Raw genomic sequence first — 71511 nt, 5'->3', positions numbered from 1 at the left:
AATAAAAAAGTACTGTGCTTATCAGCCTTCTTGGCAGCTCATGTCTGTTCTCCATAACCTGGCAGGACTACCCCAGTGACTACCCAAATACTCTAAAGCAAAGATCATAGCTGTATATCCTCTGAAATAGGAAACCTTTAGTGATTTCTGTTTACCCTATGAAATAGGAAACCTTTAGTGATTTAGACTTGGTTGACATCATTTTCAGAAGTGCTAAAGAGGTATGAAGTGATGTAAAGCAAGTATTTAGAATTTTCACATGTGAAAAAAATGCGGCAGATTAATTAAAGTGTAATCTCACTACAGAAAGATGAGGCCAGGAATTTAAAACAGCAGGAGCTTAAAATCAGGCACTGAAATCCTTATCCTTACTTAGGACATTAGTAAGTAAATAGTTAAAGATACTGAAGAGATCTTAGTGGACCTAATTTTCTGTATGTACTTTCTGAAATTCACTTACTGAGCACTCATATGAGGCATCTTCAGAGTTTTTGAACGTAATTGCCCAAAAAGAGACACTGAAGAGCAGTTTGGAGAATGTTAGCCTTAATTTAGGCTATGTTTTTTGAATATTTGCCCTTGGTCTTATAAAAGGCATAATTTCAAATCATTTCAGTAATGGAAGTTATTTCATTCTCTGTTACTGAAGAGAGACTCCACTTGTAAAACATTCTTATAAATGACTGACTCCCTTCAAGCATATTACCAGTATGCTATTATTTTTCAAATGTGGCATTTGTGTCTTTTATAGTTGTATTTTTACCTTTCAGAAATGCTAAGAAATAAGCTTCATTCTCACTGTTAACTTAATAGACAACCATAGTGCCTCAACTTTTTAATAGCTTTGGAATAAAATAAATTTGAAATATTTGATGGACTCTGCATTACATAGACTTTGCTTACACCGAGGGGAAATTGCAAATATAGTAATAGCTACAAGATTATCTCTTGTTGTCTGAATACTATCTGAACATGTTTTAAATGACTAGACAAAAAATTATGAAAGCAGCATATGACTCCAGCTATAAATAAAATACAGGGACTACTGGACCGAAATCTGCATGCGGGAAAAACTTAGTGACAGTCAAATCTACAGAGAGGATTATTCAAGAACGTTTACTAAGGACTCAGTCTTCACCTCACACTTTTACAGTTGAGAGTCAAGTATTTTGAGCAGCTGGACTGCAAACAGACTTTCCAGAAATTCAGGGAGTGACTGTAAATGTTTAAGCAGTTCTTAGCTCTTTCACTCATTTCCCTGTGCTTGTGTTCCCGGGCTTTGCTTTCATCTGTCCTTCTGTGGCGACTTCCACAGTTTTCCATAGTTATGGAAACTGTGGCCAGGAATGGCCCACAAATTCTGAGGGTTTGCAATGAAGAGCCGTAAGAGGGTTTTTTACCTGAGGGAATAAAAGACCCAAATGTGCTTATCTTCTGTTCCTACCAATTGTCAGAGCTCCAGCAATGGGGTGGTGCTGTGACAGTTGACCTAAGCTGAGAATCTGCTCCAGTTTTCTGGATGAACGAGGTTTGCAGTGTTGTCACCGTTACCCCACTGGAAGACACAACCAGAAAACATACACTCTAAAGAAGGGAGCAAGCTTACAAGCTCTGTGTATCGGAGCTCTCCTTAGCAGCCCTTAACAGGGCAGCAGAACCAGGTTCCCAGATACAGAGCTGGAACTATCAGACAATTACAAGAATACAAGGTATGAATTCCAGAAAGTTCAAGCAAATTCCTTCTGCTTATTCACATAAAGATTTATACAAATAGCATAACAGGAGGCTTGGCAAGATAATTTTCCTTCAGTTTTGCCATGTGTTTCTTCACAAGCCTGTCCCCCATTAAAAAAAAAACTAGATACCTAATACTAGAGGTCTGCCTGATGTCTCAACATTTGCACGCATAGTTCTGTCAGCTGCAGTGCTACTGCAGTAAGGGCAAGGCAGTCAGAGCCAATTTGTCTGTGTCTGCAGAAGTGAGTTCTCAGTGCTTGGTTGTGCTATAAAGCCAGTCCTTGAGAATTCCTGATGATAATTGTAATTCTCCTTCTCAAACCTAGAGCAATGTTTAAAGCGGAGGAAGTACAGGAACCTCCCGAACGGTTTCTTCCCCAGTTGCCTCAGTGATTTCACTGCAATGCCTAGAAAAAGCAAAGCAGTTCAGATGGCATCTATTTCTGGTGTGAAATCCTAGTTGTGGATTCCCAGTGCTGATGTGTTTTTCAGACCCTCTGGTGAGTTTCTAAGCTCTCTTGGAATAACAGCTGCTGGGAGGGGACTGGAATCCCTGTGGTGGATTTCAGGTTCACAGACTTTGATGACATTTCTAAACAACAGGGTGGGTAAGCTGTTTTTTTTATCAAGAGCAGCTATGAAGGCAAAGAAGCAAACTCTTGTCAGTAAAGAGCTTTTCATCTCCTTCTCCTGTTTTTTTTTTTTTTTTAGAAATTAAGGTAGAACGTGGAAACCCAGTAAGGATTTTGAGAGGTAGGGGCAAAGGAGTAGAGACTCTTTTCTGTTCAGCTCCTCTGTAGGGATAAAGATACAGCCTGGTACTCAGAAGTGTGTTGGTGACCCTCAGAAAAGCAATGCCATGAGAGCCAGAGAGGGGGAGGAAGAGGCACACTGAGGGCTGTGTCGTAGCTCAGAACCACTGTTGTTGATTTCTTTTTACTCTTCTTGAAAGTCTATTTTTCACATGCTTTAAACCTAGAAGAGACCACTGTTACAGTTGGTTAACTCCCCGTGTAACAATCAAACATAGGTTGCAGCTGTGCATGGTGAAGATCTGGAGGAGAAAAACTCCTTATCTGAAACACCTCAGTCGTTGCTAGGTCACAGGCATTTCCAACTCCTCACCAGCACATGGGATAATATATAAAATACTTTTGGTGGCTCACAAAAGCATGTGAAAAGATTACACTGATGGCAGTTTGTACAGTGCGGTCTCTTCTCAACCCTTTCACCTTGTCAGTGCTGTAGTTCACTAACAGTTGGCAGTGTTAGGATTATGGTCTGGCCTCTGATGAAAGAACACTGAATGCCTTCAGATGGTGAATATCATCAAATGTAAAAAGTAACCAATGTCATTTAATGGTGTCTGATGTTGTTGTTGTCCGAGGATCAGCACTCCACCATGTTCATGTCTTGACCGCCGTTGAATCTTCTACTTAAGCATTTTTAGTTGAACACAGCATTAACAAAGTTAGCCAAGCAATCAAGACTTGAGATAAGGTTGTGATACAGTCTCTCTGGTTAAAACTGTATTGACTAGAGCTATGTAATGGTCAACACCTGGATATGTCTCTGGTATGCTACAAGATCCATGATACAAAAGATCCACTGCTTGCTGTAGCTGATGATGGACACATTGCGGATGTTGTTAAGGAGTTTAGCATTGGTTGTTTCCACAAAACATTTGACATACTGTACACAAAACTTAGGTTCCTTGACCAGGTCCTGGAGAACTGACCTGACTGTGCAAATAAAAGCATGTCCCTAGGATTCTTCTTGCTGAGATGATTTTAATAATCTGCCTCATGTGAGCTGCACATAACGCATAGCATAAGCCCGCTCACTGAGCCCATTTTCTATCATCCCTTAGTTTAGCTTGATATTGCCTAAGTTTTCAATAATGTTAATAATGTTTATTGTCTCCTCAAGGGAAAGTGAGACCTTTGCACCTCCTGCGTGCCTGATGAGAGACTACATAGACCAGGACTTTTCAGTTTGGGGAGAAGAAGGCTGAGAGCAAAGAGTGAGGTTTACAAAATCATGAAGGGAGTGGATCAGGTGAAGGCGTAACTGTTACTCACCCATTATTCAACAGTTACAGCACAAGGATTAGGAGGTATTAAATGAAACTAATAGGAGATTGGTTTGAAACTGATAGAAGAAAGTTATTTTTTACAGAAAGAGTAATTAACTTCTATAATCTGTTGTCATAGGAGATTATGGAGGCAGGGTAAAGCATGGTTAGGCAAATTCAGGGACAGCAGGTCTGTAGGCAGTATACAGGGTAGCACCTTCTGACATCCCTAATCCAGTGGTTGTGGTTGCTGGGGAGAGCAAGGGGAACAGACTGCACAAAGAGGCCAGGAACACCTGCACTCCCTAGATGGTGTTTCCCACTGCCACTGTCCTAGAGAAGGTAGTGGTATAGCATGTTCTTCCATTAACTGGAGAATCAAACAGATCAGACACTGCCTCTCAAACCCAAAAGACAGTGTCCATTTTCTATGACCTTCCACCTTCTCCAAAATGTAAAGCATTCATTCTCATACTTTCGCCCAGTCCCTTTATAAACTTCTTCAGATTGGGCAGAAACAGCTTCAACAGAAGATGGCAGTCCTCCATGGGGAACGGCTTAGTAATCTTAAGTCCCTCAGCTCCCCACAACTACTGTCTTCTCCAGAGCAGCCCCTTTCCTCCCCGTACAAGAGAGAAGGGCCTCTGATCCTGCTATAAAAGCAGGAAGTTCAGGAGAAATGAGGAGCGATTCTCATCAGAGATGCTTTTGTTTTGGCCAGTCACAAGGAAAACATTAGAACATACCCAGGGTAATTATTTGAAGAAAATGGTTATATTATTTTCTGTCCCTTCACAGCACTGAATCAAGAGTGCTGTTACATACTGTTGAGTTATTGGTGAAATAGCAGCAGAATGATTAAGGAAATCAACAGGCAAAACCATGCAAAATATGTTAGTTATCAACAAAGTAATTGGATAGCGTTTAAGCGAATGAAACAGACACAGGCATGCAAAATATTACAAAGGATTATAGTAACTGTAGCAGAGAGTGGAGGTTTCCAAGTGACCGCATTCCAAGTGACCCAACTACATTCACTACTGGCAAACAGAGAGCTTTCTCATCACTACCCTACTTCAAGGAACCGCAGCGAGAGGGGACGGTCACCTCAGAGGTATCAGAGTTTCCCAAAGAATGGGAAATTACAAATGAGACTGAGAGGAGAAAAGCTTTAGAGAAGAAGAAAAGAAACTCGGATTCTGAATTCTGTTAGATGGCTAACAAACCATATTTCATAAAAAGGGCAACTTTTAAGCCTGTTGTGGTTCAGTGGTTACAACAGCAGTCAGAGCAAAAATGCAATATATAATACTTAAAATAATTTTTTTAAATGGGGAGAGAGCAAAAGTATAAAATTGATTTACAAAATGGGGAAAAGTGCTTAGTCAAGTTGAGGACTACAGGAAGAAAGTCAGTCACTGACAGGTTTAAAAAGAAATGCAGTTTTTCTAAAACATCCTTGTAAAGCAAGAATTCCTAGGAATGGTGTAAGATCTTTTGTTAGATGGAGACAGCACATTTGAAATAATGTAAGAAAGGACAAAGTTTTTACTGATTTGGATCTGGGAAGGACAAAGATGATGGAGATACGGAAATATTTTCTAATTCATTATCAAAAAAAGAAGTTTTTTTGTAAACATAGACTGGACAAAGAACTGGTCTTCCTACGGTACACCAGAATGCCCCACACGGCACCGACATCCTCCCTTCCCCAAGCACAGCCTCCAGCTCCACCTCCATGCCGCTCTGCTGTGGGCTCGCTGCAGAGCTGCCCTCAGGTCTCTGCGTGGCAGGGCCATGCCTGGGGCACCCTTGTCCTCAGCGATTGCGCCCTTCCTCTCCTCGGCAGCAGCAGCGGGCACCCGATGTCAGCCCCATGCTCCCCTTGGGGCCCTTTGGCCACCACGACCAGTTGAGGGAATTGCACCCATCAAAGACAAATGGTCTGCGTCATCAGATCTTCATGCTGCCTGTTGGGCCCGTGGCGCTGGGTCCCTCTCCTGAGTGGTGGTGGTGGTGGCATCTTGGATGGGGGCTCTTCACGCTGCGCTCCCCTGCCGGGCCACCCACCACCCGCAGCACAACCGGCCATCAGTCAGGGCACCAGCAGGCCCGGGGCTGGCCTCGGCCCTCCGACCTCTCACCCCCTCGTCTCTGTACTCTCCCCGGGGCGGGAACCGGGACTCCCGGGGAGGCCGCGGGCTTCGGGGTCGCACGCGGAGCGCAGGCCCCGGGGGCGGCGGCGGAGGCCGCGGGGGGCACGGCGGGGCCGCCCGCTGGCTTTGCCCGCTAGGGGGCAAGAGAGCCCCGCACAAGCGCGGCGGGGCGGCTGCCCCTGCCCCGCAGCCCTCGGCGCCCGCCCCGCGCCTGCCCCCGGCGGGTACCGGACCCCCGGCCCCGCGGGGAGCCGCCCCGGGATGGCTGCTGCAGGCAGCCCGGCGGGGCCTCGCCGCCTCCAGGAGGTAGCTCCGCTGGCCCGAGGCCAGCGGGCCCGAGGCCTTTGCCTGGGCTCTGGGCGATGCGGGAGGAAATGTCCTGCATGGCCACGGTTCATGGAGAGGTAATCGCTTCCACTGGGAAGGCGAGCGAGGCCTTCAGCAATTCCAGAAAGCGGGCATGGAGCCGGCATGGCCCACCTTCTCCGTCGGGGCGATGGTGCACCAGGCTGCTGCACAGGCCGCCATGCGCACACTGAGTTCCTGCCCGGCTGGGCGACCTCCTGCCGAGAGGCACCTTCTCCTGCCCCAAGGACGGTGATGACGAGCTGGTTGCTGGCTGCAGCTCTGTGTAGCACTGGTAAGTAGCATCCAGCTGATGGTCTGGGTATGTGCCTTGGTTGGTATACAAATGCCACCCCATCTTTCAGATAGTGAACTACCTACAGAAGAAGTCCATCAGGCAAAGGGAGAACATCCAGGACACTCTGCAGTCCGCTGGCAAACCTTGCCAAGCCTGCGGTCGCAAGCGAGCACCAACAGTACGGGAGCATGAAGAAGGCAGAAACCTCTCTGAGTAGACACCATGTGTGGTTGGGCAGGAAGGGTGCACAGGGCCAAGGACGGGCACCGGCAGACCCGTTCTCACAGTGAGCAGCTCTGTAAGCCGTGCCACACAAATCACTTGCCGTGCGGAGGCTTCTGCGGTCACCTGCACACGCAGCTGCTCTGATTTCTTCCCCTTTCTCCTTTCCAATCAACAGCACTTTGGCTCTTGAGCTGGAGGGGCTTGCAATATCACGGGCAATCAATTCATTACTAAAGAACAACAGCCACGTACAAATACATGCGTTGGAAAAAATTTAAACATATTTGGCAACTTTCACACTTCCATCACCCTATCTGCCTCCAAGTATCACCAACAAGGACATGCATTCTAGAAGATTGTATCAACACCTCTGTCAATGCTCTCGACTGCATCTGACTGATAATGGCATTATTACTTTTGTACTTAAGATATCTTAAAACATGTAACCTGGAAAGTCCCTCCCTCAGACGGTCACAAAGATCATATTCTGCCAATGCTTATTTAACATAGGTTCACTAATTCCTCTATGTAGTAAAATACCATAACGCTGTAAGAAATCCATGTGAGATATCCTGCTGTGGCAGAGTATCACATGTTTACACTGATGCTGGTATTTTCTTGGAGTTTTCCATCTAAACTGCATGTTTCACGCTCCTGTGGTCTGAAAATTTGGTGAACTGGCAAACAGGCCCTTTCATGTTGTCTTCTGGGATTCTTATAGGTATTTTTTTTTTGGTCATAAATACTGCTATTTTTTTTTCTACACTTTCTGAAGTAAGAAAGCAAATACATTCCTCCAGCTCAGGTTTCTAAACTTGTAGACAGTTCTTATGTTAATCCAGTTAACCTGAATCACATGGCTAATAGGTTTTCACAAATATTGTATTTATTTCCAGGCAATCTAGTGTTTCATAATTGTGACTTTCAGTAACTTTTCATTGCTGAGATGACAGCAGTTTTCTTTGGGGGATGAATTGCTGCAGCTATATTAATAGTTTAGTGCCCTCACCAGCCATTCTGGGGAAATGCTGAATCACATGTATAGCGCAGCAGGTGGAATCCATCCTGTCCTATCTAGACCTCTGTCATGGAGAAGTCTACATCTAATATAGGCTCTCTTCATAAACAAGGAAGAATTAAGCATCTTTAGAGCGTGAGTCATATCATCCTAAAGTAGACACCTAGAATAGGTCAGATGATTTGTGCCCTAAAATTGCTCCTATTTCTCTGCGTTAAAGAACAAGTAGTTGAGATCTCGATGTCTCCATTGTGGCAGCCTCGAGTGAGGTGAGATGAATTAATACTCTTATCCAGGTGTATATCATGCATACTTCAAAGTACCCTAAAAATTCATATTTGCAAAGAAAACTGAATAGCATTACTTTCTGTGTTATTCCCAATTTATATAAAAAAAGCAGCTTTTAAAAGTTTGCTGACTCATGACATTTTAGTAAAAACAGCAAATGCCACATGTTTCGCAGGAAAGTCGTAGCACCTCTCTTTTTAACAATGTAAAGTTTCCAGTTCTCCATCTGCAAGGTTGGAAAGTAAATGAGTTAGATATATTTTAGATCTAGAATAGGATCCTGTACTTTTGGGGAAATTATTCAATCTGAGGGAATTTTTTTTTTTTTAAAAAAAACCAAACATTTTCCTATGGCGGGCTGAGTTAGTATTTTAAATGACACTCAAAAATTGATACGTGAAAAGTTCATGTAAAGCTGAACTGGTTGGCAGAGTACAGGGGAAGCAGCTTTTAAAAAATAAATCATAATGTCTTAAAACTTGCCAGAGGTGTCACATTAGTGTGGCACCTGTCAGGAGAATGTGTGCCAGGAACTCCTAAAGAAATGCAGGATCCTTCTGACCAGCCCTGCTTGCAGGAGTTAAAATCCTGCCTAAAGCTGATGAGTAAGCTCTTGATGACTCACTCTGGCAGATGCAGTCTTTAATTCCAGGAGGGTATAAGGGAAGTGGGTGTGAATCTCGAGTAGAGGGAAGCTAGGGGTAGGGATGTTCCTGCCTCAGTGTCTTGGGGATAAAAGTGTAGGTTTTTAATACAGCCCCAGCTATCAGTAAAGCTAAACTTCTGTAAGGGGTAAGTTTGACATTACACATCACAGATAGATTTTATGTGAAGCAGGGTTGGAACACCACCTACTCACAGATGGGTATAATTTTGGGGATGTCCTGCATAATTCATGTGTGGCTTTGATACTTATGAGTAATTCAGACATCAAAGCCTCAACTTAGATAACACTTTCATAACACTGAACTTCCTATAGCCAATAATCTATGGGCTTTCATTTAAATTCCTCTCAAGAAAAAGCAACTATACCAAGAGTTTCTTCTTTACCTTCAGATATTTTTCATAAGGTATGCTGGTGTGAAGTACAAGATAGAAAATACTGAGGCCTGGACTAAAGAAAAAAAAAAAAATTCCATATAATACTATTTGCTGGGACTAGAAACATAAATTTTAAAGCACTGGAAGGGAGCTGGGAGCTTCTTTCCCCATTGTTTCTAGACTGAGAGCACACCAGGTACCAGGCCCTTCAGTCACTCTGCAATAGCCCCTCTGCTTTGCCAGTGGCACAAACCTTCATTTTTCAGCAGGCCAATTTCCTTACCACGCAATTTTATGTTCTCTTCCAAGTTAACCATTACGCATGGAAAAACCTTCCCATTAATAACCGTAAAGCTCCTTTATTGTTCTCTTTCAAATCTCCTTAAAACTTCCTTCTGACACCAAACACTTGTCACTGGCCAGGCCTGTTGCTTTTTATTCTCAAGGCTGCTTTTCCCTTATCCTTCCCCCATGGCTCTGTAGTATACACCTGTTGTCTTTCATCATGGGTTAAGATCATAAGCTCTTTGGGCACAGACCATCTCTCTTATTACATGTGTCTACGGTATCCGACACAATGGGACTGTGAGCCCTGAACGGGGCCTCTGGGTACTGCCATGGTCCAGCTGATAAAGAATAATGATTTTTGACATGGTGAGGTCTGCAGTTTTTCCCCAAGTCATTCTGCAGTTGTTCCCGCTGATATAACCAGTGTGCGCGTGTGAGCAGCGTCCTTAAACCCAATATACAGGGAAATGCTGTGGAACTACTTAGCGGGGAGCGCTGACTTTCCTGCTTTGTGGTTGGGGAGCTCATCCGCTCTTGCACATCAAAATACATGGGCTGACGCACTGCAACGGTTTCTTTCTGTGGGTCTGTACAGGACTAGAGTGATGGAACCCTGCTCTGAAGCTTCTGCATCCTGTCCTTCAAACAGCGATACAGACCAACGGAGTCAAATGAAAGGGAGGTGGCTGATGCGCCACTGGCATGGAGTGTGTCAGTTCCCTGAAGGACCGTGGGGATCCAGGACACTGCCTTTCCCTGCTGCAGCTTCCCCGCTAGTGGAAACAAGAAGTCTTTCCCTCCCCTCAGGTCCCGGTGGCAAGTGGGGGGGATGCAGAAAGGCTGCACCAAGTCAGAGCTGGGCTGCTGGCTTTCGTGGTGGGGCAGGCAAGGAGACACCCCTCCCCCCCCCCTCTACCGCACACCCACCGAGCTCGGGATCATGCAGAGTCGAGTATTTTTAATTAACCCCCTTGCCAAATTCTCCTTCTCCGGACCTTTGGTTCCAGCCTTCGCCGGTGACCTTCCTGGGCCCCACCGCCTCAGCGATGCACATCATCACACCGTGCAATCTCTCCCCCCAGGCCCCAAGACAACTACGTTTCTTCTCCTTTTCTCCCTCCCTCTCTCTCTCCAGCACCCCCTGAAAAGAGCCCGCTTTCAGGTTTTGCATTTAATCGAAGGGGCTGCCGGAGCCGTCCTCTCCCTCATGCAAGCCCCTGCATGGTGCCCGCTCCCCGAGCTCTGCCCCCTGCAAGGGCAGGAACCCCTCCGTCCCTTTGCTCACTAACGCCGCTGGTACCGGACCGCGGAAACCCACAGTCACCCCCAGCATCACAAGAAGAAACACAAATCCTCACCCCCCCCCCGGCCCCTGCCCTCGCCGGGTCTCTCCTGGCCGTTTTAAATAACTTCTTTTTTCGGGGGCGGGGGGGTGGGGGGGGGGGGGGGAGAACACGTGCTTAGCATCGGCACCCCCGCCTCCCCCCACGCCACCTCCTTCCCTCCACCCCGCTCTTAAAAACGGGGGCCGAGCTCGGGTGCGGGGAGAGCCGCAGTTCGGCTCCCGGGCGCGGAGGCGGCGGCATCCCCGAAACCGGACCCCACGGCACCCGGCAGAGCAGGGGCAGAGCGGGAGGGCTGCGGGCTGCCGGGGCGGGGGGCTGCGCTGGAGAAGGACAAAAAAATGCGGCGTGAGCGATAACGACCCCCGCCCCCCCCCTTTCCCAAACTTCCCGCGCCCCGCCGGTTTTTGCTTTCGGGTGCTGAGCTTCAGCCCCGCGTGGGACAGCGGCAGCCCGGTTACCTGAGGCGCCGGCTGGCCGGGGCTGGGCTGCGGGGCTGGGCTGCGGGGCTGGGTTGCGGGGCTGGGCTGCGGGGCGGCCGCGCCTCCGCCCTCCCCCCCTCCCGCCCGCGGCGGGGCTGGGGCCGGGCTCCGCTGTCAGGGCGCTGCTCGCCCTGCTCCCCCCGCCAATGTCAAGGGGGACTCGGGCTATGCGGGCATCTCCCCGGCAGCCGGCTTCCCGCAGCGGGCGGGCTCGGTATATTTAGCATCGCGCCGCTTTTTCTTTTCTTTTTTTTTCTTTTCTTTTTTTTTTTTTTCCCTCCCCCAAAGTTTCGCCCACTTATTTATTTATTTGGCTGCGTGCGCCGCGCTGCCGCAGAGCAGCAAGAGCCGCTCCAGGGCCGTGCCGAGCGCTGGGAAGCGGCTCTGTATTGCAGCAGGTTAGGGCGGAGCGCTAGGACCGCGGAGAAGCCTTCCAGCAGCAGTCGGGACTACCTTAAACCCAGCCCAATGCCTCTTCCTGCGCCACTCTGCGTGCTGGATGGAGACCCACAGTCAAGAGCCGCAGCTCGGTGCTGGAGTACAACATTGCCCAGGGAGCCCTGCAGAAGCAACACCTGTTTCGAGCCAGCCAAGAAAGGCACAAGCACTTGTATGTTGCTGCTTTGCTTGTGGATCGTCAATATCCCTAAACCAGTGGACATCTGCTGAGCCTCCTGAGAATTCTGGATAATAGATTTGGACGTCAAAAGTTTTTTTTTTTACCTTTTTCTTTTTTTCCGTCTTCTTCTTCTTTTTTTTTTTTTTTTTTTTTTTTGGATTTATCTCAGCCAACAACGTGAGATTTCCCCCCTCCCCCCTTTGCGGGATTCATGCTGATGTATGCAGTCTGTTATAGAGTAAAAACAGCGCATGCCTTTCTGGAGTCAGAATCCATAAATCCTGACGTAGCCTGTGCATCTTAAAAAAAAAAAATCCCTATAACGCCTAGGTATTTAAGTTGCTATGGTCATTCTTATCTTAAACCAAATGGAGAAACTACGGATTTTTTTCTTTATTACAGTTGGATGGGCTGAAGACCGTATTGCTTGCTAAGAGCGGGGATATATGCATTTATATAGATATACACATCTATATGTTTATAAATATGTCAGTGTGTGAGTATAAAGCGGTGGTTTCTTAGACTAACTGGTTTGACCTTGAACCTGTACCAGTCAAAACAGAATATTACTTTTATTTATGCATTTAATGGATTGAAGAAAGAACATTTTCTCTGTAACTGCGCTAGGGAGGGGAGAGGAGTGGAATATACCTAATCTTATATCTCCTGGGTTTGGCACCATCATTATTGTTTATCCTTATTCTCTAAAAGCAGAATCTTCTGATGGCTCCCTTAGGTGAAGTTGGGAACTATTTCGGTGTGCAGGATGCAGTACCCTTTGGGAATGTGCCCGTTTTGCCGGTGGACAGTCCGGTTTTGTTAAGTGACCACCTGGGTCAGTCTGAGGCAGGTGGGCTACCCAGGGGGCCTGCGGTCACGGACTTGGACCATTTAAAGGGGATCCTCAGGCGGAGGCAGCTATACTGCAGGACTGGATTTCATTTAGAAATCTTCCCCAATGGTACTATCCAGGGAACCAGGCAAGACCACAGCAGATTTGGTAGGTATTATCCTTAACCCTTTAGTGGCCATATGATAAAATAATGGGGCAGAACTGCGGGCGGAGGGGATGGGGGGGGGGGAGTACGGTGGGAGAGGGGGGGTTGTGGGTGCGAGGCGGGCGGGGAGGGGGGATTTGTGCCGATGGCTGAAGCGAACGTGCCCGGGGTCGCAGATGCGCACCGGCGGCGGCTCCGCGGCCGAGCGGAGCCCGGGCCAGGGCGCGGGGCGATCGGTAGCGATGTTTGCGCAGCCCCAAGTTCTACCGGAGCGCAGACGCGTTCTGGGAGGTGGCAGTGGGTTTTGTTTTTTTTTTTCTTTTTCTTCTCGGGACGTTTCTGCTGAATGATTTGATTTCGCGAGTTTAAAGGGGCTTTTAATCATTAACCACTACAATTTAAAATTCACCGAGTTTCCTGAAGGGAGTGGCCGTCGTCCTGTACGCAAATTAAGCAGGGCTTTTCTTTCGTTTTCTCTGCCGATTACCTGCCCTCGTATCCGCCCGAATGGCAAACCCAGCCTATTTCCCTTCCCGGGCGAGGACTCAGCGGTAGCGCCGGCATTCACCGCCCGGCAGCCGGTGCCCGGCGCCCCGAGGGAGGCGGGAGCGCAGGTGGGGTGCGGGTTACGGGGGGAGCCCGCACCCCAGCCCCGCGGCGGGTCCGGCTGGCAGCAGCGCTCCCCGGATTTCATTTCCAGCGGCCGCTGGTTTGTGACTCAGCAGCCGAGGCTGGAGGGCTCATGGCTTCTCCCCGCACGGCCACGCGAGTCGAGTGGGCCCGCAGCTGCTGCCCGGCCAGGGAGACCCTGAAAGGGCCGACACCTTGAATGTGGGAAAGTAACTAAAACAGCCTGGATAAGCTGATTCTTTGGGGGTTTTTTTTGCCCTTTTTTTTTTTTTTTTTTTTTTAAGGAGGGGTGAGGCAAACATGCCAGGTTAGCTCGCCACGCTCCCAGCTGTTGGAAGGAGTTAACTTGTGAGTGAACCGACCTGACAGCACTCAAATTCGGTCGTAAAAACAAAGTCCTGTGGTGATTTTTTTTTTCTTCTCTCTCTCTCTCTTCGTATTTTAATGCCAGATGTTGAACGATACCTAAACTGTATTTTACTGCTTTGTGAAGCTGTTTAGATAACGCCGGGGTTGTAGGAGATGATCTCCAAAGGGCGCGGGGGTGGGGAAGGGCTGAAGCTCGCACGGTCGCAGGTTCATTCCCCCCCCCCCCCTTTTCCCCAGCCGCTGCTCCCTGACACTGTCACGCTGCTTCCACTGCTGCGGGCGCGAGGTGGTGCGGGGCTGCGCGGTGCGGGCAGCAGGTGCAGGGCACCGGCAGCCGGGGACGGGGACGGGGCCGGGGGGGTGCGGCCTCCCGCGGGGCCCCGCCACCCCCGGAGGAGGGCTGCCAGCTGTCCCCTTCGCAGCGGTGACCACGTTATTCGCGGCGTCTATTTTTTTTTTTTTTTAATGGATTTCCAGCCGCAGTTGTAGGAAGCTGACAGCTCCAAGGGGCAGCCCTCGCAGCGCCTTGGCTGTAAATAGATTTTTTTTTTTTTCCTTCTCTCCTCCCTAGGATGCACCCCTGTGATAACTCTTCTCCCACGGAGCGCGCCCGTGTGATGCCCCTGCTTGGTCCAGGGTGGCGCAGATCGGGCACGGCAAAGCCGTGGGATGCGCCGAGGCTCCCGGGTTATTTGGGGGTGCGGGGAGGGGATCCCGGTGCTTTTGTATCGGTGCCGTGACATCGCCGTTGTGCTTGCCGGGAGGTCACCCAATAGCAAGATGCTATTTGGGTTCTGGTGGCTGTAAAGTCTTGTGACGATCCTGGGAAGGGCTTGCATGAGGAAGCTTGACTCGGGAGCTGCCCAGGGGAGAACGGGCTCACTCGGTCTCCTCTCAGCGTGTGCGGGAAACCTGCGCGTGTGTGGATGCGGGGGGGCTACACGAGTCAGATGGAAGTTTTTCCTCCAGGAATAAGGAGGACAAAGAGAAAACCCCGGGGGCTGCGCGTAAACTCCTCTCTGGGCTGTGCCCGGTGGGAATCCCCCTCCCCGCACACACACGCACACACCTCTGGAGAGACATCAGATAAGAGCAATTCTTTTGTGATGCTATGTTGGATGCGTGCCGATTGCATACAATAAACCGAGCCATATTGTCTGTCTATACTCGCCCGGTTCTGGGAGCCCTGGCATTTCGCAATTCCTGCAGCAAGATGTCCATCTCGAAAAGAAAAGCTCCCCGGGAGAGCCCCGCTTCCTCCCGCCCCCCTCCCCCCGCTCCCCTCATAATGCGATCTCAGGTGATCAAAGCGTGATCTCTCCTGGGTGACAAAAGAAAAAAAAAAAATGATGCAGTCTCCTTTAGTCTAGGGCATTTGCTAGACAGTGGAGTCATTGTAAATTCAGGAACTCTGTAACAGCGGAGAGGCGTGCCTCTGTGCGTCAGCACAAGTACTGCATGCACAGCATTAAAAAAATAGGAGCATGCAGGAAAAGGAAAAAAAAAAAAAAGAAAGAAAAGACGCTCGTCAGCAGGTGACCTCCGCTCCCCGGGACCTGCTGCTGCTGCAGGGAGCCGCGCAGCCGCCCCGCCGCGCCCTGCTGCTGCGGCGCCCGGGCGGGCCCGGGGAAAGGGGGAGGGGGGCAGGTTTTAGGCGGAGGGAAGGGCCCCGAGGAGCCCCCGCAGCCTCCCCGGCTGATAGCCTAAAAGTGAAGCGGGGCCCTCCCGCGGGGCTGTGCCTGTCTGCGCTGCCGTCGCTTAATGGGCATGGGGGGGGGGGGGGGGGTGACAGCTGCGGCAGGCGGGGCGCGGCGGGGGTCGGGGTGGGGGGGGCGGTGGGGAAGCCTCCTGCCCTCACTTCAGCGCCCAGCAGCTCCGGAGGCAGCGGGGGGCTCTGCTATCCTGGCCCTTTGGCTCTGCCCCGGGTGAGTGTGTCCTCGCTGGACCCTTGCGAGTCCTACAGAGGGATGGCTGGCAGGGGAGCTTGGTGACCGTGTTCGTGGATGGTGTGTTCGGGTGCTAAGTGGAAGCTGCACTGCTTCCATCTAGCCGTGCAAGGGCAGCCTATATATAGCCAAAGACAAAAATGTGCAAAGGGTGGAACAGCAACGACAAAAAGGTCTGTGGCTGCAGAGATGTCCATTGCCTAAAGCCAAAGCAAGTGTTTCTGTGGGTCTGAGAGCTGAACTATCTGAAAGTTAAAATTTCACCTTATGTGAACGACCCACCTCCTCTCTCCAGGGCTGGCCATCCCGCTTAGCATCCTGGTGTCCAGCTGCCGTTCAGCATGGCCCACAGGTGGATGGTGTGAAAGAAGGTGCCTGAAAGCACGTAAAGGAATAACTTTTTCCCCAAAACTTCCTTCCAAACCTCTTTGTAAAGGAGTGGGGCTTTGCCTTGAAGTGGCTTAATTAAAGAAAATGCTCAATGTCTGACAAGGAGATATTCAGCATCTTGTGTACTGAGACAGTTATTTCCTCTCTCCTTTTCTTCTCTTCCCCATTTTTTATCTATAAATAGGGCCCTAGCTTTTACATTTTGGAGCTGTCCTGATTTTGCTTTGGTCCAGCCTCATTTTGAAGGGGAATATCTATTTTAATGCCTTGTTCAGGTTCTAAGTACTATATATATATTCTATAAACTATACAGTGAAAATATTCACAGGAGTGTTGGGCCAAATCATGCAATCCTTAAATTGGCAAGACTTGTCTAAGACTGCATGCTTGGCCCCGGATAATCTCTTGAAGGACCTAACAGCGTGACATATAAAACTTGCTGTGAGTAGGTTTTTGAATATTTGAAATGAATAAGTCTCTATTCTGATCTCAAATATGTGGATGCTCTTTGCCAAGCACCTTAAATTTCATCTTCTGCACTTACAATAGGATGTGACGGTGCTTTCTTGTTCTTTTGACACACTAAGCAGCACGCACCCAAATATCTGAAATGCGGACAGCAGTTAAAGTCTACATTTATACTGATGTGAAAGATGCCAGACCTACTAACTTAGCTGTAGTATGATATTAGACACACTTAATGTAAGATTTAACCTCAGTTAAAATTGCTTGGTAATATGTATCGGGCAATATGATACTTTGGTAAAAGCTTTACAGAAAAGGCCTTAGTAAGAAATCTGGAAGTATTGCATGTCCAGATATAATGGGAATGTTTAAATTGTTTCAAGGGATCAATTGTATCTGAGATGCTGTATATACCAGATAAACAGCATGCTACCACTTTTTATGACTTAAAAAAAATTCCATAATTACTAAATATTTCCTCCCAGTTTTTTTTTTTTATTTGTGCATATGTAGAGAATAATCCAAGATCCCTAGACCTTAAAACAAAACAAGGTTATCAAAACAATAGGACTATGGTGTTTGTAGTACTGAATAATATATAAGGTAATGATCAATAGTCCCTCGCAGGGAATACGTTTCATCTTTACATTAGCTTGGCTATAAATTTTTCCTATTGCCTCTAACGTGTGCTGTGTTAGATTTATGTGATTCATGCCTGTTATTGATTATTGCACAACTATTTTGCGGGAGATGCCAAATTAATTGTTAAAAAAATCCATGAAAGTGCTTTTTTATTGGCCACGTGAGGCTCAACACATACTCTACTGTTATTTTATTATTTCATGTAAATACAGTTTCCAATAAGCTTTAAAAATAGTTACATGGTGTAACTTAGACATGAAAATCCACAAAATGTATTGAAAATGCTACTCTGTGCTTTATTTTGTGGCTCATGAAGTAGCATAACGCAGCAGTGTGCTTCTGGACGTTGCTGGGTAACTCCTGTGAGAGCATTAGAGTCTCACACGAGCACTCCTAAGTAGCAATTTCCATTTTTTTTTTGACAAGACTTCTAGGTTTATGTGAGGTTTGGCTGGTAGCATCCTCATTGAGGAGGTAAGCAATTTGCAGGGAAGGCTGCCAAAAAAACCCCCAAACCCTCCGAACCAGATGAGCTGATATTTGGTACAGACACATGTGCACATTGATGCTGAACCCAGGAGCTTTGCAGAAGCAGTGCTTCTCTGCAAAATGTTCTTGTCTCTAGTGCACTAATGTCTGTGTGAGCTTGCTGTTCTGCACAGGAGAACTTAATCATTTATACACTATTACTTAGGTTTAGAATATTTTAATTTTCAAATTTGAAATTAGTGAAAACACACCAGAGAGAATGGTTAATATCTAGACAGAAATATGTGAGACTCTGGACTATACTGAGGATTTTCATTTCTTGAGCCTCTGGATTATCATACTGTAAGTAAATCTTTCCCCGTATTCCTGATTTATTGATGCCTGGAAGTAGATCTTTTGGTTCCATGTGTAATATTATTTTCATCTCACAATTCTGATTCAAGTGTATTTTTGCAAGTTTTTTTTTTTTTGGGTGAGACAAACTTCCTAAATTCTTTAATACAGTTAATTTTGGCAATCTAAAACTTGGGTTTTGTTCTTTGAATGTATTATTTCTTGTGCATATCAGACTTTAGACTTCCTTTAGAAATTAAGAGAAAGATTGAGAGTAATCTTTTAATTTGGTACATTAATGCTGTCTGCAGTGCATCATTCTAGCAGAGACTCAAAGGACTTCACTGTTTGAGTATCATACGTTAAGATGTATTCATTTGTTCCTCATCTTCCTCCAAACAACTCTGAAAATGGAAAAACACCTTTGAAAATAGCTGCTTGCCGCTCAGGGATCAGCAACATGCAAAAAATTTAAATATTTCAATGGAAACAATATGTACATTGTTTGTTTTTTCCTGCATTTTATAGGTATACTGGAATTTATCAGTATAGCAGTGGGCTTGGTCAGCATCCGAGGAGTCGACAGTGGACTTTACCTTGGAATGAATGAGAAAGGGGAACTGTACGGCTCGGTAAGTTCCCACTTGCCTTGGACAGTCATGGTCCTTAACGTTCTGTGGGAAAAAGACTTGCTAGCTCCTACAAGCCTCCGTTGCACTCCGTTGTTTCTGCTTTAAGTATCTTGCAGTCTAATTAGAAGCAAGACCAGATGGGTGGTATAACGAATACGGGAGAGGGAAAAGGTGAAAAAATCAGGAATAAGCAATAATGCAGGCAGAGAACAACTTAGATACAAGCAATGGAAACTGACAGCCAGAGCTGGTCACTGAAGACTAAAGGATGTACTGTAAGATTTGTAAATGTGTCCTTCCAGTAGAGATCTAAACTGAGACAAAGTCGCTGCCTTTTGTGTGTAGGCAGAGAGCTTTCTAGGAATTGACAAAAGAAAGTAGGGGTGGGGAGGTAAAGGGTGGCATATGTGGATGAGAAAATAAGAAACAGGAGTGGATAACAGTTATAAAAAAGTATAGGATTGAGGGGAAGGGGCTTGGTGGTCTTGTCCTGAAAGTTCAGTTTTGCAGCAGAGGAGAGCGCGTGCGTATGTGTGTGTGCTGTGACCCTTATCTGGGATACTGGAGACATCTGATGTGCACTTGGGATTCACACCTTGGGTAGATCGTGGGCAGGGGGAATCTGAAGTCGAGCAGGTAACTCCCCAAATAGTAGAAGGCAGTAAAGTATCAGTCTCCAAAATTGACAAGGACTAGAGAAGCAGTGGTATTTGGGGAAGAGGATGGTAGGTTTGAAGAGTAAGCAAAAAAAAAAAAAAAAAGTGAAGGGAGGGTGTATATTCACTGGGGCTCATTAGAAACATGGAGAAGGTGGTGACAGCGGTCGACTGATGGTGTAAACATTGCAAAGAGAGACCCTCAAAAAGGAGTTGAAGTGGGAGAGAGTGGTTTCAGGTGTAGCTGAAGATACCTGTATCAGAGGGGAGTAATGGAAACTGGGAAAAGGGTGGGGAGGGAACTGAGTGGGATAACAGTGAGAGTAGGAGGACACGGGAGAAAGTAGTCATGGGTGGGCAGGTGAAAACAGGAGTAAGAGGGAAATCCAGCCTCCATATGAGTGATCCATGGAGGAGTGTGAGGAAGGAAGACCAGGAAGGTCCAGTAGAAGTGTTTTTATGGGCGTGTCCAGGTTCACTGATCCCTTTCTAGTAACATTTTGTGTGAGGGAGGGAAGGAAGAGAGGGGAAGGGGGCTGTCTTCTGAGCAAAGAGCAGACCGGGAGAGGAAGCCAGAAGGTACAGATCATGACAGTGTATGTGGGAGGTAGAAAAAAAGGTGTAGAATGAGGGGCAAGGCTAGGATGGAGAACGTATGGACGTGGAAGAAGGGGAGATGCAGAGATGGTGAGAATCAGTGAGTGGGAATGGCCAAAGAAAAGGGGTTTAGCATGAATGACAATATGGAGGAGGAAAAGTTTGGAAGGATGAAGAGGAAGAGAGAAGGGGAATGGATGCACTGACAGATGTAGACAAGTTGCCTGTGAGGAGTAAGTAAGTTGTCATTGGTCCCAATCCTTGTCCAGTTGATGAATGGGATAAAGAGCTGGCAAAGTCATGAGTACTTTGATGGTTCAGTTAGGCAGCAAAAAGGCAGAACAACAACTGCAATGTGAATCAGTAATGTTGATAATCATCAGTAATAATTTAAACAGATAAACATAGTGAACAGTTGCTCTACACTTCAGATATTCAGAAAAAGAAAATGTGATTATTGACAGAGCTTAAATGCATAGATTTGGGAAAGCAAATGTTACATCACTTTTCTCTGCAATTTATATTTTGGGTTTGCAATATGTTTGATTGTCAAAATGAATTACTCAAAACATTCTTTGCTGAGGAAATATGCATGAGAAATTCTTTCTAAATTACTAAGCTCACTGCGTTAATAACATAGTTGTTCCGTGAACAGCAGTTCTAAAGGAGCCTGCTTTCCTAGGGGTTTGTGTCTCACAGTCCAAGACATGGGTTTCCCTGACCTCCTGTCCCTCCAGTAACACAAATTCTCTAGCCTTTTGTGTTTCTTGCATGGAGAAAGAGACAGCATTAGCTGTCCATGCTCAGTGGGTTGTCAGTTTGCAGGGATTACATAGCTCACCACTCCCAGGTGGGAAATGCAAATTATTTCTCTTCTTTACGCTGCCTCTGATTAGTCACAAAACTGATAGGAACTTAATTTTCTTGAAGACCTTTGCCTCCTAATTGAAACTGGTTGAAAAGCTAAGGAAGGACAGACAGGCAGGCAGATGGATGTACAATATAATTGGATAACCTCTTTTCCTTAAGAAATGACACTAAAAATATGAAGCTATTCATAATGGAGAACTGGCAATCTATAGGGCCAGAATGCAAAAGTTCAGGTTAAAATCTGATGGATGATGTGGCTCATTGTCAGCCTCCAGAGATGGGACATACTAAAGAGTGATGGTAATTGAATTACATTACTTCCAATGAAATATAACCTCTAATGGCTACTCAGTGTAATGATGCTTTAAAGCCTTGTCAACACTAGCAATCGTAGTGCCTATATTTCAGCAACTGTCAGCTCTGGTAGAAACACTGAGATAAGCAGGCCTCAGAGTAGGTTTTTGTGTAGAATTGGCTGGACATTTTTAAGTGACAGTGTTTTGCTTTTGGTCAAAAAAATGCAATTAATTGAAAATGAAGTTCTCTGATGGGAAAAAATGTTGCAGTTTGAACTAGAAGCAAGGCACAATCCAGCAGAGAATTACCTTTCTGGTGAGTGAGCAGATCAGTTCAACTGAAATTAGTTTTGAGACTGGTATGTGATAGACTGAGGTTCCAGTTCTTCACCTGAATTAGGCGAAATGGTCACTGGAGTTGGGCTGTTCTGTAGCACCAGGAAGTTGTCCCTGTGCTGCCTGTGCTGGGAGGTGAGTCTCTCTGTCTTGGTTTCTTCACTAAGGTCTGCAAATAGCACCAGCTTTGTCATGGAGCAGGTATGCTTACGAGGCTGTGAACTGATTTTCTAAGGTGGGAAGATTGTTTGGCGCACACAGCTGAGTAGCAGCCTAAGAAATACCTGATCCTGTTCTACCTCAGCATTGTGGGTCTGAGCAGGTGTGCTTCTGCAGACATTCAGCACTGCAACACTTGACACTGCCGGAATAGATGCCCTGTGTCTACGACACCGTCATATTTATATTCAGATTACTGTATGAAAAATATATTAGGTGCGAATCAAATCAGCGATGTAGAAGATTTCTATCCTTCTATATTTGCGTTTGAAACATTTGGCACAGGAAGATTTTTCCCAGCATATTTGTGGTGCCACTGGAGATGGGACATATGGCGAAGCAGAGCAGCCAGGATGGGTGATCACTGCCAATTTTCATGAAAGGCAACAGAAAAGGCAATTTCAGCGTATCCTGATCCAGACATGTTCGTCTTGGTCTTCTAAAAGTGCTGTTTTCCTCCTAGATTAGGTGCCTGACAAACCCTTCCCAATGTGCCGCTGTTACAGGAGACAGTTCCTACTGCATCTTCTGGTTAAGAGCACAGCTACTCTCATGCTGCTCTCAGGCAGCAACGTATAACATAGAGTGGCTGTTCTCAGGTCCCTCCTCATCCCATGGATTTAGCCAGGGAAAGCTGAAGATATGTGTATGTGGTACTGCAGAGGAGCTGGTGGTAGCTGTGGACCGATGACTTGGAGGCTGGTTAGTGACAGCAGCTTCCCTCCTGCCTTGCTCTGCTCCTGCATTCCCTTTACCTTGCCTTTCCCTTGCAGCCTGCAGCTATGACTCATCATGTTTCACAACAGCTACTGTGCTTGTCACTGGAGAGGAGGAAAAATCCAAACTACAGATAGGACCTGAAGGATGCTCAGACGAGACATGAAGACATTTTTCCTTCCTCGATGCCAAATGGGTCTTGCCAACACCTCTGGCAAAAGTGTTAGCAAAGGTGTCTTAGCTGCGCTCCTTGGTGCCATGTCACAGGGTGAGGGAGACCCTTCTGACCAGTCCCACGACTTTTATGCCTTCATGGGCTGTCCCCACCCTCACCCTGCCGTGCACTGCTGCCCGTGGGAATATCAACAGTTGGCACCCATTCACCCACACCACGGGGTGTGCATCGTTCGCACTCCAGGCTGTCCTGTGCTACCTTGAGCACAGCGGGACCATGGGACACCCTCACCTCAGCTGCCCTCACTGCCGTAGGCTCTCCTGCAGAAGAGAGCTGTGCTATGTCTCACTGCTGGCATCCCTGCCTTGCCGATCTCCCATGGACATGGACCTGTCCCACTCCTCTTCTCAAACTACATATAGGGAAGAAATTTTTTACACTGAGGGTGGTGGAACACTGGAACAGAGAGATGGTTGCTGCCCCATCCCTGGAAACATTCAAGGCCAGGTTGGATGAGGCTCTGAGCAACCTGATCTGACTGGAGATGTCTCTGCTCCTTGCAGGGGGGTTGGACTAGATGGCCTTTAAAGGTCCTTTCCAACCCAAACTATTCTATGATTCTGTGCTGGTGTCTCCATTGCTCCTTGTGTCCTTGGCAGCTGGCAAAAGGCTACTCAGGTTGGATGCTCAGGAGAAAAACTGGCAATTGGAAGACCTGGGGCAGCTATAAAGGGAAGAGGGGGGAGAAGGAAGGCAGGAGGGGAGATGGTGGAGTTGTCAGGGAACAGGGAGAGTGCTAGGAGCGCTTGGAAGGAGAGGGGAGGGTAGAGAGGGAGGCTTCACGTGCCCACAGAGCAGCTGGGGCAGAGCCGAAGAGCCCAGATCCGGAGCCAGGGAGGGAGGCTCCTCACCTCTGGGTTTCAGACTTACGGGGTGTGTGCAGCAAAGTGAGATTTAGGACGGCTTGTAACAGGGTCATAAATTGCTGTCCTTCAAAAAATTAACTGAAAACTTGTTTGTTCCAGTGATTTTGGGGCACTAAACCTGCCTTTTGCTCCTAAAACTACTGGGGAGAGGCTGGGGGAGGAAAGCAAGAGAGTCCTGTCCTTGAAGAAACATGTTTTCCCAGTAAGTGTGCGGGGAGGTGACAATATACTTCTTTATTGTCCCAGCAGGGCTGCACCTGCAGTGTTTTGTGCTTTTGTTTGGGTACCCATGGTCCTGGAAGGACTCTGCAGCTACAAAGGCGAACAGAATATTTTTTTGACAAAAAAAGGGACAATTTTTTCATAGTTTACCAGATATTGCTTGGTGTAGGTAAGGATTTGTTTTGCTGCGTTCTAAAAATATCTTTCATTTTCCCATGCAAATAAGGGAAGGGAATTGTTCAGCCCTTCATATGGTAGGTCAAGGTGCACGGAAGCAATGTGAAGAAAAAAACAGGTTGAAGGTGCATTTTGGGAACAGCATTTGGGCCAAGAGTATGGTCACTACAGGTATCTAAGAATAGGATAGATAAGTAAATTGCCCTGCAGTATCATTCACACTTTCCTGTTAAACATCTCCCATCTAAAGTGATTCCATGTGCTTACGACTGATTGATTTTTTTTTAATAATCTGTATTATCTGTCTGTCAGTGTACATGCAGGCGCCTGAGGTGAGCCTGGAAACAGGATGGCTGCAGTGCACAACAATTTTTTGAGGGAGAATTAAATGCAGTTTTCCTTGAGTGAAGACGCAGGCTTCTACGCTGAGAGTGATCAAATCCAAGGAGGGATAATGACTATGGCAGCAGGTTTAACACTCTTCTGCTTGTGTGTAAAATAATTAATACAGTGCCTTTATTGTGGTGCAAGTGGTGGAGAGGCAGAGGGCAGTTCCTGGGATGGCTGAATTGCAAGGAGCAGTTAGGCTTTCTGCACAAGCAGCATTGCTCAGGAAAACCTGGCACTCCCGTGGTCAGAGACCTGATGGTGTCTTCCAGCAGTAACAGCGACTTGAGTCTTCCTGAGTAAATCCGCTTTAAGCAGAAGAGTTGCAAGAAGCAGGCCTGTAGCTAATTTGAAAGAATGCAATCTTTGAGATCTGAAGAGGACCGGTTCAAAAAGGTGCCTGTGGCTCTGAGTGTGAAGAAAACTTGAAACTTTGTCAGAGGTGCAGAGATCCTGTGCTAATAGTATCCCAGTAAGGGTGAAACTGCCGGGAAGGACCTGGAGACTAACAGGCTGTGGGTGCCTGGCAGAAGGTCTGCGAAGAATGGGAGAAGGGCAGGTTGCACAAAAGCACATGCCTCAGAGGTGTAGAAGCATGGGGATAAAATGGGAATTGCTGCAATAAACCTGACTGGGGCCCTGAAATGTGTACTGAAATAGAAGGCAAAAACTTTTAAAGCTGTATAAATGAAAAGGGAACAGGAGTCATGGATCAGGCTCTGAGCAACCTGATCTAGTTGAGGATGTCCCTGCTCCTTGCAAGGGGGTTGGACTAGATGACCTTTGAAGGTCCCTTCCAACCCTAACCATTCTATGATTCCATGATTCTATTCAGGTGGGAGTGTAAATGCAATGTAGTCTGAAGTGTGGCTGCTAACTGGGCTAGCCAGTATTTCCGATAGACTCCTTGGGGTGGTAACGCAGAGCTGGGGGATTCCCTGTCGTGTGATGAACAAAGGGAGCAGGGGCAGCTGACACCACCACTAAGAAGTGACTGTTTTCCCTCCAGCCACCATCCATCCCCTCCCTTTTGCTGGCACAAGCGTTTCTGTTGCTGCCCAGTGAATTGAAGCGGAAAACTGGAAAACAATCTGGCCAAGCAGAAGGGCTGTCTTCAGCCACAGCAGTTCCCTCCCAAGTCACTGCGAGATGTGGTGCAAAGGTGCGAGCCAAGCCTGGGCGAGGGAGGGTTTGTGTCTCTCTGAGGCAATGCAGGTGTTTGCCAGCCCCGAGTGTCTGTGGACCTCCATCCACGTGGTTTGTGTTTGGCCGGGAGCACGACGTAGGAAGCCTGTTGGGTTGTGCTCAGGGTGTAGGAATACGCTTTTAAATGGAAGAGTAGAGGAGGACTTGGAAGTACATGCAAGATGAGCTATTTACTGAAGCTGGGTAAATAGTTTCAGGCAAGCCTACTTTTGGTAGGAATTCCTTTTTCTAGAAATGGGAAATGCGGTCTTGCTAATCTGCAGGGCTGTGTTAGGTATGACCTGCAGAAGAGAGCATTTACTACAGCGGGTAAAATGGGTGTTAGCAGAAGACTGGTATGATAGATGGTGAAGAAACTGAAGAGAAGACAGCAATGGGGAGTGTTGAAAAGTATTAGACTGGAGTGAAACTATTAGTAGAATTTTTATGGATTGGTCCTTGGGCTGGTTTTATTGCCTGTTTTTATTAGGGACATTTAACATCTTGTCATAAAAAAGTAGCAGTGTGTTGTTGAAATTGTTTCAAAGTTGGGAAGTATTTTCAGCACAGAAGGCAGCCTCACAGAAGGGTCTTGGTGACGTAAAGTGCCTGAAATGTTTGCAGTGGGGCTCAGGGAGAGCTCGGTCAGTGCCACTGCTTTTGGCACTGGTAGAATCCAGCCTCAATGCAAAGTGCAGTTGGTCGCTTGTGTTAAAGAAGATGAATTGAAACTGAAACAGGTGCAGAAAGGGCTTACTGGGATGGTCAGAGGGATGAAAAGGCTATCAAATGGTAGAGTCTAAAGATCTTGGTTTATTTAGCGTGCAGAATGAAAATTGAGAGGGTACACTCTTGGTGTCTAAATACATTGAGGTTTAACACCAAGAAGAGAAAAAGTCCTTGAAACAGAGGACAAGAATGAATTGGTTTGAAAGGGTCATGAGTAGGCTTAGGCTGGATAATGAGGAAGTTTCAGGTCGTGAGGAAGTGAGATTTTGAGGTGGCCTGAGGCACGGGGGTGGGAGATGGAGCATAAACGCTTTCTCTCTGCACAATACGGTAGGAAACAACTTTGTAATTCTGGATGTTTTCTTAGTGAAAGGCATAGGTCTGAGAAAAGCCCTGAAACTTTAGTTACTTGGGAAGATTTGTCTACACCTCATCTACTTCACCTTTGTGGACAGCCTCTCTTTGCGTTTGGATGGGCAGCCTTGCTGAAAGCTGGGTACTGTTAAATGGTGCTCCTCACAGGTACCAGCGCTGGGGACGAGAGCAGAAACTGCAGCCCACTCAGAAAGGAATGAAGGACTCTGTAGAAAAGAAAGGTATTTTGAGATATGGATACTCGTGTAGGAAGAATTGATAGGTGAATCCGTATGCTTAACACAGGTAACATGGGAGAAAGCTCTGTGAGAAACTGCGGCTGTTGTGGTTCTTTTTAAACTAAGGCTTCAGTCTGGTTTTTAAGTCAAAATTTCACAGACTATAGCACCTGTCACCAAAGAGGGACACCTACTAATAGTGTCCTGTGGGACAGATACTACACTTTTCCTCAGGTCTTGATTTTTGTCAGAGGACTTAGTTCCAGATTGTTACTAGGTCTGAGGATAATTTTATACGAGAGAAAACCCTCAGTGATCTCCTTACCTTGGTCTGCAATTCTGTGCTGAACTTGGATTCTCACTACATGCCTGGGACAGGAAAGTATTAGAATATCTGCTACATAAATGAGGGAGATATATATGTGTGTCTGTGTATATAGAATCATAGAATCATTAGGGTTGGAAGGGACCTTCAAAGGTCATCTAGTCCAACCCCCCTGCAAGGAGCAGGGACATCTCCAACCAGATCAGGTTGCTCAGAGCCCCATCCAACCTGGCCTTGAACGTTTCCAGGGATGGGGCATCAACCATGTCTCTGTTCCAGTGTTCCAGTGTTCTACCACCCTTATTGTAAAAAGAAAATGTTTCCTACTGTCTAATCTGAATCTACCTCCCTCTATTTTAAAACTATTACCACTCATCCTATCACAACATGCCCTACTGAAGAGTTTCTCCCCATCTTTCCTAGAGGCTCCCTTTAGGTACTGGAAGGCCGCTATGAGGTCTCCCTGGAGAGATATATATAAAGATAAACTTTGGTAAAGCAAGATCCTACTCAACCCTTAATTTAATGATTTGCTTTCCCCTAATTAAAGATGTCTGGAATTTTGTATTCTTGCAAAAATGGGAGATTAGAGATGCTGCCTGAGGAGGCAACCAATGTTGCAGGAACCCCCTTCCAGAAAGTGCAGTCCTAGTTCCCTGCCTCCACTGTGTGCTTCTGCTTCCTTCCTTGCTCCAACACCGGCACTCGTCTGACCTGTCAGGAGGCTGACTTAGGGATCTAAAGCAAGAGAAGAAAGCTTGCCTTTTTTTTTTGTAGGGTTGCTTCTCTGCCCCGTTTAGCTCCCTCAACTGAGGAGGGGAAATCAGCTGCGGTGTGGGATGGGAGATGAGTTGAGTCCTGCGCGGTTGACAGCTTGTGGTTGTTAAAGTGGCATAACTGCATCACAAACCCAAATCCCACCCAGCGAGCGAGCGTGGGGCATATTCTGTTTGAATGTCTTCAGATTCACCACTTTGCAGTGGTGTAGCTCGCCAGCCACCGCAGCCCTGAACGTTTCTGGAGCTAGCCGTGATAACGATACGGAGGTGTGAAAAGGTTCAGCTTCTTCAGTTGATCTGAGAATACTGTGTTGAAGTGACATGCTAAAAGAGCATCATCAGCAGTGACATACTGAGATATGCTTGGGGATTATTCTCTGCATCAGATAAAGATCTGATGTGCTCTGTTTCTGACTCAGGAGCCACTGGGATGTGAATGTGGCACTCTTTCCCACTTTCTCATTCATCATTTTCAAAGACAGAGTAGAAAAAGTCTGCCCTGCGGGGACTTCATTAGGGATTTTGTCTAGGTTGAGATTTGCTTTGCAGTTTGAATGTGCTCAGGCTGATTTGGTGATGTGTAGTAAGGCAGTTCATTTGTGTCACATTCAAAAAGCTTAAGAAATAAAGCTTGTTACAGTGCAAATCCATTTTCTCCCTTTTATAGAGCCCTTTGGTTTCTTTTTCATTCCTTTTCTAAAGGCAGACCTCTGCTACTACTTCTGATTTGAAGATCAGATTTTGTCTTCGTGTTCCACAGCTGCTGCTGAAGAAAAACTTGGCTTCTGGTGTGGATGGTGCATGCCTTTGAGGCCTGGCCCAGGCTGTGCATTTTTAATCTGCTAAACTTTACTCTTCAAATTTAACACAATTATGGAGGCAACTGTGACTCAGGAGAAATTTTGACTTGATTCTATTACAGTTGAAATGCCATTGACTTCAGTGGAATCGGGATTGGATCTGCTCCTGTAAAACCATGGACTAATTTTATGGTTGTGTCAGCAGACCCCAATCAAGATAAGAGCTCTACTGTATTCATCATTTTAAAAACCTAAATCTAGACAGGGTTCTTGCCCGTGAGAGTCTGCACTCTAAAGACAGTCTTTTAACATGTAAATGCTTATTGCTTTTGCATAGCAAGGGTGATTTTGGCCTGCTGATGCCTTTGTTAGGACCACATCTAGTGTATAATCTGGACTCAGGAAACTTATTGAGGAAGACTTCAGGAAAATCCTTTGAGTCATTTTAGAATATACACATGTTGTAAAGTTTAAACAAAATAATCTTTTTTTTTTCTTTATACTTTAGAAATCTGAATTCTTTAGAAGGTCTTGTGCTGCTGGTACCTGGTAGACCAACTGCTTCATCTTTTGAGCTCTTCAGTCACCGGTTCTGTTGACATTGTTATTATATATCTTTTTTTTTTTTTCCCAGACAGATTGACAACTTCTTTCGTCAAGGCTGAAATTAACTGCATGGCTAAAGTTTTACCCATTGAAAGACAGGTCCACTGATGTGCGTGTGTGTGTGAGGAGTAGGGGTCTTGTGGAGGAGCAGAGCCACCTGACTTCCTCTGCCGTTTCCCAAAGGCTGGGTCAGCTGTATCACATAAGAACCTAACTCAGGGCATAGCAACACCAAAGATATATGCATTTGCTGAGAAATCTGAGGGAAATCTTTTTTGTCCTACTCAGAAAGTGAAATGCTAAAAATTATGTATCTAGATCCATGACTTCATTGGGATCCATGACTTTAGTGGGATTGCTCTGGGAAAAGCAATGAGGGAAGTGTTGAAAGAGTCATCTCTGGAGAGACTGCTTATGAGAAATGTTTGCCAGTGGAGAAGCACTACTGTCTAAAAGGGCAAATGTGGCACCTTTTCTTTGAAATGCTGGCCTTCTTTTGTGCAAAAAAAAGGTGAGAAATTAAAAGGCCTCATTTTTAAACAACTTAAACCAAATATGCAATTGAGTCCTGCTGGGTAAGGATCTTAGAGTACCGACCGTTTGCTGTACTGCCCACCAAAGCACTGTAGATTTTAAAATATCTCTGGCAAAGGTTTCCAAGACTGCAGTGGATATTTGGCATTTCAGCAAGGAGGATGGGATCTTTCCAAAATGTGATTGCCTGTGATGGTTTGTTTATTTGATGACCCCATCCAGAATGACAATGTGGTCATTGCCCCTGTCCTCTGAGCTAGTACCTAGCAGGTAGCTTTACATAAAATCAATAACAAAATATAGAGACAGGCTTTTGTTCATCAGTCCTTGACCAAATCATCTTGCTGAAAGAATAAAACATGAAGTACTTTTATAGTGTACACTTTTATCACAATGTATATATTATAATTATTTGGTCCCCATGGCAGTGTTTTATGAAAGGCTCTGAGCATTCTGCTGTTTTTATGATGACACCTTGTAGCTGAGGGATAAGGTGCTTCTCTAATGATGGCATAAATCCAGTTTAGAGGGTACTCACTGAGTGTGGAGACTCCTGCAGTTTAAGTACTTTTTATCACCCACTTTACAGCATCTTTCAGCCCGTGAGTTAGGCTGCTTCTGCAAGGGCATCACTTCTGCTGAAGGAGGGCTATCTTTCCTTTAACCTGGCATACTGTGGTTGGAGAACCACAAACCAAAAAATACTGACAAAACACTTTGATGCTCTGCTCCATCTTAGCTGTATTTAAGGAAAGCATGTTTTATTTAAAAATCTCTATTCAGTGAAAAGCTTAACTAGTATTTCAGGCTAAAGAGTGTGTGTGGTAGCTGGAGGACAACAGCCCTGGTTTGACATACACATTGTCTTTTGATAGAAGAGAATTTGCGGAGTGGGGAGCTGGGGTAGGTCAAGTTACAGCTTTCAGTAAATCTGAGCGTGCCTGAAATGGTCCTTTTAGTGTCTTAAAATATTTGTTACCTTTTTATCATTGCAGGCCTGATCCAAGTTCCATTTAAGCTGATGGGAACTTTTCTCCTGTCTTCTTTAAAAATTGGCTCCAGCCCTCGTATCAGATTGCATGCCACCTTGCTTTCGGATTCTTGGAAGGGTTCAGCCAAGCGTTATGAATTAGATGCTTAGATAACATTGATGACTGCAGTTCTTGATTGTGCCAGGGAAACCAAAAATAAAATAGAGGTCAGAGGTGTGACTAGTAAGTGGAACAGTGTGGGGCCAGTCCTGCTGGCGTGGAAGGGAGGGGAACACACCTGCTTGCTTGTTTGTTTTTTAAGAGTTGACTTCATCTTCGGCTTCCAGAGAAATGGTGCTGTGATGGCTTACGTGGCCCGAGGCCCTGTCCCTGGAACTTTGCGTGACTTCCAGCAGCAGCACAAGCAGACAGACCCTGGGTGTTTAGGTGAAAATGAGTTTTCAGCTAATGCACTTGGCTGGGCAGATCTAAATCAAATCTTTATGGACGTAAGTGTGGCTGCTGGTAGGCAGCCCATGCTGGTGGACGCCCGCTCTGGCACAGTGGGGTTGCTCTTCCCATAACGATTTCATGTCCAGGGAGGGCACGCTTAGAGCTTGACAGATGCTGCAAACTTGAAATCTCAAAGGACTGGATAAGCAAGAGCTGTGGATTTGGCAGTGGCAAAAATGGATGGAGGCCTAATTGGCATCTCACCCTCCTGCAGCTCATGTCAGAAGAGCTCTGTAAACAACCCCAGGATAGATCCCAGTCTGGTCCCTCCAGAGGAGGTCCGTGATGGTGGGGAAGGCAAGAAAGTGTGAAAAGAGGTGTGAAGGGGCAAAGGGGAGAAGCGATGAAATTCCTACTGCACTGATGGTCTCTTGGGGTTTTATTGTTGATGCTGGAGTCCACTTGCTTTGTTCAGGAAGCTCTGCTTTTCTGTCACCTTCGTCAGGACGTGGAAGCACTGCAGTGTCTGTATCTGTGTAGCTATTGCGGATTTTGATGGAAATGCTCCCAAGGGGACCAGGTTTTGCTGGATCTTGGGAACTTTACAAGCTTTTTGTATGAAAGATACTAATCTTTTAAGCACTCTCGTAAGTGCTCCATGGCAGCAATACAGAACAGTCCCACTTTTTTTTTTTTTTTTGTAAATGGAGATTTATATATAATAAAAACTTTATACAAATTAACTAGAAGCTTAGGAGGAACTAAGACGAATACTCCGTCTCTGTGAAACTACAAAGTGACCTCAGGTAGGGAGAATGCAATTGCCCAACTCTGGTTTTGCCAGGACACCTCGCCTAATTTCCCTCATCTTATAAAAAGTGCTATGGAATATGAAATGCATGTCAGTGGCAGCCTGGTCTCTCTTCTGGCCCTACAGAGTTTCCTGCTGTCTTTCTAAAGTGCTTGTGGAGAAGCAGTGACACAGCAGTGACACAAACACAAAAAAAAAACTGGTCAGCTAGTTCTTTTGGCAGACTTTTTTTCCTTTCTTCTTTTTTTTTTTTTCCCTTCTTCTTTTTTTTTTTCCCCATGTTCTGTCAAATTATTAAACAACGCATTCTGAAAAAACATTGCATGGAAAAACTGTTCAGAGAAATCTCGGTGACATTCGCCATGTCAGACACGCAATGTGCAGGGCTTGCCTCGCGCTGCTGCCTGACTTGGAGAGGAAAGCGGTGCTGCTGGGACCACCAGTATTTGGCTTCTCCTTGTGGCTGGAGGTTGTCTACCTGGCCAGAGGCTAACAGGGTTAGCACGGGAGATCAGGCAACACTACAGCAAATGCTAAACTACACCTTTATTTATGACAGCTCTGGATGAGTGTTAATTATTAGCTGAACATAATATGTTCTAGAGGCTGTTTGCATTACAGCATGGGAAGGGCCAACTGCGTGTAAAATGTGTGCGTTTGTAGGCAAAACAGCAAAGAAAAACACTTCGGAAGAAAACGTTTTTTTTTTGTTGTTGTTTCCCTTCACTACATATGAAGTTTTTATTGACATCGTAAAGCCATAATGAGGGATTTGCATGAACTTAATTAGGAGACTATATGTTTAAACACGATTTTTATTAAGACAGGGTGGATTAACAGAGTCATAACGTGCAGCAGGTATGTAGGAAGTGCTGACTCCATCAGATATACTTCTTAATAGTTGTTTGGACTTCTGGAATAGGTGTTTTCTTGAGAACTGTCTCTATTGAGTCAGTGTAGCAGTTTACAAAAGGGAAAACTGTACATGGCATAGAACAAAATAGTTTGCTAGGTATGAAATGTTATTTGTTGTGATTTTAGGAATGATGGTCTGAAGAGGTTTCCCTTTGTCAGGTTGCAAAAGAAATTGGAGTTTTAGCTCTGTAAGGTTATTTAAAAGAAAAAAAGAGAATATTTATGTGTTTTGTATAGGACCCTGTACTGTAGTTTCAACTACTAAGCAGCACAAATGTCTTACTATTCTTTGGAGTCATGAAACCGTTCTCTGGACAGTGTACGTGTATTTTGCCTATTTCCACTTATTTCCAATTAGCTGCTTCACAGGGACATCTAATCTATTTTTAAACAAGCTGGCAAATCTTTTGGTGTGATGGCTGTAACTATCTACTTTATTAATTTACAATCTCACTTTTAATGGATCTACCTGGAAATAGGGTAATAAGATTATTTTTCTCCCTAGTTAGATAGTGGAAAACGTAACAAGGGAAAGGGATTCTGGGCTTGCTAACACTGACCAGGCATTAACAGACTTCTAAATTAAATCTGCCTTCAGTTTCTGCCCTTGTGATGTGTACATCTTTGCACAATTCAATTATTAGAATATTCCAAGTTAAATAACAGGTTAAAAAAAACCCAGGTGAAGCTGGAAATGCAGTAAAATGAGAATCAGTCACTTTGTAGTGGAATACTCTATGAACAGTTCTCATAGAAAACATGTGGTGTGTGGTGCAACATCTGATTTATATAATTTTGAGGTCACCTCCTTATCTGGCCCTGAATGAAATGATTTGATCATGGCAGGCAGCCTCCCCTTTCACTGGAATGCAGGTTACTTTCCATAGCTGTTCCAGTTGGCATGTTTGGTATTTGTATCAGCCTTCAACAAAGGTGTCTAGTGACATCAAGTATGGTGCAAGCAAATATTGGTATGGAAAAAATGTTAGGGAAGTCAGTTGCTAGAATAAAAGTATGCAAAAATTGCTGTATTCTAGAGCTAAATCTTGCTTTCTGACTGTGTGTACAGGAAAATGCTAAAAGTCATAGCCAGAAGGGGAAATGCTAGCCACTTGTGATCAAGAAACACCATCTCTTTCCCATACCAGGAGGGTTGGCTTTAAGCAAGACTTTCCCATCCTAAGCTGGTGAGGTGAGAAGGTGCTTGTTGGCAGGATGGACCAGCCTCACCACTGTATAATGCTCATTTCTGGCTTGAATAAAGGCATGTGTGCTCAAAACATGAGCGTAAGCTACTGTTAAGTAGTGTTGTGGTAGTGCATGGTTTAGTGGTGGACTAGGCAGTGTCAGGCTAATGGTCGAACTCAATGGTCTTAAAGGTCTTTTCCAACCTAAATGATTCTATGATTCTATCATTCTATGTAGATGACTGTCCTAGTGGATATTGGTTTCTGTCTGTTGTGGTACTAGATGAGCCATTATCGTAAGAGTCTCCTGGAGCATGGGAAGAAGGATATACTGGGGTTTTGGTCCCTACATTATTGACGGGGCTTGATCCAAAGTCACCGACGCTGGTTTACTCCAGTGGTCTCTGACTACAACCAGAATTTCTAGGTGTCCTCAAAGGAAATGGTTTGATGAATTTGTAAAGAAATTATTTAACTTCTCTAAAAGTGTGATTGTTAGTGTGCCTACATACCTGAACCTGCTTCCTGATTGCTCTGTCAAGTTCATGTCGAAGTATTTGCCTACTGTCCATACATGAATTTCTGAGAATTCTAATGAAGGACAAAAGAGATGTAGCAGTGTTGTAAAGGGATGAAAAGTAAAAACAGGATAAGCTTGTGAAAAAAAGGATTGAATTTGTAAGCTTGAAATCTATTGAACTCACCCGGAGCGCAGTACAATGCCAAGCTCCTTATTCAAGGTCTGCTAGTTAAGTGTATCACGGCAGTGTCATGATCCATCAAACCTGCCAGATGAAGAGAGGCTATTTTAAAATTTCTCCTTCAGGGCACGGGGAAGTACTGTTCTGGCAAAGACAGAAATTTATGATGATGCTAAAAAAAATGCAGATGAAGTGAATAATTAATGAATTGAAGACAGGACTGAAATATCTTCCTAAAATGTTGCTATTTTTAGCAGGGAGTGCTTCTGCAGTGCTTGTCATGTGATCCTATTGCCTTCTGAGAGCAGGAAAACAATTTGAATTAGTTTCTCTTTCCCCATGGACCAATAGGCCCAGCATATAATACCCCTTAGCATCTGCTTCTGCCTCAGAGCAAGGAAAGTGATTTTAAACCTCATGCAAAATAAAACACTAATGAAAGCTATACTTAAAGACAACCTTTATAGCAGCTGAATAGTTTTTTATAGTAGTTTGTACACTGCGGCTGCACAAGGGGGCTGGTGCCGTGTGTGTGACTTTCAGCTGCTGCTGAGGCCCAGCAACACTGATTGCTGCTGTGGTTTCTTGCTGGCAAAGGACACAGAGGCAATTGTCAGTGGCAGGTTGCTGGATCTGGCCCATAGATAAGGATTTAATATAAAGAGATTTGTGCGTCTTTTCCCTGTAACCAGTATGGAGTGTTGCTGTGTCTGAGCTACTTCACGCATTTAAAATACTACAGTCAGAAACGCCTCTGAAATAAATGGTGATGTACAGCCGGCCTGTGCATGTGCTCACAGTTCTGCACGTTCTGCTCAGTGGGACCCGCAGGGAGGGAAGTCTCCTGGCCAAACCCCAGGAGAGGGTGTGAGGGATGGGACTGCCATCTTCTGCTCCACCAAAGGCTCCTCCTGCGACTGTGCAAGCCGCAGGCGCCTGGTCCACACAGCAACATGGCCACTGCTGTAGTGAATACTCAAGTGTTTAGTGTCTGAAACCTGGTCCTCCCGGGGATTTCTTCTTCCTGAGGGGTGATGAGGTTCCCAGTGCCTGTCAAAGGGGATTTCAGGAGCTGCTTACTTGCTGCCTTTCTTGCCTCCTGGAGTTGCCGCAGGTTGAATTTAGAAGGAACCTCCAAATCCCAGACTTTTAGGCACTGAGGAGGACCCTGGCTTTGCAGCCCAGTACCCAGTTTGTAAGGGTGCAGGGGGGCCTGCAGCCCCAGGGCAAGCTGCAGGCTTCGGTGATGGTGGGTTTTGGGAAGCTCCTGAATTCAGTTGTGGATGGTAGCTTCTTGGAGACACTGGAACTTGAGCTGCGGCTCCTTAGTTGTTTTCGGGCACACATTTACGGCTTAGGTGCCATAAATGCTTTGCTGCATCTGGGCCTTGGTCTCAGTTTTCCCATTTCTGTGTATCTATTTAAAAGCACTCTTTTAAGATTTAATGTCCGTAAAACACATGCACAGAAGTCTGCGTTGGGTGGAGCTTTGTAATAATTAGAAATTGATCCTCAGCTGGAAGCTGAGTTTGGTTGATGCAATTGCTATTCAAGGGAAAACTCTTGTTACAAAAAATGTATTAAATGATTATTATTGTATTTTTTTATGCTGGCTGAGGAGACTATTTCCAAGCTTATTTTTCTCAGCTTTCCATCAGCTCTCCCATGCCAGAGCTCACTACCTTTTTCCCAGTCTTCTTGCTCAGTCACTTGTGTGAGTCCTCCATAAAATTAATCTGGTTTTCAGGTGGCTGCTTTTTAAGCAAACCCCATCTATTTAGACTGAAAGGATGTAGAGGAGTACACGCAGACTGAATAAGTGGGTGAACTGGAAGGAATGGGAGTCTGTGGCAGGGGGATCTGGTGAATGGCTGATGTCTTTGGTGGGTCCTGTCAGTAGGACAGGGCGCGAGGACAGCCCTAGTAGAAGTGAGCCTGGAGGAGTTTCCTCGCCTAACTTCATCTTGGCACCTGGGGTTTGTGCTTCTGTTTGAAGCTCTCTTGAGTTGTGGTTCTGTGATACAAATGATAAACCAAGCAAAGGTTAGTAAAATTAACAAAATGCATCAAGTTGTCCATGCAATGAAAGGACATAGAGATTTTAAGGTCCTAAATTGCATTACAGTGCTGCAAATCACTTCTAGTTTTCTTTATTTATGTCTGTTTGTTCAAGTGTACTCATGATGGAAGCAATTAGTTATACAAGCCCAGTAACGTCTTGTGACATGCTTGGGAGTGATCAGAAAACTGTTTTCAGTTTTGTTGTTGCTGTTTTGATTTGGGCAATGTGGCTTTTGGAGAACCATTTTTGTTTCACATAGTTATCCACCCTTGTGACCGCTTAATGAAATACCCAGCAATGCAGCTTTACTTAGCTAAAACTGGGAATACTGAAATGGTTCGTTTTGTGAATTGAGCAAGGAGATGCTGATTTCAAGCCATGAAAACACTAATTCTTTTAAAAATAGCTTATTTTTGTGGCTATCTCCTTACTGCTTTTTCTTTTCTTTCCTTAGGAAAAATTAACCCAGGAGTGTGTATTCAGAGAGCAGTTTGAAGAAAACTGGTATAACACATATTCATCAAATCTATATAAACACGTGGACACTGGAAGACGATACTACGTTGCGTTAAATAAAGATGGGACTCCACGAGAAGGGACTAGGACTAAACGGCATCAAAAATTTACACATTTTTTACCTAGACCAGTGGACCCTGAGAAAGTACCGGAACTATATAAGGATATTTTAAGCCAAAGTTGACAAAGACAATTCCTTCACTTGAGCCCTTAAAAAGTAACCACTATAAAGGTTTCATGCGGTGGGTTCTTATTGATTAGCTGTGTCATCACATCAGCTCCACTGTTGCCAAACTTTGTCGCATGCATAATGTATGATGGAGGCTTGGATGGAACATGCTGATTTTGTTCTGCACTTAAAGGTTTGTCCTCCTGGAGGAGAGCCTATGCCCACTCGCTTGATTTAGTACGAGAGGGAGCGCGAGAGAGTGAGTGCGAGAGAGAGAGAGAAAGGGAGAGGATGAATGGGAGTGAGAGCGCGAGAGAGAGGAGTCGAGGGGAGGAGGAGGAAGGCCTGATGCATGCTGGGGAATAGACACGCTTTTAAATTTTTGATCAGTTGTACTTCATCATATATCAGCATAGCTGCCATACTTTGATTCATCAGGATTTTTGGCTGGTGGCCTGCTCAAGTGTACGCTGCATTTGCAAAGGCATGGAGGGTGCAGTCTTACTTAAACAGGAGACTTTTCAGTTAATCGCTCTCTGGGTCTCACCCCACTGAGTTTAAAGCAAAGACCTCTTAGTAAAAAAATAAAATAAAAAGTTAAATTTATTTATAGAAATTCCAAAGGCAACATTTTATTTATTTTATATATTTATTTATTATATAGAGTTTATTTTTAATGAAATATGTACAGGCCAGATAGGCATTTTGGAAGCTTTAGGCTCTGTAAGCATTAAAATGGCAAAGGCCACTATGAACCTGTGGTAAATTCATGCAAGTAAATATAAAGGTGCATGGATAAAAAAATAATAAAAAAGTAATAATAATAATAATAATAAATTCTAGTGACCCTCATGTACTAAAGGCGACAATCTCTTTTGTGCCCGTATTATTGTACAAGTATGCACACCACTCATGACTGAGTCCTCACTCTTCTGACTGCTTGTTTCATAGCTTGCCCCCAGAGGATTAAAGAGAAAACTGGGTTTTCAACTTTTTTTTATGTGTCTGTAATATTTCCTCTCTGATAAAGTGACTTCTTACATCGTTGTAAACTTCACAGCTGTGGAAAATATAGTGGTTGGAATATATTCTACTTGTTAAAACCTATTGCAGATTATACCAAAGCTAAATGATAAATATGCTTTTTTTTTTTTTTCCTAAAGCAGAATGCCAGAAACAGCATAAGTAATATCAACAATTGTACTAATTTTAAGATTCCACAAATAGCACATAATGGTTTCAGAGAGCAAGAACCAGGTTAACAGGATCACTCTTGTAAACATGTTTATTTGTGCACTTGCCTATCTGCTATGAAATTATACAAGTTCCATAGGGGTCATTGTAACATCTTTTATGGAAAATTGCTTTCAGTGTGAACTGTCATAATACATGATATTAGCACCCTTCCTAAGGTAAAACTTGCAAAATGAAACTAATAAATCTCTATCAATAATGACAATGAGGGGGACAGCATTAGACTTGTTTTTTTTTTTTTTTTCTTAAAGTATATTCAAATATTCATGAATCGTAAGTGAGCTGACAGTTTGTAATATTTAAGGGATTGTAGCTTTTTATGTTAAGCACACAAACACATTGATTAGCAGTTACCATTTGGGAATTAACCCTTAGAAAGAGGTGTTTTTTTTCCCCAGTACCCTGAAGGAAAAAAGAAAATTAGAAAAGAAAAATAATGTAAGGTCCATATGACAAATGCATTTTGTAGTTGTATCCCTTAGGATTTGAATCCGGTTCCATTAAGTTGAGCGTAACCCTTGCCGTTGGATCTGTCGAGAGCGTGGCTGCTCCTGACGCCCCTGGCTGTCTGCAGAGGCACGGAGGCTAAGCGCAGACTTGCTTTGGAGGAGCTATTCATAAGTTTGTAGCCTATTCGTAATTAAGTCATTTTTGCTCTAGGGCACTCTTGTCCATGCGATATATATTATTGGAAACGTAATTCTGTTCTGGAATAACCTCTGGCTTGGTGTCCTGAACGAATGTGACCTTTCTGTACTGGAGCAGGTAGGAGGGGCCACGTCCCAGCTGGTGATATCAGTAATCTTAAATAAAATGTGGCATTTTATGATAATTGTTTATGAATTATAAAGATACGTAAATTATGTTAATTGATTTGTAGGATACAGTTAGACATACTTGTCTAGGGACTGTTAGTGCCTGGGAATTTACAGCCTTTGACTGCAGCCCAGATTTTAACCCTTCGGAGCTGCTGAGACCTGCCGGCAGTTTGGCTGCTGCCGGTCAACCGGGAGCTGAATAGTTTGTCCGGGCGGTGCAAAGCTGTGCTGGACCGTAGGAGAAGATGGTGAGCTTCTGGGGAGGATTAGGGATTGTTGCTCAGTGTTAAACCGACCAATCCTACTGCAAGGAAGGGAGGTTACAACTCTTTTTCAGTAAATTTGACATACACCTGGAAATTAATCGCAAAGGTTAAAAATATTATGAGTTGAGGCCACGGTAGTAGGCCACGGTTCGAGTCTTAATGTTAAATTGACTTGGATTTTTAGTCATAGGCAAATCATTACTACTAGTTAACATGTTTCATTTAATTTATTTTTTTGTATTTTTCTAAAGAAAGGATTAAACCCAAGAAAAATGTTATGAGTTTATGGCAGTCCATATAAATAAACTGTAACCAATTTACTCGAATAACCCATAATGGTGTGTAAATACTGACTTTATGTAAATATAGAAACATGTAATTTAACATAGGCTTTATTGCGAGACTGGATGGTCCAAGAGCTGGCAGTTTGCCACTCCCTGCAGGTTCACTGGGTCACATTCGGCCTGTTTTGGGTAGCGAACAACAGATTCTGCTCAGTCAGCTGTGTAAAATGAGTTATTTCTGTTTGTCTTCTGATGGGGGATGGACAAAACCATCGTCACCCGGGTGCTGCTGAGCTCCTTTGCCAAGGCATGAAGGGGTACAGATGCCCTCCCATTCCTTACGTGGTTCTGCTAAAACAGGGCTGGAGAGAGCTGACATGGCAAAGCAGGGAGGCTCGCAGTGCTGCTCCTCCTGTGCTGTGGACAAACAGAAGTCTTCATTTTCTAGTGCTGCCCATCTGGCACCTTTCTTGAGCACTAAAATTCACTTGAAGAAAAATCTGAGGAAAAAACAAAAGAACAATTGGTGTTATTTACTTGATATTCTGTAATGGTGTGTAAATACATACAGAATTCTGTAATTTGTATAAATACATTGCTATAGAATTTTGAAAATTGGTATTATTTGCTTGATGTCCCTTCAGAGCATTTTCTTATAACCATGCACATGTGTAATAATGGGATTGCAAAAAGATGTCCTTTCTTATTCCTAGAAAAGGTATGAGAAAATTCCAGGAAGACCAAAACCATCAATCTTTATTTCTTTTTGCTAAATTGGAAAAAATCAGGGGGATATATTTTTGGCAAGAATTGCATTAGCATTTCACCTGAAGCAGATCTATCTGGGCAAGCAGCGTGGGCAAAAAGGTGATGGAGATCCAGAGCAATGTTCTTCTATGGGCTGGCTTTGAGCTGCATCTGGTAATGTCTCAGGCAGCGCTCCCAGACCTAAGTGGGGTGGGTGAAACCTAGCAGAGCTGGGCAGTGCAGAGAGTGGAAAGAGAAAAATCAGAGGAAAACTGTCTTAAATTGTCTCTAATCAGTGCAGAACTTAAACTGCCTGCCAACTGGAAGGAAAAATGACGTCTTTCGTAAATGACTGGATGTAAGGTGTAGGCTGGAGATGGGACACTCTGGTGTAAAAAGTCAAGCATTGCTATTGTCTCCCTGGAAAAAGAGGAATGTGTGTTTAATAAACATACAGATAGGAGGAAGCTGAAGAGACTGCCTCCAAGGCAATCTCTTAAGCTTCTTTGAAGGCAGAATATGGCAGGAGGTAAGAGCAGATACATCTGCAGCGTGTCTTTCAGAGTCCTTTGCATCATCTTCTTAGCTTATGCTCTGCTCTGCATACTCTTGTATCAAGTAAAGATGAGAATATAAGGTCCAGGTTTGTTACCTGTCATTATAGGAGTAGAAGTAGATGGGCTGTGAGCCATGCCGAATACCTTTTTGTGTGAACTCCTGTCCCAGCTAGTGAATTCTTACAAGGTTACTGTGAGGTACATTAGCAAATACGGAGACAGAGATACAACTGCAGTTTGTCTTGCAGAAATGTGAGGCTCTGGGTTCTTTGAAATGTTGATGAAATCTTGGAAACTCAGCACCTGCTTGTGTAGCTGTGTCTGTGTAGGCAGCCATATTGGTAGGTAGGCAATCTGGAGGAAGAAGTAACCAACAACATCGTCCTCCATATTTTTTTTCCACACGGCATATAATTTACTGATCTGAGAACAGAAACCAGAAGACTGCTGTTTTCCAGACTTTTATCTCTGTTCTTAAACTGTTAGAGCTCCCCATGGGTTGCTCAGAGGTCAGTCCTCTCCTGCCTTGGTGTTACCTTTCACCTTACCATAACACATAAGGTGGTTTTGCCATCTGGCCCCTAAATAAGTACCAGTAATGTAACTCCATCTCCTTTTGTCAAGAAGCTGGAACAGCTTGCCCTAGAGTTTGTTGATGAACAGCTTGTCATTGTGAAGTGAGCAGGGCATGGCTAATTAGCATCTTAAATTTAGGATTTATAATATTTATCCATCAAGGATAAGAAAGACAATTAGTGATTACAAACAAAGCAATTTTACTGCGCAAGGTGTCTTGTCAGCTCAGTTGCATGATGTTTGAAAGCAGAAAATGTTTCTTGATATTCAGGAAATTTAAAATGAGAAGAATAATCAAGTTCCACTTGCAAAGGAGTTTATAAAACCCAATCTTACTGCCTTCTTCCCCAATGGCTATATATCTTTAATAGCTTGTGTGCATTTTCTTCTACTTGATGATACTGGAAAAGACTCTTATTTTTCATTCATTATTTCTGAAGTTCAACTTTTTTGTATAATTTTTCAGAGTTATTCTGGTCTGAACCCCAGGGTAGGAAAGTCACCATGTGATCCTGGGTTAGAAGGAAAGATCACATGCGTTACAAAGATGTTGGTGTTGTGCTCAGTGTAACTGGTATAGTCCGTAGGATGGCCATGTCTTACTGTAGCTTTCACATGGAAGGCTACAACATTATTTATGCCTTAAGAAGTTGTATCATATGTTGTTATCATAGGAGAGATCTTTTCAAATCTTACAGTCTGAGAGCATTGGGGCTGTTCAGCTTGGAGAAAAGGAGGCTCCGGGGAGACCTTATAGCGGTCTTCCGGTGCCTAAAGGGGGCCTACAAGAAAGATGGGGAGAAACTCTTTAGCGGGGCCTGTTGTGATAGGATAAGGGGTAATGGTTTTAAAATAGAAGGAAGCAGATTCAGACTGGACATACGGAAAAAATTTTTTATGATAAGGGTGGTGGAAGACTGGCACATGTTGCCCAGAGAGGTGGTGGATGCCCCATCCCTGGAAACATTCAAGGCCAGGTTGGACGGGGCTCTGAGCAACCTGATCTGGTTGGAGATGTCCCTGCTCCTTGCAGGGGGGTTGGACTAGATAGCCTCTAAAGGTCCCTTCCAAGCCTAACTATTTTATGTTTCTATTATTCTAAATGATCCTCAAGTCATACTGGCTTTATTAAACCTGCATCTGTCTTTTGAACACGTGCTCACAAATACCTTGTCATGGAGAGCAATGTATAAAGTGAATTTTAGCTCCATATTGCTTAGTGATTCAGAGGGGTTTCACTGCATAGCAAAAAAAATATATTTTTTTCTTAGGTCAAAGGAAGATATTTTTATGTGCAATACTCACAAGTAGCAACTACAACATAGTCAAAAGAATTGTGGAATTAGACTGAACTGTCAACATGTTTCTCACATTTCTGTTTTCTTGAGAAATCACAGACCATCAAATTATGGTGATATGCAAAATATGCCCTGTAGAGGTTTTTTTTTCCATGTCCAGAGGGCCTGGATTTATGTATATCTTACTGTTGGAGGCAGTAAGTCTAGGTGAAAAGAGCATTTCTGCAATGTTGTAACTCATTCAGTTCATTGACAACCTTCCCCCACTAAATGTAGCTTTAGTTAAAATTATTATTTCTACCCTTGTTGAGAGAGTAGATGTAAACATTGAAAAGGAATATTTCCTCATATTCCTTCATAGCTGCACTCTTGAATGCATACTTATTTCTATTTCTTATGTAATATAATTTCTGTTGGTTTTTTTTAGGAATTTTTATACTTGTTATGAATGTCCTACACACATTGACTTTGTTACAGCCAAATTATGTACCTTTGTCTTTTTTTTGGTTAAGCCAATTTTCTTTTTCCGGACCTCTTATCTTTTGGCAAGCATGGCAGTAAATTCTCAGTTAGGACCTTGTTTTTTTTTCTTTTCTCTTCTCCCTGCCACCATCAGTATTTTTTGTTCATGGACTGTAGTTAGTTTCACAAACCTTCACAAAGAACTTGCATGGTAAGACTGTGTATCCTATCTTACATTCCAGAGAAGCAGATGATTTCCTGATAATGATCCTCCGTGCATTTTCATCCTTAAGACATTTTTTGGTTTGACTCCAGATGGAATCAGTGCTTGTATCTTCCTCTTCAGTCTTTATCTCCCCTGTGTTCCTAATAGGATCATTAGAAGGTTATTCCGTATATAACGCCAGTTTATTCAGCTGTGGCATATCCATCCCCAGCATGTTCTGTGTAAGCCCTTGTTTATTATCCATTGAGATCCATTAATATCTAAAGTCCATCGTAGACATCACCTTATTAACTTGAAATCTCTCAATCAGCTGCTTTGTATTACTTCATGTTTGCAACTCATTTAATAATAAGGATTTGACATGTGTGTTGAAGATGCAAAGTTTGGTTGTCAATCACATTTGTTGTAAGACCCGAACTATTATTTGAGGAATGAAAATCACATACACGTCCTCAGTTCCAGTAGGGATATTTTCCTCACTGGCACCAGTCCACCTCACCAGCCTTCAGTGGAAAGGATTAGCTCCTTTCCTTTTAATTGGAAAAAAAACCCAAAACAAAACCCTCTTCCAACCTTTTTTTTTTTTAACTACTTCTTCTTATCACCTTAGACTTCCTAATATCAATTTGAAGTATTTGGTTGTTGAGGCAGATACTGTCAACAAAACCTGTATTTTGTCATTGTTGTGATGGGGTCCAATGTACTCTCATTTCTAATCAAGCCAGTCTTTATCCAGTAAAAGAAACTGGAAGAAACAGTGAAGGAAAAGAAAACTCCATGTTATTACCCGTTATCTCAGGTGGGTTTGAAGGAGAGCTAATGCAAACTTGCTCATGCTAAGGTCCCTCTTAAGAGATTTCCATACTTTTAACTATCTTTCTGGGGTTCTGTAATGTCCCCTTATATTCCAAGTGATATTATCTGCCATCCTAGCAAAAGCTTTTTTCAATGTCTGTGAAGTTCATGCACAATGAACTCCTTGCATGCTCTTCTAAGAGGATGTTCTTACACACTACCATGACCATTGACAATTTCTGTTTCTTCAGATCAGCCTGCTCTTTTCCAAGCAGAATGTCTCCTGCTTGTTTCAGCTTCCATAACAGTGTGCTTGCCAGGCTGCTGCTCGGTGTAGAAAGGAAGATGCTGTCTCTTGGTTTACTGTGCTGCACAAGGAGTTCCCTCAGGAAGAGACCACCTTCCTCGTTCCAGGACCGCAGGAAGGAATTCATACTTGGCTTCAGTAGAACTTGCACCTCTTATCTCTCCCACCTCGGCCCATATTCCATGCACTTAATTAATGTTTCTCTTTTTATGGCCTTATTATCTGTCTGAAAACTGCACTGCTGGTGTGTGCCAGAAGGCTGTTCTGAGCAGACTGGTGTTTGCCTCCTGACTTTTTTCCTACTGGTACATGTGCACAAAGGTACACTGCACCTTCTCCCAAGGATGGCTAGAAACATCTCATAGCCTTTCTTCTCTTTAAGACAAACAGGCTTGCTTGGTTAGATTAAGGTAGGAAACTCCATCCCAAGAGTATCCCCACTGCCCTGCAGCAGTATCAGCATGGAAAACAGGCAAAGTTTTTGTTTCAGTTGTCAGTAACTCACTTTGCTATATAAACCTGGTGGCTGAGACGTTAAAAAAAAAACCAAACAAACAACAAAAAAACCCCCCTAGATTAACAATAGGCTTGAGAGTACAGTAAACCAGTTTATTTCCAGTCCTGGAACTGGGAATAAACAGGTGCTGGGTTTGCCAGGGGAAAATTAGCACAGGCTGGAGGCAGAGACAGAGACATACATAACACAGAAATACAAATATTTCTGTTCCTTCTCGCTGCTTTACCTGTGTGCTGCCCCTTTTCCCCCAAGTGCACCTGCTCTCCTTCACTTTCCAGCTATCATGAGTTGTAGCTGAAGTAACTGGTGCTTTGTAGCAACTTTAGAAGACCATGCATTGCACACCTTCAATGAATGATCCATCTCAAGGGTTACATCCGTAATTCAGGTGACACTAAGAAGATTCAGACCACAGAAAAGGGTTTGGTTTGCAAGCAGACCTGCCTTGCTGGGGTTAGGGGGCCCTTCCTCCATATCCTGAGGTCTGTAACAACCTCGCAGCTGACATGAGTGGGTGCTGCAGAGCCTGGTCTGCCGAGGTGTGTGCTGGGCTGTGGTGGTGACAGCAAAGGTGTCTGCTGAGCAGGGGTCATGCCTGGCGTCAGGAGCTGTCTATGCACCTTCTTTGCAAAATCCTCAGCTGGCCACAGGCAGCTACTGAAGGTATGGGCAACTTGTTCTTAATTTATATTCCCACAAATGGGTTTAGAGCTAAGCCCTGGCTTGGAGGAAACGGAAAACCTGCATGATCAGTATAACTGATGCAACTAAGGAATCAGACTTAATAGTGAGAGAAGGTAGGACAGCCTTAAGTTTTCCTTTCTTCCACAGTGCTGCTCATTGCAGACATGAATCAATGGTTTTTGTAGAGGTGTTCCTCTTGCTAGGGTCATGCTCATTCACTGCTTGGTCTCCAACAGCCAATTAGGATGTATTACTGGAGCTATAGCCTGCTGTAGAAATAAATACATAGGGTGAGGACAACATTGTGAACTTCACATAGGGTGAAAATAACAGGAAGATAAGATATGGTTAATTCTAGATTGACCTGAATGGAAAATCAAATATCTGAAGCAGGACATCTTGGTGACTTCAGGCTTCTTCTGCCACTGCTGTCCCTGGGACCTGCTGCTTGTCTCTGAGTGACAGCAGGCAGGGTGCACAGTGCCCCACGGGGCACTCTCCCTGCCCTTGACTCACCCCTCCTGGTGTGCTGGTGTACGGGCTGGTGCAGGAGGGATGTGGTGGCCCTCTGCTTCAGAGGAACCAAGGACCAGCTCTCCCAGTCTCCATGCACTCAAGCAGAGGCAGTTGTGGGCAGGACCAAAGCAATTTCAGTGCTGGCATTAGTCCCTGAGCTCTATCTCAGCAGAATCTCCCTGGATTTCAGAATTAAGATCCAGTTTTAAAAATGAGGGTTTCTCCTAGGGTTAAGATTTGATTAGGATAAATGAGAAAAATTATGTCTGTTATTTTTTCAAGCTATCAGTCAAGTCCTCAGATCAACGAGTTTTTTCCTCTTTTCAGTAAAAACCAGCCAAACAGCAGCTTTCCATGAACTGTCTCTGCCTCTTCTCTTTCCCACTCTCAAATGGAAAATTTGTTTCTGCAGGTAATTAGGGTGGACAGGGCTTTAATCATGTCATAAGGCTAATTCCTAAATTAGGGCCTTTACAAACAGAAATCCATTGCAGTGTGGTTCTAGGAGGAAGGCAAGAGATGTGAGGTTAAGGAAAAAAGCTGTAACTTTGACTTGCTTCTGCCTCCCCGAGGGTCAGAAAGCGTCCCTTTGTAATGTCTCCAAACACTGACCATCAAGTATACCAGTGTCTTATCACTTGAGGTGGTAACTGGCTGTTGAGCTGGAAGCAAAATGCTTCTGCTTTCACCTGTTCCTTCTCTGAGGTGTTTCTTATGATGCTGGGAAATATCAGAAGCACAGAGCTTGTCACCTGTTGTGTTTTATAGAAAATCCAGACAAAGAATTCACTTTTCTTAAATCAATCCTCCTGCCCAAAGCAAACACCAAAACTACCATTAGACCTTAGCTGAAAACTTGCGGTTTCTGGTATTGTTTCCTCATGAGGACACCTTACTTTGATCTTGTAGTACTTGCTACCCCTCCATTCACCTCCTGTAAAAGTAGGCAGTTCTTCATCCATTGAACTTTATGTTGCTGCTCGTGCTCATGAAACTTCGCGCTGCTGTTTCTGCCCTGACTAAAAGGCATGTGTTCTCTGTGACGCAGGCAAAGATGTTGCTCATCCAAACAGAACAGCTCCTGTTGAGATGCACAAGAACTTTCTTCTTCCCTTTCCCCAACATCCAAAGAAAGCCTGGGCCAAGAGTCTGACATTTAAACTGGTGGAAATACAAATTCACTCAGCTGAGGTAACAGCAGGATAAATGAAGCTCCAAGATTGAGATTGGCTCAGTGTCTTCTATACAGCTTGGCTGCACTGGCAGTATTTTAGCAGCTCACCTGCAGTTGTTCTTGGGAGGCAAACTCACAGCACAGCCACCAAAATGCCTCACGTCAAAAATAGTGGATTTTCACCCTGCCTAAATAGGCTATGGCTCTTTGTGTAGCGACAGAGCTGAAGGCCCCCTGATCTCCCATGGGGAACATTTGTTTTGATAGCAATCTTAAATGAGATTTTGAGCAGAACTTGGCCCTGAATTGCTTTGAAGATCACAAAGAACTACATGCAGTTGCCTGCTCCATTCTACTTTGAAGTGTTGCACTAGTCATTGGTTCTGGTAAGACGTGGATGGGGGCGTCTCCAAAAAAATGTGAAAACACACAAGTAGTTTCCACTTTGTGACTAATGAGTTATACAGGAGTATATGGTTGCACAAACCAAATCATTGCAAGGGAACTGGAACAGTAGTTGATGAGCCAATACCTGAATACATACTGTAATTTTGGGAGGCAGCTGTTTAAAGTTGCAACCATACAACCTGTATTTGACTATATGCTTAATAAAAACATGAAAAAACACTCTATGCTTAATGAAAACATAGCAGAACATTCAATTTCTGAAGATAAACAAAATAAATCTAAAAAATTCACCCCAAAATGTGACATTGAAATAAAGAAACACTGGAAAGAATTATTGCCCTTTCAAAGTTTTGGCTTTAAGGTTTTTCCTAATCTTTTTAGAGCTGAGCACTCAGCACCAAAACTCTTGCAAGACATAAAAGACAGCTTGCTTGCTCCTGAAGTCTCTAAGTCATTGGAAAATTGATTTAAAAGAGCAACCAGTAAGATGAATAGCTACTTAGTGAGCTGAAGTGGAAGGGTCCAAACAGCAGTGCGTCTTCCATTTGGACCCTTCTACTTCAGCTCACTAAGTAGCTATTTTATTTATGCAGTCTTGGAAGTTCCTTGACTTCTCCTTGATTTATTTTCTGCTCAGGTCTCATCATCCCTGTACTTCAGGTAGCTGTAGGATGCTTGTCTGCCCTTGCAGATTGTTTATTGTCACTATCTCGGTAACTCTCCATTTTAGACTTTCTCCGGTTTCTTGCTATCCCTCTTGAACTGTATGCATGTTTCCCGTTTTTCAGATGCTGCAAACATGCCCTGTCTCCTTTATAAAAAATAAAGGGGCTTCAATAAGCCAAGTCCCTTTCATACCACGAGATGCAATTATTGAACCCTCATCTTCTTCCTTGTCCCTGCTTTAAAGTATTAGATTAGAGCATCCTACCCAGTAATTTAAGCATATCAAAAGGTGGAGTTCTGCTAGAAGTGCTCACTTGACAGGACTAAATCTCTGCCCTCACTGCAGAGCGTGGTGCAGCAGAGTGCATTCTTCCTGGCTCCTCCAGAGCAAAGTGACCTTCAGCAGCAAAATCCTTTCTCTGGAAGAAAAAAAAGCATTCATTTTGAATGTTAATCAATCTGCAACTAGCAGGCTTAGTTTTAATTTGTGTTCATGACAACACGTATTTGAGGAGAAGCAGTTGAAAAAGCATCTGTACTTACTGTGTAAACTGTACCAGGAGAATTTTAGGGGAATTCTTCCCATTTTCCCACATGCCTTGGTTTTACTCGAGTTTTTGAACTGCAAATTTTTGGACTGACCTGTCTGAATTGCATGAAAAGGTAGCTGAATAGCAAAGTACAAGGAAAAGATAAAAATATAATTTCCCTTCAAGTGACGTTTATTGCTTCAGTGCTACAGAATCTCGCTCACCCCACATTGCAGCTCGTGGGGAGGCAGTAGCTGTGAGCCCAGGCACACAGCACTGAGGTGGGCAACGCTGCTGCTCTTGGAGCCTGCCTGTGTGAAATGGGCTCATTGTAGGTAGGCAGGGAAGCTTGAGGCTGGAGGCCAGCGCACAGCGTGGTACTCAACACCCAGCCCACCCTGGACCAGCAGCGCCTGAGGGGCTGGAGGAGCACAGGGGCAGCTTTGGCAGCTCCTGCAGCGGGGATGCAGCTGAGGCACCTCGGAGGCACTGGGAAGGGTCCCACAGGCTTGGAGGTGGGCTTCAGCTCTGCTCCTGCTTAGGGCACCCTTTGCTTCCCTTCTTTTTGCCACCACAAAATACCTACTGAGGCTGTTGATTTGTCCCTGAAAGTCAAACGTTATGACAGCTGCCAGGCATAACACTGGGTCTTGCCTAACGCGCCAGGTTTGATTTTCTTTGACTGCTGCTGCGGTGAGTAAGCAAAAGCAGAGCTCCTGACCCCAAGAAAGACCAGCAGCATGAGTCAGGACTGGGCTAAGCAAGTTCCCTGCTGCTAGGCAGTTGCCGTTCTGTAAACTCAGCTTCCTCTCCTGCTGGGACAGAAAAAGAGGCGAATTAAGCAAACTGTACAGGTCTGCTGCTGTGTGTTTTCAGCATTTCTCATCCTTCCCAAATAGGTTTTTCTCCTCTCTAATTCCTGATATCCTAACTAAGACAGATAGAGAGCCAGGTATGGCTTATTGAGCACCCTGAGCGAGCGCAGCCACCATTCAGTTTTGTCGATCAGGCCAGGGACTGTCACAATTTTCTGTCTCAGACAGTGGCGACTACCCGACCAGGCTTTAGCAAATAAAATACCACAAATACATTCTGAAAAAATGTGAACATAATACTCATGAAGGACTATTAATGTGTGCAGAAACTATGCAGGCTGCAAATACACCTTCGTCCTGACCTACAACATTCCTCTTGCTTCAGTCCTAATGGAGTCCTAATGGAGATGGCCAATTATGGTTTTATGATATAGATTGCAGGAGAGCACCCGTTGCTGTGCGTGCCAATCAGAGTTTTGCTGTTGGCTTCAGCAGAGTCTGAGTTTCTCTTTTTTTGTATCTACAAAGAGGGAAGATACAAAAGTTACTTTATGAAATAATTTCTTTATAAATATACATAAAAGTCACAATGTTATTTCAAACTGGTGGAATTTTTTTTTTTAACTCGACAAACTATATCTGAAAACACATACCACAGATGTGAAAAAAAAAAAAAAAAACAACTTAGGACGTTGCTCAACAACCAGGATTATTTCTTACTGTATTTTTTAACATTTTAAACCCTCTTAAATGAAACAACTCCATCTCAGAGGCATAGGAGTCCTCATTTGCTGGCAGTAGAAGAACAACAGTAATCAACATCTTCATTAAGAAAACTTCATCTCAGCTAGCCAGTCAAGAGGAGAGTCCTGTGTGGAAAATATATTTTGGATATGTAACATTTGGACAATATTTAAGTTAAACATTTTCAGTAAGCCTGGAGTCTGAGCTCATGGAAGGCCATGCACACTACTCTCATTTTACGTACCTTTTTCTTCCACAGGGGACAAATCAAGATGGAGAAATTCAAAGGGTGATTTTGGGAGTTCACGTAACCCACAAGGAGGTCTAAAAGACTGAGTTGCAAAATGTTGAATTGTTTTGTCATTCTTATTATGGCAGACCAGAGTAAGTTACTGTGCAAATCTGTGAGATACTGTCTGACAACTCTTATTGTTGCTGAGTGGTGTTATTTTAAAACTGGGGGAAACAGGAGGTGGCATTTCCCCCTCACAGGCTGAACAGTTGTGTTAAGGTAGGAACTGTCTGAACGTGGCAGCAGTGCATCTGATGTGTCCTACTTTGACAGCATTGCAGTTGAGAAAAAGGAAACGCAGGGAGGTGATACCTGCACGTCTGGAGTCTGAGTTACACAAAGGGCTCAGTGCTACAAACACTTCATTCCTTCCAGCTCCATACTGAATTTGAGTTCCCTTCTTTCATTTTTCCATTTGACAGTGTCTTTCTGCCTTTAGATCACTGTTAGCATAGGTATGGCATTTCCTGTATGGGATCATCAGGTTTTACCTCTGTTCGCTTACAACCTCCAGCTAGTTGGACAGAGAGATGGACATCTGGGTTGAAAGTTCTCACCCTGATAGGAATTAAGAAAGCTTTCTCGCGTTCATCGCTTACAACACGGTGAGATATCCCCAGGGGAAGAGTAGCACTATGATTTTCCTGAAGCTGATTTTCCACGTTTTCCCTAGAGCATCTATTCCCAAACTACCAGTAATGCTTACAGAATCATAGAATGGTTAAGGTTGGAAGGGACCTTTAAAGGTCATCTAATCCAGCCCCCCTGCAAGGACCAGGGACATCTCCAACTGGATCAGCCCCATCCAACCTGGCCTTGAATGTTTCCAGGGATGGGGCATCCACCACCTCTCTGGGCAACCTGTTCCAGTCTTCCACCACCCTCATTGTAAAAAAATTTTTCCTGATGTCTAGTTTGAATCTACCACCTTCTATTATGCTTTCAGGAGAAGTGGCCACAGGTCGCTGTTTCTAAGAACACCACACTTGCAAATTCCTAGAACACTTCAGCTCTGTGTAAGTAAGCTGGGAACGTTGTTTTGCTAGACAGAGTATGTGAATGACAACCCAGTGCCCATCTACTCAATTCTTCTGGAATGTGAATAGATTTCCAGCACGGGGTTGAATACTTCTGTTTGTTAACTTAGTGGAAACCACTTGGCGCAGGAACACGTTTGAATCATGATGCAGGCGTTTGAAATTAATACAAAGCACTCTCACTGGCTGGGGATCCAGCTGCTGAAAGGACCTGTGAAACCAAACTCAGTTTTTTTCAGGTTTGTTCACTAGAAAAGGTTCTAGAAAGTTAGTGCTGCAGATTTTTCTTTTCTGCTCTGTCAAAAATGATCCTGGAAGTTATCTGTCCTGATGTACCAATGTATTTCTAGCCCAGACAGGTTATGCAATGCTGAGCCTCAAAGTGCAGGAGATATGTAATTAATCAAAATAATTTCTCGACATTTTTGCCTTGGTGTCAAGTATCAACAATTTCCTGGAATCCAAAGAGATGAATATTCAGAAAGCTGCTGTGTTTCCTCTCTCTCCAAGCTGAAGTGGCTCCGCTGAGACCCTGTCGCGGGCAGAACCTGCCTGTGCACAAACGGCCACTCAAGCACAGGCATGGCAGGAGCTTTCATGTGGAGCTTTCTTCAGATTCACAGTAACCTGTGGTTTTGTGCTTCACTGGCATAGGGACACACACAAAAAAGGACAAATAGGAACCTTCCTAATTTAGGTTTGGTGAACTATTAATTTTTGTAATGCAGACTTTTGGCACTGCGTAAAATCTATTTTTATGTATTACCTTCCTTTGTTAAGAGTGTACTCTTTAAAGTAGGATTACTCCCAGCTCCCTTACTGCTCTCGGCTCCCATTCTCCATTTAACCCAGCTTTAGCTGCCGCAGCAGCTACTGGAGCTGATGACTGACCATGGCGCTTCCAGTTCTCAGAGTTTGAGAGTGCATCCTTGAAAATGCATTGAGTGCTGAGGCTTGGAGGAGAAGGTACAATGATGCTGGAGCAGCATGAGGGTAAAATCTGGTGGTTCATGAACTGCTGGCCAAACTGAATCCATTTTCTCCCGTAAAGGAAAAGGATTTCATTTTGCATCAACATACTTATAGCTGATCAAAGATCTTCAAGGTTTTCCAAGATCTGAATTTTTGCTTTAAATTTTGAATGAAAGGGCCTATAATTCCACAAGTTTTTAGGTAACTGATATAATTTTATATTGAGCTTCAGTATTATGAATCATGGCGTCTCAGAAAGCTGTTTTTTTTTTTTTTTTATAAAATTCACCTACAAAGAAGTGTTACAAATGTATTTTATTTTTTTTTAACTCAATCTAAAAATACCTTCATACACAACTGAATTGATTGTATTATAATGTGAAAAGGAAAGAGAAGCTCAGTGTAGGAATGGCGTTCTGGTGGGGCTGGCCAGATGAGGAATTAAGGTTACAGAACTAAGAGCAAGAAAATTATCAGCTCCTTTCTTCTTCTCACTGTCTTTCTTACTCTCTGACTGCATGAGACAAGGGAATTGGAATAAAATGAGAAACCTGTCAATCTGCAGGGTGTCCTCTACCTGACATTGGTTAAGATTGAAGAAGGCTATCTGCAGTGCTGAATGAGCCGAGCGGGATAACAAAGGGTATGAACGTCTGAGCATTTTATATCCTGCTTTTCTTCACAAATGGGTTTCAGGATAACTTTGGGGATAGCCCAGTGTTTTCTTTGTGGCCAAGCATGTCAGAAGCTACTGCAGTGGCTTATAGGCATTTTTTTCTAAGTGTTTCTAAGCAGCTACATAAAAGAACAAGGCAAGAAATCGTCTTGGGTGGAGGAATGGGCTAGAAGTCCCTCTGCCACCGGTGTCAGCTGTGGGTTTGCACAACCCCCGTGGGTAAAAGGGGCTCAGCTGAGCAACCTCTGTGCTGCTGCTCCTCTTCTTTGGACATGCTTTCCCCTATGTCCTCAGCACTCCTTCATTAATAATTACAGAAGGGAAACTAAGACAAGTATGCGATTCTGCAGCCTCAGCTCAGGCTGGTGTTATACATCGTTCCCTTCTTGCTTATGTGCTGAACTGTCAGTGCAAGCAGTAGGCTGTTTTTATGTTTAGAAGGTAATGTATTAGCTGAGTGGCAGTTTGTCTGGCACGTGGATTGCTATCTTTCTTTATCCAGCTTTGTGTAATTCAGTTTGAGGATGCAGCAATTCCCACATTCAAAAGAACATCTCAGCAACGTTTCCTCCAATTCCCATTTGCTAGAGGTTTTTATCAAAGAAAAGGTTCTTGCTTGTTGTGCACAGCTTGCCTGGTACAAGCTTCCTTCATTGCCTCTAAAAATGTCAGATTGACTCCAGGGGAGCTGACACAGCATCCAGCGTGTCGGGCTGTACCTAGCTGTGGTAACGCTGTCCTCTTTGCTATAAATACTGGAGTGTTGAGAACTTCATTAGGGCTCCAGCGAACGCAGCAAAGAGCCATCAGGAAAATGGAAGTGAACAATACAATACAGATAATTTTTTTTTTAACAGATAACTTGTGAGAAGCCTCATTGCTCCTGGTGGGTGTAACAAGGTACAATTCAAGCCTAACATCAGAACAAAGTTACTTTGGCCTTACAGATTGCTAAAGCACCAGGAGCTGCCAGAGAGGCTTAATGCCGCTGGTGGGCTGGTGGGAAGGGGCTGCCCAGGAAGCCAACACTGGGCAAACCTGTGCGATGGCAGCCACCTGTATGGGGTAAGGAATAGAAACTGGAGGGGAGCGGGTGGGGAAGAGGGCAAGGGCTGTGGGTGAGTGGGGAAGCCTTCGAGGGACTGGGGCAGGACACGCTTGGGGGACAGGACAATCACTGGGTCAGTGAGCAAAGAAACCATCTCCTGAGGTTTGAGTCCTGCTGGGTTCAGGGCAGCAGGGCTTTATGTACAGCCTTTAAATAAACAGGATTACAGCGGAAAATAAAATAAATCCTTGTTTGCGTCATTCTCTTCCCGATGGAAACAACATGTAGGACACTGAAGTTTGGCTACTTACTCAAGCTGCAAAAGGACTGGGTACTAAAGAACAGCGGAGAGAAAGGGGATTTTCATAGATGGCAAATTCTTTAGAAATGGGGTGTGAAGCAGAAATACTTGGTGAAACTACAGGAGAGGAAGGGGGATTTTTTTCCCAGTAACTGTTAACCATAAAGTAAAATTGAAAATTATCCCTGCATCTTTTGAACAGAGAGGAACGCTGGGACCAAGATAGCAGCAGAGGATATTGCAGTTTGGCAATTTTCAAACCAGAGATACGATTATTGTGGAGATATTTGTAGGTCTGTAACAATAAATGGTGTTCATAAGATAATCAGTTCAGCCTTCAGCCAGAGCATATTCATTTCCAAAATTAAATATGTGGCCTGTCACAGTGAGAGTCAAGCTGGCACTGACATCAAGGAGAACGATGGGGCTTTTGGAAATAACTTTCTCACATGCATGTGGGTGTAGGTTCCAAGGATGCATCCCTGGAGACAGCTCTGTCCGCTGTGCCAGGCATTGCAGAGAAGGCAGCAGCGGGTCCTGTGCTCTGCCAGACCTGGACGGGTTTCCCCATGCAGCAGCAAAGCAGAATTACAGCAGAGAGCTGCAGTGCAGCACAGAGAAGGCTGCACCACCCCAGGAGAGAGCAAGCACAGGGAGTCACGCAACCACGAGTAACCTGGCTGACTAATTGAGGCTCAGCATACCTGGCACCCATCTCATTTTTGTCCTGTGCGGGACATTTTTGCCCATACTCTGGTGAGTTAAAATGCTGCAATCCTGATGGGCTGAATGTGCTGAGGCTGCCGTAGCGGGTGGGATACTGCGAGCCGGGCTGGACTGCAAGTGCTTCCCAGAAAGGTGGTAGCTGACAGCAGGCAACAGTGCCAAGTGTTTTTTCTCAGCCTTTAATAAAACTGTGAGATTCCTTTTACAGCTGTGCAGTCCTGGAGAAGCCGGAGGCTTGCATGGATTTACACGATGGCTGAGTTTGTCCCTAGGCGTATAGGAGGGGGAACTGTTAGCATTCTTGTACAAAGAATATGACCAGAGACAGCTGGCAACCTATTTCTGGTACTCACCACTTCAGTTTCTCAGATGACATCTGAGAGCACCTACCAGCATTTAATTCTCATTAGTACATTCTCAACAATTTTTGTAGTTTGCATGATGTGCGAACTCCACGCCTCTTTTCCTTCACTATGCACTAGGAAAAAAATCATCATAGAAGACACCCCTCCAACTGTTTTCTCCAGGCGTGTAATTCCCATTGCTGTGTGCTTTCGTTTGCATGCAGCCATCACTGCCTTTAAATAGACAGTGCAAAGATTACTCCACCCTCCCCTTCCTTTGTTTCTCCGCTCTAAACATAAAGAAATGAGGAATGAGCCAAAAATTGCCTCTAATGCCACAGTATATAAAGGATTTGTGGCAGCAGTCAATAAACTAAAAAATCTTGAATGCTATGATTTAAAGTGGTATAATAAGGGATGTCTGGAGTTTACAAATGTATGATCCAGGGGAAAAAACAGGAGGGAGGTGGCTCATGCTGTCTGCTTTAGGCTATGTCAGGCTTCAAACTGAGGTGCAATTCAGTCTGCTTCAGGCAGGTACCTCCAGGACATGCCCAACGTGAGATGGAGACCCTTTCTGGAGGTCAGCCCTGCTTTGGAAAAAGGGATGGAGACAGCAGGCTCTGCCAGCTTTCTGGGGAGGAGGAGGGGAAGAGAGAATGGGCTAATAGATGATATCCCTGGCCGTTTCTGTCTGCAGTGAGATGGAGGAAGGCAGCTCGTCCTGGCGATGAAAGGTCACGTAACCGTGCTGGGGAAGAAGAAACGGAAAGTCCCCGAGGTCGAGGAGGAGGGTAACATTCAGGTGGGTGGCTAACAACTGTGAGCTGGATGGAGGCAGCTATTTAAAAAGAGACTGAATGTATAACCGGTGCGTGGAGGCTATCTGGCTTTCAGAAATGATCAGTTTTCCTCTCCAACTTTTGCTGTTCTTTGTGAGAACTGTGCTTTCTCTGCTTCTGCTTCTTCCGTTTTATGCTTTCACTTTAGGCTTTCCCTAAATTCAGCATGACCCCTCATAAGGTAAAGATATATGTTTCTATCAAACAGTACACTGAGTTTCTTCTTAGATTTTGGTGAATATTTTTGGTCTCTGACTAAAAAGAACAAAGAAGATGAGTTTTTCTTACAGCAGAGAAGCAGTAAGGAAATAATCTCCATTCTATTTGGTATAAAAATGAATTAAAAAACATAAAAAGTCACTCTGGTATATGGCAAGAAGAAAAGCAAGCCAACCTCATGTCTATCAAGTTTTCCTCCTACTTCTGTCCTCCAAGGTGGACCGTCACTGCAAAGGAGACCCGGCCTATGCTGTAGGAGTGGAAGATGTTTTTAGACCTTTCCTGACAAGTGTGTGCCCTTTGCAGCAGCTTTGGGTCTCCGAGAGCTGCCCAGCTCTGCTGCAGCACCAAACAGGGCTGAGGGTTGAGGACTTCAGAGCTGTGCACATCAACCCCTGGCCTCCTTGCTGGATGCGTCTCATGTGGGGTGGGTTCCTGTGTCTCCTCAGGCATCCATGATGGGGATCTTGGGTGGCTGTGCGAGCTGGTTGGCTCAGTCTCCTTTCCCAGAGGCATGCTTTCCCTGGACTCCTCCATGATGGAGTGTGTTTGGGGGAAATTCTCAAGCTCTGAAACAAAGTTTTTTATTAAAAGAAAATTTTTATTAAATAAAAAAATATTATTATTATTATTTTAAAAAGTTTTTAATAGCACTTAAGTTGATCTTCATGACAGTATTAAGTTATTTTTTAGTTCATAGCCTTCCTCAGACTGCTTATTCTTCTTTTCACTGTAATTTAAGTTTTGTGTTGGTTTTCCATGACTATATGTCCTGGAGAAAACATCCTCCTGCTGTTACAACTTGCAAGCCTTTCAGAAAACAATGTCAATGTGGGCTTCACAATGAGAATTAAGCCATGGACAGACAGGCAGAAACACTAGGACTTCTTCGTTTTGGCTGTATCCAACTTTCCTCAGTATCTTAACTCAACCGAGTGTTATTCATAACATGGATGAAACTTAATTAAAAATGGAGGTGCTTCTGATGCTAAGAAAATTGATTTAGAGAGCAAGTTAAATCTACCATTTAAATTGTCCATCCTGCATGCTGTCAGCTCGATGGAGATTGTGCAAAAATAGCTGTCTGTCGTTGGACACCATATGTAGTACCTATGCAGTTATAAGACAAAAAGATTTATTCACACTGTGACTAAATGGTGCTAGTTTCCTCCTTCTCTGTTTTTTAGCAAATAAAGAGAGAGGTGGTGAAGCACACCTCAGGTAACAAGCAGCAGGCGCAGCACCTGGCACCTGGGAGCGCAGCAGGGAGACAGCTGTCGTTTGGCTCTGCCCTGGCACGAGTACAAGGATGGGCGATGTGAGGGTGCATGGGGACACCCAGGCAGGACACGGACGGGAACCAGGGGCTCGAGGCAGCAAATTTGGAGCTGCTATAGGAGCAGCAGGGCTGTGGCACAGCTCAGTGCCGGCAGGAGCAAAACTGGAGAGCATGCATGGAGAGCACCAGTGGGACCCTCATCTTCAGAGTCTTGCTGTGGGCTGGCCTCAGGGCCGGGTTACATACTGTGTTGGTCTTTTATTGGAGCTTTCTACAGCCCAGAGATGACCACTTCTGGTCACTAGAAGACTTTGGTGGGAACTGCTCTGTGTTGCTTAGAGGCAAAAAGTAGGCTCCAGGTCCCAGGGTGAGCCTGGTGCTGTGTGTCCTGAATTCCTCCTGTTGGAGAAGGAAACATGACGCAAGGCCATACATGGATGCCAGTGTCATTTGCATGACAAGGCTCTGAAATGCATTTCTGCACTGTTCACACCCACCCTGTGTTTCAGCCCCGGACTGCATAGGTACTATGTATAGTGTCCAACCACATAGAGTTATTTTTGCAGAATCTCCAGCAAGATACAAACCAAGCTCCCATTTTTGAACATGGGATGGGCAATCCTGGCTTCTGCATGGGGAGAGAAGGGCAACCCCTGGCACCAGGCTTGTGGACAAGGGGGCAGAAGCCTTGCTGCTTAGAGGTTTTAGAGTTATTCTGGGAAAAAAAAAGCCAGAAAGCGTATAGTAGGAGTAATCCCAAACCAGGAGAGAGGTGAAACTTCTGACCCCAGCAGGTGCTTTCTGTCTAGCTTTGATGGAAGGAGGGTAGTGTTGTACTTAGAGCAACAGTAATTAAGACTCTGAGGACAAGTTAGGAAAACAATCACAGGATTTAATAAGGCTGGACCGCCCAGCTGCCCACGGGGCTGTGTCCCCTCCTGAAATTCCCCATGGGACCATGGCAAGGGTACCAGGCCTTGAGAGGCGGCGCTTCAATGGCAGGGGCTGGTGTGCTCCGGTGATACCTCAAACCTCCTCAGAGCAGCCTGGAATTTATAAATCTGTCCCCTCAGGTGTGCTCCTGAACTGGAACAGCACCTCACCTTGCCCGCCCAGCCTAGCAGGGTCGCTGTCCTGTGAAGAAAGTTTCCATCTTTTGCACAGGAAGTAGAAATCCTGGGTTCAGACACCTCCCAGGCTTGAGTAAAGCCCAAATTCAAAAGGAAAACGAAAATTAACCTATAATTTTCTAATGGTACAAAACAATATCACAGAATCAAACATGTCCTACCCTCGTTTGAACTCTGTAAACTACCCCCTCCACCACCCGTTCTCCGTCCCAGCCTGCGTCCTGCGACCTGCTCCGTATCTAATCTCTCTCTATTGCACAAGGTGTTTGCTAACATCCAAAGTATCTTTTACTGTTCTGAATACTCTTATCAAAGTCTTGGAGGCAGCTTGGTGTAAGCAGTAAGTCTTGTCAGGCAAACAAACACTTTTTCACATTAAGTTGTAATTAATAGCTGACCAAAAATTCACCATCCCCTATTAATAAAATCCTGAGCTGGAACCATCTCAGGCTTTTTGAGCACACCTTCTGAATATTTACTTCTGGAGAGTACACAGTGTTTACAAGAACTCATGTTTATTTATCCAAGAACACTTTCGCAGAAAAGCTGCTTTATGACTAGCTGTACATTTTCCTTTGCCAGTTTATTGACCTTTAGCAATGCATGGCTATTTGTTTGGTAAAACCGATAGCATTAATCTTAACCTGCCACGTGTAATACATCTTGGTAACTGCTTTCCTTTTTTTTTTCCAAAAGATTTTGGGTGGCAGCAAGGTCCCCTGGGAACTGGGAGGAGGGTTTGAATCCAGTGCAGCACAGTAGCAAGCAAATAGCATCGCTATCTGATGACACTTGCTAAGTGGCTGGAGGAAAACAAGTCCATCCTGGGAGCTCACTTGGTAGCACATCCCTGACAATCCCACCGGCACTTTCAAGCTCTCCTAATAGTTTTTCTCCTTGGGCCGACGGGGGCCATGCAGCTGAATGCCCCTCTGCTTGTGCAGCCCTGCCAGGTGCTGCCTGTGCCCTGGTTAATTGGACAGCTTTCACTCCCCTCGCTGCCTACTCCGGCATTTCCTCAGAACTCAGTATATTTGTCCAAGAGCACTTCCGCAGAAAAGCTCCTTTATGCTTTGCTACGTATTTTGCCTGCCAGAATCCTGACCTTTAGCACTCACCCGCAGGTTTGCCTTAAAAAAGTTTATTTCAGCAGAGTCCCTCCTGAGCTGCTGCCCTTAAAAAAGTTTATTTCAGCAGAGTCCCTCCTGAGCTGCTGCCGAGGACCACCGCGCGCAGAACCGGGCTTGCATGAAATGCATCTGGCTGCACCAGGCGCTGCTGGTCTTCCAGCTCTGTGAGTGCCTGGCAAAGCAAAGCTGAACTGCTCAGAAGTGAGAGAAGGCAGGAGTGAGGGAGGAAGGCACACGGGCAGGTTGTAGATGCTGATTAACTTCCTCTCCTCAAATTGCAAGGACAAAGAGTCTTTAATTCAGCCCTCAGTATGAGTGGAGATTACCTCCAAATCTGAGTTAATTAAAGAAGATTTCATGCAGCATTTCTTTCCTTAGAGAGGAAGCTATTTACCTGTGCAGGAAGAGATTTGAGATAAAGACCTGAATTTCTGTTTCACTGTTTCATATTTTTATATTCAGTAGCACAGAAGCAGAAACTGAATCTAGTTTTCCATGCTTCCGAGGACCCTAAGTCTAGGCTGCAGAGTTGTAAGCGCACTAGACATGAACCAGTTAGGACAGGTCCAGAGGAGAGCCACAAAGATGATCAGAGGGCTGGAGCACCTCTCCTATGAGGACAGACTGAGACAGTTGGGGCTGTTCAGTGTGGAGAAGAGAAGGCTCTGGGGAGACCTTATAGTGGCCTTCCAGTACCTCAAGGGGGCCTACAGGAAAGATGGGGAGAAACTCTTCAGTAGGGCCTGTTGTGACAGGACAAGGGGTAGTGGTTTTATACTAAAAGAGGGTAGATTTAGACTAGATATAAGGAAGATTGTTTTTATGATGAGGGTGGTGAAGCACTGGAACAGGTTGCCCAGAGAGGTGGTAGATGCCCCATCCCTGGAAACATTCAAGGCCAGGTTGGATGGGGCTCCGAGCAACCTGATCTCTTTGGAGATGTCTCTGCTTCTTGCAGGGGGGTTGGACTAGATGACCTTTGAAGGTCCCTTCCAACCCTAACCATTCTATGATTCTATGATTTTCCAGCTAGACCATCTGGGCTGCAGTAGCTATACGAGGCAGGGCTGGAAAGTTGTATTTCGGGTGTCTGTACAATGAGCGCTTACTGCACTGCTAGCAGTAGCTGTAAGTTCAAGATGGGACCTGAGGGTGGGAGCACTGTGAGTGAGCACCCCAAGCACTGGGTTCACAGCAAAAACCAGTGAGGGTGAAAACTAGTTGGGATGGTGAAGGTAGAGCTAGGCAGAGGAGGAAGGGGGAGAATGGAGAATGATTGAGAGTCAACAGAGAGGATCGAGAATGAAAATCTGCAAGGGTAGATGAGAAGTGGAAGAAGGACCATAAGACAAGGAAGAGACAAAGAACTACTTGATTTTCATTTTTCAAATGGCAAGAAATTCATATAGAAAAACACACTGAAAAACATAATTAAGATTGCAGAATTGAGCCCTCGAAAGTTAAGAAACAAAAGGATGAAATCTTCTAGAACAACATGTACAGACGATGGGCATTTTAATGGCATGGATAATTAATAATTGGAAAGGCTCATGAAGGGTATGTAGTAGATTGCATCACTTGAAGGCTTTGAATAAAGACTAGAAATCTTAAAACACTGTCTATGTTCTCCCTGGGAAGATACTGCTCTTGACTGAGGAACCATCAGGGTAAATTCTGTGGTGAGCTTTATGCGGGGACACCAGCTAGACATCCAGCGTGCAAGAGCTGGGGCTGCTCTGGCACAGTCTGGGAATACCATATGCTCACCTGGCCACGCTAATATCTGCGCCTGCCTCAGCCTCTGGCAGAGCCTTGGGCTAGCTGAAAAGGAAGGATGCAAAAGGAGCGGAAGCCTCAGTGAGTGCTGGAAAGGCAGCGGTGGAGTAGAGGCATCTTGGGAACTGGGTTAGACTTTATGGTGAGTCTCCCCCATTGGTTTGTGCAGTCAGGACTAAATTCTGAGTTGCCAAGGATAGAGTACTTTGACCGGAGAGTCTCAGTCTCTGCAGAGGAGGAGCAGTTGTTGGGGACCTACACACGGGCAGAGGGTACCAAGATGATGTCAGTAAGCCACTGCAGGAGCCAAAGGAAATAAATGTCCGCAAACTACCAGTGGAGGAAGTTAAAGGAACTGCATTTCCTCAAAAGCTTTTCTCTGCAGTTGATAAAAGAATACTTTTATTTTTCAAAGCTCTGAGTTCAGTTCTTCCTTTAGGAGTCCCTGAGCAAAGCCAGTGAGCCATCAGGTAAGTGTGGCTAATGTGTGTGTACTCTATGCTCGCTCCTAACTATTCAAAATTTAATTTTGGTGAGGGAACGACCCTGGACTTGAGAGTTGGGGGGTAGATCAGCCAGCTGGGACAATCACAACAGCCCAGCCTGACTTTTAACTCACGAAAAACCTCTGAAGTGCAAAGCAGCCTAGAATGTTCCCTGGGAGTTGATGGTATTCAGTGCCTCCCAGGTCTGGGCTGTCGAAGAGTGATTTTAATAGCACATTAAGTAGGAGATTCTGGAACATGATCAAGACCTAACACAAGGAAGTAGCTTTTAATTAACAAGTTCCATATGCTGCGTATGAAAAGTAACAGCCATAATAATTTATTAGAATTAAGTTACATATCAAAAAACCTCCAATGTTGAGTTTAGCTGCTTTAATTTAAAATAAATATTTCTACATTGAGGTGGCATGAAAGAAAATTTGCTTAAGTTTAATTTTTATACTACTAAAAGGATTTTACAGTTTGGAATACATGCTTTACTTCACACTGTACAAATGCTGAAAATTGGATTAATTGTACTGCTTTCAGCAATTGTACTGGCATAAACCATTAATAATTTAGACTTATAGGGTTTGTCTTGTTTAATTTATTTCCAAAAAATTATTTTTACTGCAGAATGCTAAAATAACATGTAACCAAACATTTAGATTTATATGGCAGGCTCAGCCAGTAAAAACCTTAGTTAGAAGGGGATTAGCTCCGTTCGGACCCTGAAATTCTAGACAGTTTTATCAAAAGCAGCCAAATTAAACCAGAAGCTCAAAGAGGCAGTTTGGTTTGGTTTTGCTGAAGTTTTTGAGCTAACATTCATTATAGCCTTGCTGCGGTAAGTACTAGAGCAGTGAAGTCATGCTTAACTGCATCCTGATGGTACTGTTGTCTCTCAACTCTCCCTAGCTTTGGCACATCATTCTATTAGGCAAGAAAATAACTTTTAATGCTCTTACAGTGTCATAGTGCTCTGCTGCTACTGCTGAAGGACTGGAATTAGCTGAGTTGGTTTAGTGGATCAGATGATGGGACATGCTTATTTTGAAGTCCACTTCACAAATTAGATCACAATCTGTAGTTTCATAGATTTTTCAGCAGCTTTTAAATGTTGCACAAAAACTTCTTAAGAATTTATATTTAAAAATAAAATTCCCCCAGTATGAAGCTGTACGGAGGAAGAAGGAATAGATAGGACCAGAGGGGACCTCTAAGGTCACTGAATCCGGTCTTTGCTACCGCAGGCAACCACATCACAGGGTCCCCTTCAAAAGGGACTCGTAAGTCTTCAGAAAGCATTCTCTGCTCTCCAAGGCCTTTGATATTGAATACAGCCTAATTGTATAGCACGTACATTCCTGATTAAAATGAGAGGGAGAAAAAAAGGAAAGAAAGACAAGTACATTCTGCGCTGACTGGAGTTAATATTTACCAAATAGCGGAAAGCATCATTCCACCCACTAAAATGTGATTAATCAGAGCTTGCTCTGTTGCCCAGGACAGCCAAGACAGGAGCTGCTATGCAGACTCGTGTTGTGCACAGATGACCAGGCACCATCCCTGGAGCGCAGCCGTGCTGCCCACACACTTGTGGTAGGAGCTTGTGGTTCAGCCTCCTGCCTGCTGCCGTATCTCCCGTCCCCAGCACTCCCAAACCACCACACGCCCCATAATGTCGTCAAATACAAGTAAATATTGTCATTATTTGACTGGGATTCTGAAGCACTTCATTCTGAGTTTTCAAGCTTTTCTCCATGACCAACAGGACCCCAAATTGTCTTCTTTATGAATGTGAAGGTTGAAACTCTGCTGTTTGAAAACTACTCCAGGTGTCAGGACATAAAGCTTATCCCAAAAAAGGCTAGGAAAGCCCACAGGCTCCTCAGCATGCTGTGCAGCTCCCTGTGGGCAGAGAGACTTTTGCACATGATTTTGCTTGTGTTTCATATCTCTATGTCAGCACGGACTTAACATATATTCTGCTCGCGTGCCCCTGCTGCAGTGTCAGTGGCATTTGTGCAAGCCCCAGCACACAGGTGACAGAAGGATGCTTTGACTGACATAATTTTCTGCAAGGCAAGCTGCTTTTTTCCAGGTCCAGCTCCCTGGCTTTGAAGTACGCTCTGCTGATCACTCATTTGAACACTGGACGCTTCATGCTTTTGTAGCTCCTGCTCCTCCCTGGGCACTTTTCCACACCCCCACAAATGCCAGGCTTCTGCGGATGCTGCTGGGTCCCTTCCCGCTCGCCCAAGCAGGGCCCACCGCGTTAGTTAGAGGATCACTGATTTCTGAGGTTCCCACCGGCAGTGCGACAAGGTTTTAAGAATTAGTATGAATTTCAGCAGTTTCATTTTCTACTCTAAAAATCATGCTCTGAAGCCTCTTGTGTTTGTACCCTGTGTGGTTGTGCAAGCCCATCCGTGCTGCCCAGCATCTCCCGCACCGGCCATTGCTCGGCTCTCCCCTCGCTCCCTTCCACCGCTGGTGGTCAGGCCCACCTCGCTGCCGTGCCAGCTGTCTGGATTAATTGCTCTTTCTCTCTTTCCACCTCACCAACTCCCCATCTGTTTTTCAGCTATAGCTTAAATCCCTTTTGATCTGATCCCGAATCACTGACTTCAACGGGAGCCTGTGCACAGACTGTTTCTGGGAGCAGTTCCCTCCCTCCTGCGCCCCGGCTCACTATGGTGTTAGCCTGCCGTGCTTACTTCTGCGTATTGAATTCCTCCTTGCCAAGGGCTGGATCCTGCAATGTCGTGGGAACCTTCATCCCTGAGAGCATGTACATAGCTGTATTTTTTGGGGGACCTATTAATTTGGTTGAAATCAAGCCTGTGCTTAGGGCTTTTCTGGTGAGCATCCAGAACATGTAGCATGTTGCAGGATTGAACCTTCCCATCCTGAACTGTTCTACAGACATGCTGCAATGCACAGTATAGCCAGGGACACAGGGAGCATCAATCCCCTTGTTTCATTTAAAAGGCATTTTATTCACCTAGCAGTTATTTAATGCCATTATCTATTTATTAAATTCAGTTAACTTAATGCACCACTATTTAGACAACATATTTGGAGTGGAGACAGCAAACATCATGTTAATTGAAACTGCAACATGGTTCAGTTGCTGTGTAGTCATGAGAGCTTAATTGTGTGATCAGAAACAGTTACTGCTGGTGACTCTCTTGTGTCCCAGGCACTCGCATTGATTGTAAACCGAAAGGCCAAAAACTATACAGAAGAACAATCTTCACAGCTTAATCTGTCTTCTGGATCTTGAAAAGTAGTAATGCAGAATGCCCCATACATCCAACATTTCTCAAGACTGAGGCAGCCTTTCTCACCCATGGACCAGCATATTTATGAACAGTTTGGCTGTGCACTTTCCAAATGTGTACTTCAAAGTGTCTCTGTTTTCCTAGTGTTATGACAGATAAAACAGGTACAAACAAGATACATCTACTTCCACAAACATGAATGCAGAGAGCCAGAGTACGTACACCACAATTACAGGATAAGCAGAAAGATGTTAATGTAAACTGTTACTGAGGAATGTGTGTTTGGGCTGTTGAGTCTCCCTTTTTATGTGCGGGAGCCGAGCAGAGAAAAGGATCAAGCAGGTGAGCACAGAAATCTGCAATATAGAAAAGCAGTATCTGGGAATTATCTGAGACACCTAATCCATATAAGAAATCACTGTACCCCTCTTTTTTTTTTTTTAATAGGTTGATAAATGGAACGCAGTAGATTACACTAGCAAGAAAATCAGTATATTTGGTGAAGATTTGCAGATTGATAGAAAAAGAGAACAAATGGTAATCATCACTTGATGTAAACCAAAGGAGAAAGCTGAGCTTCAGGGACTACCATTAAGCCTGCTTTTAAGGTCTGAGCTTGCAAAGCAATGAATAACCTCAGCTCCTGGTGAAAATTGAATGTCTTCTGCAAAAAGCTGAGTCAGCAGGCTCAGGTGATTTGTTGTATTAATAATACTGGAGGTGTTTTTGTTATGTCAGACGAAAGTTCTAGAAAGATCTGGAAGGAAGATCAAAATCCTGGAAAAAAGGAAGCTGTGACATTTGAGCAATGAGAGACTCAAAGGGGCTAGGAAGGAGAGGGTGAGTTACCAGACACCCAGTTAAATGAGGGCTTGCAGGACCTACACTTCAGCATCTCTGGGCTTCCTGCACTTCCTCACAGAGGACAAGAAAGGGACAGATTTGCAGTGACGATGTCCCCAGTAGATGGGCGGGGGCCTGTCCCAGCTCCTTGGAGCAAGCTCCATTCCCCTCTTCTGCCCAGGAAGGTGTATGGACGCTGTGTGCCTGCATGTGGTACAGAGTTTGCAGAAGGTCTCACCTGGAAAAAAGCAGATAGATGAATTTTAGCAAAGCCTGAAGCAGCCTGCACTGGTTTGCATTAATCTCTGTGGTCCCTGATTGCATCTGGTTTCACATTTCACTCTTCCACTAGGCATAAGCTGGCACTGATGGGAGGAAAGGTAGGAACTGGCAGTGATGGGCTCAGGTAGGGAGCCAGAGGCAAACGGGTGAAAGGGCCTGCTAGGGTGCCTGAAAACCTTTCAGACTTGTTTTTTTTTCTGTGTCAGCTCCACCTGTCCTCTTAATTTCATCATTGTGATCAGGTGACACACAGCTGCGTCTCCCTGAGACACCTAATCCAGCTGTGTACGCTCTCCCCAAGTTCCCACCTTACAGTCCTTAACACAATTGAGATCCCATCCTAGGCATAAAACCTCAGGCTTCTATGTGCTCAGCTTCTTTAGCCAGCTCTGAGGACCCAAGCCCCTCCTGTCCTGCTCCTTGTGAAGGCTTTTCCATGGGTGGAAAGTATCCATCGTCCACTCGGCTGCTGCTACCATAAAGTCTGGTGCACGCCTGCTCTTGGCTTTTAAGTAACTTTCCTTCATTCTTCTTTGGCATCGGAAAACTCCAGCCATTATAAAATTACTTTCTCCCTGTAAGGCATTGCTAGAAAGACAGAAGGGTGAAAAGAGACCTTTCCTCTCACAGCTGTGTTGGACTGGCTGGATTCGGGCTCAGCTGCCCCAGCCACAGGTGCTTCCTTTCCGCGTCCCCCTCCCTCTTTACAGTCCCGTCAGCCCATCCAGCCTCCTCCACTCACACAGCTTCTCAGAGGAAAGGACAGAGGCAACAGAAGGTTTGCAAAAGAAATGCTGGGCTGATCCCAGGAAAAAAAGCAAGACTTGGACTTCTGCTGCCATTGGTGGTAGCTGAGCAGTCATGCTGGGAGTTCCTGGAGATTTTCCGGCCAGGTGGCAAAACACTTTGATACACACATTGCTCCCACCCACTTGAGGGGTCTCAAGTCTCCTAAGGGTCAGGCAGATCTGAGCTGAATCCAAATAAGCTGGTAGGTACAGAAGTACTGAGTTTGGGATCTGGGAAGCAGTATAGCTTGGCTGGCACCAGGCTACTCCTTGTTGATGCATCCTGTCCCTGTGCAAGATTCATTAACTTGCCCAAAACACTGGGCTGACCAAATTATCCTGGAGAGGACTGTCAGTAAGCTGACCAGCAGTCTGCCCATGCTGGTCTGCCTCTCCTACATCCCAGTGGGAACTGAGCTCAAGGGTTGAGGATGCCTTTAGAAAATAAGAAGCCTAGGACCAGCAAGCATTTCTGCACCCAGCTTCCAGTTCTGAGTCCTTGTTTAAAGACCTGTGTACTGCATGACTTGAGATCTCTGCAAGAAGGTGTGTAGGTAACTGCCCCTCCTGCTCTTCAGCCACCCTGCCTGCACCGTGAAAAGAATTAAACTATTTAGCAGGAGCCACAATATGAAATGACTTGGAGAAAATATCCACAGAGGAACAGGCAAGGATATGTGTATCCTTGCATATCAGATAGGCAGATACATCTTGGAAGAAAGAGGAAAATGAAGAATGCAAAGTGAAGCCATACCTGGAATTCATTGGGCTATCTGCAAAAGTACTTAAGGGGGCCTTCTTTGGGTTAATTCTTTCATGGATCGCCATAGATCACCAGAGAAAATTATAGTCTGGTTGAGTTATTTCATTCACATTAATCTTTCTGCAGCAATCACCACCTTCTTCTTCATAATCTTTAAATTAAGGCATGTATTAATTATTTATACAGCTTCATCCATGGATGTGGATGTTTTACAAAGCAAATAAATGAGTCCTTGTTCGCAGTAGTGTGTATAATTTAGCACAGGCAGAGGCAAAATGGGTGAAATAATCAGATGGAGAAGAAACTAAGATGGGAAGGACTTGCAGAGGAGGTTGCTTTTCCTAGAAGAAAACCAGTGACATTCAGAGGTTGGGCAGGGCTGTTCTGCTGGGAAGTGGAGCCTAGGAAGGATGACCAAGACTGGGGTGTTTGGAAATGGATGAGAGTGGCGCGGTGTGAGGCAGAAGGAGCAAAGTCCTGAGCAAAGGCAACAGAGGTGGTAGGAGGACATGGCTGGATTGTCCAGTATCTCTGGGGTGACTGACACAAGAAACATAATGAAGAACAAAATGCCTGGGAGGGGAGCCGGTGAAGAATTTAAGTCCACTTGGTTTTCAATGTTTTAAATTTCTAGCTCTTTTGCAGGATCTCTACCTTTTCTGTTTATCAGCTGAAGACCACAATGGTCTGACCACAGGGCTGCTTAAAACTCTTTTCAGGTAAGTGAAGGAATAGCAGCCACACAGACACAGGAGGATGGACTATTGTCCTTGTGTCATTGTTCAGAGCTTGTGCTGTTGAAGGAGTCCAAGGTTCAACCTTTACTCCTGGATTGTTGCTGGATTTCCCATGAGCTGTTCATTGGAAGGTATGGCCTTTGCTCCTGGACTTTGCTCCTACCTCTCTGCCCTTTCCTGAGCTGGTGCTTCCCACAGGAACAGCCATTTGATAGGAGGAGAGAGGCACATGCCAATGGCTCATTTCTGCTCGTCTCATCCACATCTGAGTGTAGTTCATGATGCCCACCAAGAGAGCTGGGCAGTTCAAAATGCAGGTCATTTTTGGAACCAAGAAGCCACCCCTCCAAACTCCTTTCTTAGTTTGGGAAAGTTGGAGCAGTTTTGCATTGTCTCAGGGTTAGTACCAGCAGCTCCCTTGCCTCCTCGTGCTGAGATGCACTCTTCCTCCTTGGCCCATTGTGACCTGCAGCCATTCAAAACTGTGCAAGCAGAGCTGCCAGAAAATTTGCTGTCATTATGTGCACATTTGAAGAGTAGTGGGGACTTGGGGAGACCCCCTCAGGAGGGTCGAGATGGCCTTCCCCCAGCTAGCATGCTCTTGCGTGGGAACGGGCTGCTTGTGGCTTCTGGGTGCCTGCTCAAAGAGATGCTCACACTGCAGTGTGAAAAGAAAACTACCAGAGATCAGATATCTTCCCTGGGAAATGATCTTCTTATCCTGTGAAGCTCTGAGATTTAAAAGAAGTTCCAGTTTGACACATCCTCAAGATATATTGCTGCTTTCCTTGGGAAAAGCAGAGAAAAAGAGCTCTCCTGGATCTCATTGTTGTCACTGGACTCACTCATGAGGAGGAAAACTCATGCTCGAACTTCTGCTCTGGACTAAGCCAAACCTTTTTTCCCTCCTAACTGGATGCCTTGAATACCAACACGTTGCAAGGGCTCTTTCCCTTTCTTTGTCCCCATATTTCATCTACTGCTCCAGAGCGCCTTTCCCAGTAAACTTTAATGAGAACAGGTAAGTTTCTGTGAAAAGTGGTGTTTTTGCTGAATCTCTATTTTCCATAAAGAATTGCTCAGCTGGAAAAATTTTCCACCAAATCTCCGGGTAAGTACCTGAGAGGAGCTGCCTTCACATACCTACATAGCCCTCTCTCCACAGACCTCTCATGCTTACAAAAGAAG

General features: G+C 44.8%; 1 protein-coding gene across 1 annotated transcript; it reads left to right on the top strand.

Annotated features, from left to right (window-relative positions):
- Positions 1–11621: 11621 nt before the first annotated feature.
- Positions 11622–39195, top strand: FGF9 (fibroblast growth factor 9). Its single transcript, XM_086742290.1, has 3 exons — positions 11622–12914; positions 18705–18808; positions 37492–39195. The coding sequence occupies exons 1-3, from the start codon at positions 12638–12640 to the stop codon at positions 37735–37737; spliced, it is 627 nt and encodes a 208-aa protein (XP_086598416.1). The 5' UTR covers positions 11622–12637; the 3' UTR covers positions 37738–39195.
- Positions 39196–71511: the final 32316 nt, after the last annotated feature.

The sequence above is a fragment of the Chlamydotis macqueenii genome, chromosome 1 (assembly GCF_036417535.1).
Source record: "Chlamydotis macqueenii isolate bChlMac1 chromosome 1, bChlMac1.mat, whole genome shotgun sequence".
NCBI classification, from domain to species: domain Eukaryota; kingdom Metazoa; phylum Chordata; class Aves; order Otidiformes; family Otididae; genus Chlamydotis; species Chlamydotis macqueenii.
The sequence above is the reverse complement of the archived record's forward strand: the minus strand, read 5'-3'. Positions and strand labels throughout refer to the sequence as shown.

Coding starts and splice junctions, on each gene's coding strand:
- FGF9 (XM_086742290.1), top strand. CDS start 12,638: ATGGCTCCCTTAGGTGAAGTTGGGAACTATTTCGGTGTGCAGGATGCA. Junction 12,915..18,704: donor GCAAGACCACAGCAGATTTG/GTAGGTATTATC, acceptor TGCATTTTATAG/GTATACTGGAATTTATCAGT. Junction 18,809..37,491: donor AAGGGGAACTGTACGGCTCG/GTAAGTTCCCAC, acceptor TTCTTTCCTTAG/GAAAAATTAACCCAGGAGTG.